Genomic DNA, 72,089 nt, shown 5'->3' on the forward strand with positions numbered 1-72,089 from the left:
GGTCTGATCAGGATGACCAACATGGAGGGAATCAGCCTCAGGTCAGGGGGACCACAGTGCCTAAAATAGAGGAGAGGAGAGTGATGGCTGGGGAAGACAGGGATGCTGAGTCAGGAATGAGTGACCCAGCTCTGAGGTAATGGAGCAGTGTGGACACAGGTGAGGGCAGGGCCCAACCCCATGGACCCTGGGCGGGAAGGAGGACAGAACAGCTGTGCCTCACACTGTGCCTCACAGTGGCACTCTCACATGCGCTGGGAGGGGCTAGGGAACACAGCTTAGAGTACTCAGCTGTGTCTGGAGGATCAACACCAACATCGGGACTGGGAACTGTTCCATCTGCCAATGCCTTGGCACACCTGGACCTGCTGCAGCTGCACTTGCATCTTGGTAGCATCCCCCCACCTCAGGAGACTGTGTGCTCACTGAGGTTCCCAGGGTAGGGGTTCAGGCCACTATGGAAGATCTCAGTTCCTCTGCTTATCTCTCTAGGTCCTACTCGGCCACCTGGGACATGGGGCTTAACTGTCCTCAGTGGAGCTTGGTTCAGTTCAAATCCCCTGTAGTGATGTGGAAAAAATGGTTGAAGAATAGAGTCTTTTGGAGATGACAGAAGATGGTGGATGAGTATGGGATCCTTGTTTCAACTACTCCCTGGAATTCAGCTAGATAGTTCTCAAATAATTCTGAACACTTGTAGACTAAACAGAAGAAGTTGCTGCAACTCTACAAAGAGTGACCACTTTCTACAAGGTAGGAGTTGTGCAGAGGTCAATCGGAGGGGATATATGGGAAGATAAGTCATGGAGGGAGGGAGCCTCTGTAAGCCCCTTACCAAAAGGTGATACAGCAGACACTGCACAATTGGAACTTTTAGGTCTTCCCTGGTGAGGGATGTGGCTGCCTAAAATGTGCCCTGGTGGCAAAGCAGGGGCAAATCCTAGGTGGGACAGTCTGGTCTCAGGATCCCCAGGGCCATAGGAAGACCAGGGGAGCCTGAGTGCTGCTGAGTTCCCAAGTATTGCAATGGGGAAGCCAGCTGCAAACATCAAGCAAGGAGTGGGCTTTCAGCCCAGTGTTACATAAACTGTGAACTATGGGATCATCAGGCAACAGGTCTTCAAGTAGGGACACAACAAGCTATTATGAGAGCTGCTATGAGAATCCTCCTTCTCCCAGAGGAGCAGTGCAGGTGCACAGTGCAGAAATCTGCACAGTTTAGTGCACACAAGTGACTGACTCCTTTCCCCTGAGGGTGCACAGAAGAGTAAGGTTGAAATCTTTCACCTCTGGGGCTGGAGACTGGGCCGTTGCCATTTTCAGTCTCATCCTCTACTGAAGTGCAGAAAGGCTTCAGGAAGCAAAAGCCACATAGAGCCATCCAAAGCAGCTTTCATTGAGCCTGGCCCCATGACAAGGGGTGGTGAATGTCACAGGGTGAAGACAGTTGAGAATCAGCCCCACAGTGCCCTCCCCCGGAAGATGAGCAGGAACATCAAGCTAATACCAAGTTTATGGAACACTCAGAAGTGAAACATGCATGTGCTAAGAGAAAATAATATATAGAATTTCAGGGTTTTTTTTAAGTTTATTTATTTATTTTCAGCATAACAGTATTCATTATTTTTTCACCACACCCAGTGCTCCATGCAATCTGTGCCCTATATAATACCCACCACCTGGTACCCCAACCTCCCACCCCCCCACCACTTCAAACCCCTCAGATTGTTTTTCAGAGTCCATAGTCTCTCATGGTTCACCTACCCTTCCAATTTACCCCAACTCCCTTCTCCTCTCTAATACCCCTTGTCCTCCATGATATTTGTTATGCTCCACAAATAAGTGAAACCATATGATAATTGACTCTCTCTGCTTGACTTATTTCACTCAGCATAATCTCTTCCAGTCCCGTCCATGTTGCTACAAAAGTTGGGTATTCATCCTTTCTGATGGAGGCATAATACTCCATAGTGTATATGGACCACATCTTCCTTATCCATTCGTCCATTGAAGGGCATCTTGGTTCTTTCCACAGTTTGGCAACCTTGGCCATTGCTGCTATAAACATTGGGGTACAGATGGCCCTTCTTTTCACTACATCTGTATCTTTGGGGTAAATACCCAGGAGTGCAATGGCAGGGTCATAGGGAAGTTCTCTTTGTAATTTCTTGAGGAATCTCCACACTGTTCTCCAAAGTGGCTATCCCAACTTGCATTCCCACCAACAGTGGAAGAGGGTTCCCCTTTCTCCACATCCTCTCCAACACATGTTGTTTCCTGTCTTGCTAATTTTGGCCATTCTAACTGGTGTAAGGTGATATCTCAATGTGGTTTTAATTTGAATCTCCCTGAGGGCTAGCGATGATAAACATTTTTTCTATGTGTCTGATAGCCATTTGTATGTCTTGATTGGAGAAGTGTCTGTTTATATCTTCTGCCAATTTTTTTGATATGATTGTCTGTTTTGTGTGTGTTGAGTTTGAGGAGTTCATTATAGATCCTGGATATCAACCTTTTGTCTGTACTGTCATTTGCAAATATCTTCTCCCATTCCATGGGTTGCCTCTTTATTTATTTTTTTTTGACTGTTTCCTTTGCTGTGCAGAAGCTTTTGATTTTGATAAAGTCCCAAAAGTTTATTTTCGCTTTTGTTTCCTTTGCCTTTGGAGACATATCTTGAAAGAAGTTGCTGTGGCTGATATCAAAGAGATTACTCCCTATGTTCTCCTCTAGGATTCTGATGGATTCCTGTCTCATATTGAGGTCTTTTATCCATTTTGAGTTTATCTTTGTGTACGGTGTAAGAGAGTGGTCGAGTTTCATTCTTCTACATATAGCTGTCCAGTTTTCCCAGCACCATTTATTGAAGAGACTGTGTTTTTTCCACTGTATATTTTTTCCCATTTTGTCGAAGATTAATTGACCTTAGAGTTGAGGGTCCATATCTGGGCTCTCTACTCTGTTCCACTGGTCTATGTGTCTGTTTTTATGCCAGTACCATGCTGTCTTGGTGATCACAGCTTTGAAGAAAAGCTTGAAATCAGGTAACGTGATGCCCCCCATTTTATTTTTGTTTTTCAACATTTCCTTAGCGATTCGGGGTCTCTTCTGATTCCATACAAATTTTAGGATTATTTGCTCCAGCTCTTTAAAGAATACCGATGGAATTTTGATCGGAATAGCATTAAAAGTATATATTGCTCTAGGCAGTATAGACATTTTAACAATGTTTGTTCTTCCGATCCAAGGAGCATGGAATGGTCTTCCATCTTTTTGTGTCTTCTTAAATTTCTTTCATGAGTGTTCTGTAATTCCTCGAGTACAGATCCTTTACCTCTTTGGTTAGGTTTATTCCCAGGTATCTTATGGTTCTTGGTGCTATAATAAATGGAATCGATTCTCTAATTTCCCTTTCTGTATTTTCATTGTTAGTGTATAAGAAAGCCACTGATTTCTGCACATTGACTTTGTATCCTGCTATGTTGCTGAATTGCTGTATGAGTTCTAGTAGTTTGGGGGTGGAGTCTTTTGGGTTTTCCATATAAAGAATCATGTCATCTGCGAAGAGAGTTTGACTTCTTCATTACAAATTTGGATACCTTTTATTTCTCTTTGTTGTCTGATTGCTGTTGCTAAGACTTCTAATACTATGTTGAACAAGAGTGGGGAAAGTGGGCATCCTTGTCTTGTTCCTGATCTCAAAGGGAAGGCTGCAAGCCTTTTCCCATTGAGGATGATATTTGCTGTGGGTCTTTCATAGATAGATTTGATGAGGTTCAGGAATGTTCCCTCTATCCCTATACTTTGAAGTGTTTTAATCAGGAACGGGTCCTGGATTTTGTCAAATGCTTTTTCTGCATCTATTGAGAGGACTGTGTGGTTCTTCTCTCTTCTCTTATTAATTTGATTCATTTGCGAATGTTGAACCATCCTTGTAGCCCAGGGATGAATCCCACCTGGTCATGGTGGATAATCTTTTTAATGTGCTGTTGGATCCTGTTGGTTAGGATCTTGTTGAGAATCTTAGCATCCATATTCATCAGTGATATTGGTCTGAAATTCTCCTTTTTGGTAGGGTCTTTGCCTGGTGTGAGGATCAGGGTAATGCTGGCTTCATAGAAAGAGTCAGGAAGTTTTCCTTCTGCTTCAATTTTTTGAAATAGCTTCAGGTGTTATTTCTTCTTTGAGGGTTTGGTAGAATTCCCCAGGGAATCCGTCAGGTCCTGGGCTCTTGTTTTCTCGGAGATTTTTGATCACTGCTTCAATCTCGTTACTAGATATCAGTCTGTTCAGGTTGTTGATTTCTTCCTGGTTCAATTTTGGTAGTTTATATTTTTCCAGGAATGCATCCATTTCATCTAGGTTGCTAAGCTTATTGGCATGTAACTGTGGATAATAACTTCTTTTTTTTTTTTAAGATTTTTATTTATTTGACAGACAGAGATCACATGTAGGCAGAGAGGCAGGCAGAGAGGGAGGGAGGAGGAATTAGGCTTCCCACTGGACAGAGAGCCTGACCCGGGGCTTGATCCCAGGATCCTGAGATCATGACCTGAGCTGAAGGCAGAGGATTAACCCACTGAGCCACTCAGGTGCCCCGATAATAGCTTCTGATGATTGTTTCTACTTCCTTCATGTTCGTTGTGATCGCTCCCTTTTCATTCATAATTTTATGAATTTGGGCTTTCTCTCTTTTCTTTTGGATTAGTGTGCCCAATGGTTTATCGATCTTATTGATTCTTTCAAAAAACCAGCTTCTAGTTTCATTGGCATGAAATATGCTTCTCCATTCCTTCACTTTCAGTCTGGGTGTACCTTTAGGTTCAAAATGGGCCTCTTGTAGACAACATATGGATAGGTCCTGTTGTTTTATCCAATCTGCAACCCTGTGTCATTTTATGAGTGCATTTAGGCCATTCACATGGAGAGTGATTATTGATAGATACATTTTTATTGACATTGTGTTACCTTTGAGGTCTTTCTTTTTGTATATTGTTTATATATTTCTGTTCAATGATATTTTTAGGATTTTTTCTCTTTTGTAGAACCCGCCTTAATATTTCCTGCAGCGTCAGCTTGGTGGTTGCATAGTCTTTTTTTTTTTTTAATTTTTAATTTTTTTATATTTTAATTTTTTTATATTTTTTATAAACATATAGTTGCATAGTCTTTTAAGCCTTGCCAGTCTTGGAAACTCTTTATCTCTCCATCCATTTTGAATGTCAGTCTTGCTGGATAACGAATTCTTGGCTGCATGTTCTTCTCATTTAGTGCCTTGAATATATCTTGCCAGCCCTTTCTGGCTTGCCAGGTCTCTGTGGACAGGTCTTACATTATTCTGATGGGCTTTCCTCTGTACGTAATGAGCTTCTTTGTCCTGGCTGCTTTCAAGAGGGTCTGCCTACAATTATAATTCTTCATTCTTACTTTTAGGTGTCTAGAGGATTTTCAAGAATCTATAATCTTGGGGGGAAACTGTTCTGCCTCTAGTGCAATGCTGGTTCCATTCGTGAGATTGGGAAAATTTTCATGAACAACTTGTTCCACTATATCTTCTAGACTTCTTTCTTTTTCCTCCTCTTCAGGGATTCCAATAGTTCTGATGTTGGAACATTTCATGGCATCATTTATTTCCCTGATTCTGTTTTTGTGGTTTTTAAGCTGTTTGTTCCAGGCTTTCTCCTGATCCTTTCTCTCTATCTGTTTGTTCTCCTGTCACTAATTCTATCTTCTGTATCAGTTATCCTTGCTTTTAGAGAATTTAGATTAGATTGGAACTCATTGAGAGCATTTTGAACAACATCCTTGGTGGCTTTCAGTTCTGCCCTAACATTGTGAACATCATTGCTGGTGGCTTTCTGCTCTGCCCTAATCAATTCCTTTTGGTCATCCATAGCTTTCTCCAGCCTAGCTATTGCCTGGATAATTGTTAGCCTGAATTATCTTTCCGACATATTGTCTATGTTGATAGCCATTAGCTTTGTTGCAGAAGGTCCATCCTCTGTATTTTTCTTCTGTTGGGCATTCCTCCTCCTACTCATTTTGGTTAGAGTTGGCTGAATGGATGTAGCTGGATATATCAATTGTGGTGTAGTCAAGGTGCACCCTGGAATGCTTCTTAGCAATCAGGGTTCCCCACCCAAATGAGAGAAAAAAGAAAAGAAAAAGAAACGAGAGAGAGAGAGAGAAAGAGAGAAAGGGAAGATAAAAGAGAAGGCTCAGCCCAAATGGACCTGAAGGTAAGATTTATGAAGTATACAAACAAAAACAGACAAACAAAAAGACTGATAAAAGTATATGACAAGAGAAAAGAATATATATATATATATATATATATATATATATATATATATATGAACAAAAAAAATGAAGAACCTCGTCAAAAAGAACCCCATGTATAAGATTTATATACTATCAGTACAAACACAAAAACACAGAAACACTGGTGAAAGAAAAAGGTGGGAGAGTGTTTATAAATTCTCAGTGTGGGTGAGGAAGGTTGTTTTGATTCTTCCTGGATGTATCTTGATATATTTGTTAAAGGACTCAACTTTCGTAAAATAAAGGGGGATTAAAAATTGGTTTACCTATAGGGGTAGCATTGATTGGGGAAAGGGGGTTACCTTGAAGCTTAACTCTATATGAATATTAGAAAATAAAAATAAAAACAGAATAAACTAAACTAAACTAAAATTTAAAAAAAAGTAAAAAAAATAGAAAAGCAAAAGAAAAACATGGGTGTATGTATCAAAAAGTTCAGGTTAATAGGTTATTATGGAATTAGATGTACTGGACATCTCACTGTGATGGTAAATAGGTTAAAAAATTATCTATAACTATAAAAAAATAAACCAGAATGGTGGGAACGAGTTAAAAATAAAAGTTGTATCTTTGAAGTAGTGGCCGTTTTTCTCTTGTCGTCTTTTTTTTTTCTTTCCTGGTTGGCTTTCTGGGGGAGGAGCCTGTCATATGGGTTTTCAGTCAATGATGTTCCCTGAGTTAAATCCTCCTGCCCCCCCCAAGGGGGGGTGGGTTCTGAGGAAACCGGTTTTTCAGGCTTTTGTTCTCTGGAGGTTTTTATGTTTGTTTGTTCGTTTTTGTTTTTTGTTTTTTTCTCTAGCCTTGACAGCTTTTGATGATTTTTGGAGGTTTAGAGGAAAGCTAACTGCTCCCTGACCTCCCCCTCAGAGAGAAGCCTCAGCTGCTCCCCTGTGGGTGCTGCAGAGCTACTGGCAGAGCAGGTTCTGAGTCTGTGGTCCCTGGGCATGTCGATCTCCTGCTTGTACCCCAAACTGCGGCAGCGGCAGCTGTCTGGGCAGCTCCAGACCACCAGAGAGGTTCCAAGTAGTGATCGCACACTGAGATTTTCCCGCTGGCCCGGGCTGGGAGTTCCTGGTCTTTCCGGGTCCGAGAGCACTAGGCTGGCACCTGCGCACACCTCTCCCAGGGGAGGGTGTAGGGCATGCGCATCTCAGGCTCTGATAGCACAGCACAGCGTTCTGCCATCTGTTGAGGCTCCCAGCTCTCACAGGAGCCAGACCCCATGCGTTCTGGGGCATGCTGGCAGCTCAGGGACCAAGACCTGGTTTCTCTGCCGTACTCTCTCTGTGCCAGGGGAGGCTGTCCTGGGTCCGGGAACTTAAAACCCTGTCCCTAACTGCCCTGATTTCCACAATTTCCCCCCACAATCCTTGTTCTTTTTGAGTGCTTTCAACCAGACTCCAAGTTAATGCGGGTCCCCAGTCACAGGGCACTCTCATATTGGGGTATTACTTTCCAATCGGCTGCCTCTAGTGGTCCCCGCCCCAGCCTTTTGTTTATCTTCTGATATCAGTCTGACGTTCCCACTCCACTTTACCAGCCCACTGGCGTCTTCTGCCCCTGTAGAGATCCAGACATGTATAATTCTGGTATCAGGCTGATTTCGTGGGTGATCAGAGTTCTTTGGTAGGTAATCAGCTCACTTTAGGGTACAGGTTGAAACGGCACATCCTCCTACTTCCCCGCCATCTTGTCTCCCCCCCAAATTTCTAAATATAAGTCTCTCCCTGTGTATATGAGATACATGTCCTACTGCATCTGTATTCTCTGGAGAATCCTAACTGATTGACCTCATTAGCTGTAAGCCTTTATTGTGAAGACATTTTATTTTAATTTTTCTTTAGGATTTGAATCTTTACCTCTTAATTGATCAAACTTATTTGCCGTGATGATCCTATTCATACTTAGGCTAAGAATGTCATAACATGGTCTTCTCTTCCCCATCATCTTTGCTCTCATTGTCGTAAGTTTTATTTTCACATCCAGCATAAATCACAACACATTGTTATCCTTTCTGATGTAAGCAGCTGACTATCTTTTGTACACATCAACAAATACAGATGCTTTTATACTTATCCACATACATAGGATATCTGATGCTTTTTATATATTTATGTAGATGCAATTAACTCTCTACTTTCCTGTCCTTCTGTCTGAGGGGCATTCTTGTAGTGAGGGTTTGCAGGAGGTCAATTCTGTATGATTTGCAACAGAAAATACTCTATTTTGCTTTCAGTTTTCAAAGATATTTTCACTGGGTAGACATCACCATGGACAGGTATTTTCTTTTAATATTTTGAAAATAATGCATCAGTCTTTTCTAGCTTACGTGGCCTATAATGAGAAATGTGCTCCCATCATAATTCTGGTTCTTCCGTAAAGAACACGACTCTCCTCTCTGGCTATAAGAGTGTCTGCCTCGCTGGTTTGTAGCAATTTCATATAATGTGCGCTATGCTGTCTCTCATGTTGCCAGTGCCTGAGCTTCTTTGAGCTTCCTGGATATATTGGTTCATGAATTTCACCAATTTGAAAACTTGTTGGCTTTTCCCCTTCAGATATATTTTCAGTCATCACCCAACCCCAACCTTCTCTGCCTAAGTTACTCCAATTACACATCTTAAGGTGGAAAGAAGCTGTCTTCTTGCACTGAGATTTTCTTCAATTTCTCCAGCTATTTAACTCTGTGTTTCATTTTGAACAGTCTCTATTATGTGACATCAAGATGACTAGTCTCTTCTTTTATTACATATAATCCACTGTCAGTATCATCTCTGTATTTTTACATCTCAGGACTTAAGATGGTCATTTAGGGGTGTTTTTAAAAGATCTTGCCTTTGAAAACTGTCTTCTAGATCGTCTCTTAACATATCCAGTCATTCATGTGCTCATGGTCACAGAATAAATGTACTTATAATAAATGTATTCTTATTCTCTTATGGCTGACGATCCATCCCATGCAGAGCGTGCCTGGAAGGGTGTGAGGTAGGTCAGCTGGGAGATCTCAGATCTGGGAACCTGTGTCAGACCTGCTCACTGCTCTGTCCACAGGCCTCTGGGGACTGGAGGAGAGTGTGACAGAGATGGGGAAGGGGTTTGTGTCTCTTCTCTGTCTGCCTGTGTCACTGTGAGCATCAGCACTGAGATCGAATGACTGACAGTAATAGCCTCATCCTCCGCCTGGGCCCCACTGATGGTCAGGGTATGTGTGTTCCCTGAACCGGAGCCAGAGAAATGATCAGGGATCCCAGAGGGATGCTCAGTGTCCTTATAAATGACCAACTTGGGTGATTGGCCTGGCTTCTTCTGGTACCATTGTGTATATTCTTTGCTCAGTATCTCTCCAGAGCAGGTGATGGTAGCCATCTGTCCTAGGGACACTGACACAGAGGGAGGCTGAGTCAGCACACTGGAGGCCATGGAGCCTGAAAAGACAGAAGAGAGGTTGGTGTGAGGTTCAGGGCCTCCTTCCCTGCATCCCCCTAATGAAGCTGTGCTGGGTCTGAGCTCAAGTTTTGAGACAGGCTCAGCTCAGGTCCTGTAGGGGCTTAGCATTTGCAGAGGGCCCAGGGACAGCACCGTGCAGAGAGTGAGGACAGGGAGCAGGAGAGGGGTCCAGTCCATGGTGGAAATGCCCAGAGCTCTGCCTCCTGAGACACCATAGCACTTCTGGGTTCCACCCTAGCCTCTTTTATTCCTTTCTAGGTCCTTGGGTCAGTGATTGTTGGTAGTTATGCAAATTTCCTCCACTTCAGGGGCTCCTAAGTGATCCACGAGTTGTGAGATCAGAACATGTGATTGAGGAGGAAGAGAAGAGCCCTGAGTTTACTCCAAGCAGCTGCCAGTTTCAAAACCATCCTCGACAACAAACATCTGGGATCAGTTACTTTCCTGGCATCTGAACACATGATAACCAAATGAAACTACTCTGTATGGGGTCTGCCCTTGGCTCTCTCTGGGGTCTTTCAGGAGCCTAGCCATGGAGCTGGGCTGGGTCCTCTGAGAGATGCAGACACCTGTTCAAGGAAAGATGGTCCTATGCCCTTATTACCTTCCTCCTCCTGCACTGTGTCCCCACTGTGTCCCCCTGCGGCACTGTGATCCTATGCTCCCCATGTCATCAGATTGTGGAACTTTCTCATCAGAATGTCTGTGCATCGTTATCTGTGAGAGTCCACTTGTTAACAGACCATCTGCTTTTGAAGTTTGATCACAATGTCTAGTGTATTGACACGTGGTGATTTAATCTCTCTGACATCCCCATCCCACAGCAGACCAGCTCATAGATTGTCAGCACATTGATTCCTTTATGATTATTCATCAATGTTTCGTGGAAACAAGTGATTGGTATGTGAAATCACGACTGACTAAAAAAGACACTTCAGAGCTCCATGTGTTGTTAGGGTCCCAGCCATGTCTTCTGACATGGTGAGTTCTGGAGCCAGGCCAGCATCCCAGGAGGGAGTTGGATTGTGTCACTGCACAAGGACAGCCCAGGGACCAGAGCTGTATGCAAATTTCCTCCACTTCAGGCCTCAGGTAGTGAGAATCCATTTCTGGAGACAGTCTCACAAGGAGGCTGTGTCAGTCATTCCAGAGACCAGGGACTCCAAGTACTCCTTGTCCCACCCCATGAGACCCTCCTGAGCAAAGAAGCTGCAATCCTGGGTCTGCTTCTGCCTGGACATGGGGATGGAGATTCAGAAGGTGAGTGGTCAGGATGTTCTCAACAAGTCCAGCTCAGACGAGATAGCTCCTGGAACACCAGTGCACAGAGTAGGGGGATGCATTTCCTATGTCAGGACTCCTGTCAGTGTCCTGGGTGTCACTGTGTGTCTGACCTTCAGAGCAAGGTCTCTTCAGCAGCTGGAGATAGGAGTGATTATTCCAACTTCTTTCTGGGGACTGAACCCTGGACTTCTGTGGACCCCCAGAATTGGTGTCCCTGTGAGGCTCCCCATGGACAGCCCCAGCCTCTGTCCTGCTATTTCTGATGCAGCTCTGCTGCCCCCTCTTGGTGGAGGAGAACTCAGACCAGAAGCTTTATTCCTCCAGGTCTCCCCATAACACCTGTCCCTGAGAAGGGATGTGGACTATGGTTTCCAGCCTCCCATAGGCAGCTGCCTCACCCCTAAGCCCTGTCCAGCCCAGCACAGATAGGCCACATACATGGTACATGAGGCAGGACAAGTGGGATTCCTGTACTTGTCCTAGGGTTGAAATGTCCTGGACTAGCCTGGTATCTTGTATACAAAGAAGAATATGGGGTAGAGTGTAGTGCATTGGAAAAGGGCCAAATCTGGATAAATCCTTGTAATGTCCCATCACATCCAGTTTCCTGTGTATTAAGTCAAGACTGATGCTTCCCCACCCCAATTAGTGCAGATTGTCATAAATGGGAACAGGTGATGCTTTTGGTGTAAAGCTTACTTGTGCACATAAATCTGCATTATTTTATTTTATTTTTTTTTACAAACATATAATGTATTATTAGTCCCAGGGGTACAGGTCTGTGAATTTCGAGGTTTACATACTTCAAAGCACTCACCATAGCACATACCCTCCCCAATGTCCATAACCCCACCACCCTCTCCCTACCCCTTTCCCCCGGTCCCCCTCAGTTTGTTTTGTGACATTAAGAGTCTCTTATGGTTTGTCTCCCTCCTGATCCCATCTTGTTTCATTTATTCTTTACCTGACCCCCAAACCCCCCATGTTGTATCTCCACTTCCTCATATCAGGGAGATCATATGATAGTTGTTTTTCTCCGATAAATCTGCATTATTATTGTTGTTGTTGTTATTATTATAAACTCCTCAGGGCATAGCTACCAGGACAAGAAATAGGGAGGGAGGGTGGCACCAGGTGGGGCAGCAGGCTTTCTGTTCCAGACTCACTGCCATCCCCCATCCTGGCTGGTCTCTAAAGAACCCCTGTGGCTTGCACATGGAGAAGGTCAGTGGGGTCATGTCTCAGGTTAGAGATGGAGAACCTGTGGGGACAGTGGAGGCTGTTTGGCCATGCAGGGCCCTGGCCTGGGTCTTTGGGCTCTGCTCAGCATTATTGTTTGGTCCTCTGTCTCCTGAGTAGGTGGTAGTGACGAGGATGTCATGGCCACTCTATCTAGGGGGAAGCTAATCTTACAGATAACCAAAGGGCCTGCAAAATTGGGAGACTCTGGGGCTCATTCTCATTGTCTCCACCCTTGCAGCATTCCCTGGGCTGAGCTCAGGCTCAGGGTCATGCTCAGGGTCCTGTGGGGGCTGAGCCCTTGGGCAGGGCCTTACAGGCAAGACATGGGTAGAGAGTGAGGAGGGGGAGCAGGAGAGGGTCCCAGTCATGGTGAAGAATCCAGAGCTCTGTCTCCTGAACCTACAGCTGGACCTGGCCATCCCGAGATTCTGTCATGTCATCACTGGTTCCTGTGGAAATGCTCCTTCTCAGGCTGCTGAAGAGAATCTCTGTGCTTCTGGGAAGGCTTCATGGACCTGGTGCCTGTGGAGCTGTTCCTACCTCTCAGCTCCACATGGGAGCTCTTGTTTGTCTGTATGTAAAAATTATTTTTAAATTTTATTTTTAATTTTAATTTAAAATCAATTAATTAACATATAGTGTGTTACTTTCAGGAATACAGTTCAGTGATTCATAGTTGTGTACAACACTCAGGGCTCATTATATCATGTGCCTTCCTTAATATCCATCACCCTATTACCCACCCCCCAGACCATCCCCTCTAAGACGTGCACTGCGAATATTTCTTATTTTGTTTGTGTGTATAAAATACATGCAATATAAATAATTTCATTCTAACTATTTTTAAGTGTTCATTCTCTGTGTCTTCCCTGTGAATGTTTCATATTCTACATTGTAGAGCGGTATTGGTGGGAGCTTGTACTTACACTTGGATTTTCATGTGGTTTCATTTATAGTAGTTTTCTGAAATGGGACATAGAGTCAGGCATTACTGTTAAACTCAGTTTGACAATCTGTCTTTTCTTTGCATTTAGACCATTTCCAGGGTGTGATTAGCACTGACATTCCACATAACATCCTTGTATATAGTGTTTCTTTGTCCATGTTCTTCTTCCCTTTCTCCATTTCTTCCAACAGGGAGTTGTACCAGCCCAGGTGGCTGTGTTCTCAGTTCCTCATCACTGAGGTCCCTGGGAAAGAGCTCTCTCCTCACCATACACCAACTCATGCAGCTTCAGTCCAAGTGGCATCTCCTCAGGTGGCCTCACTCCACATGGTGCCCATGATGTAATCTTCATTTGAATCATGTGGCTTCACACCACACAATGTTGCTTGGAACCCACTTGCATGAGGGAATGTATCCTTCATTGGTGATTTCCATGCATGGGGGGAATTTCTACCTCATTGTCCAGTGCAGAGGCCATCCTTTTTTCTTGGCTGGCCAAGCATGAGAGCTAAATTCCTCTACCTGGAATCAAAATGTGGAGGCTTCTTGCCTCATCATTAAGCATTTGCCATGGTTACTGGCAGGTAGTGGCTGTCATCACGCTGTCCATTACCCTGTTCTGTCATCTTCATGAGAGGCTTCACTCCTCTGAGGATGTGGGGCTGACCTTTGGTTGGAAGGAATGTTGCAATGCAGTGTTCTTCTTGGCTGCTATTTTAGCATCATTCCAACAAATGAGCAAGTGTCACCTGCTCACAGGGTCTGGGTGGACAGGGCTTCATCCACGTGTCATAGGAAAACACGGTTTCTGTTTGCATGGCATCTGATATGTAGTCTTAGCTCATGTGTCTTTGGCTATCATGGCCATGGCTAATGTGACACTGAGGATAAGGCATTGGTGAATGGGTCCTCTACCCACGTGGCACCAGATCTGAATGCTTCAGTTCAAGTGGCACCACTCAGTTGGCATCTGTCCTAGTGGCACCAGCCTAGGTGGCCTTGGCCAATGTGGATTTGGTCAAAGATGCACACACTACCATAAGTGGTACCAGCTCATGTGGTCTTTGTCCAAGTGGTACTCACTGTTATGGCTCTGGTTTGCAAGGTTTTGGTTTGCACTGCATGGCTTCACTTGGTACCCACACAGATTTGGAGGATAAATCCCAAGGCTCTGAGTTCCCAAGTAACCATTCTCAGGACTGCTGTGGAGCCAGAGATGCTCCAAGAGTACAAGCTCCCAGAGTTGGAGTCTGGGGTCTGTGAGGAGTGACTCCTGACCCCATCCCATGGCCAGATGGGAATGTGCCAGGAGCTGTTGGTAGCAGGAGACATGATTATATCCCAAGTGACTCTACTGCCATGGCACAGGAGACGGTGACCTTCTGACCCCAGATGTATAGGGAGGTGGATTTAGGACAGACTGGCCCCAACCCTGTGAGGAGGGAGCAAAGGGGAGAACTGGGAGAGCAGTGCCCTGACGTCATTGACTTGAGTGGGATGGACAACAAGGCACCTGTGTGCATACTGTGTCTCCTTTTGGGTCTCTCACCTGTGCTGGGAGCAGCCGGGGAGATGGCATGAAGGCACTGAGAATGGGGTCCTCAGAGGAGGAGCACCACAGGCTCACTGGGGAGCCGTCCCACCTGCAGATGCCTAGGACCCACCCAGTCCTGCTGCAGCTGCATGTGTATCTTGGGGAGCAATCCCTCCCCTTCCCCCTGGGACTGTGTACTCACTGAACTTCACAGGGTGAGGTTCTCGGTCATGGTGGAAAGTCTCACTTCTTCTCCTTGCCTTCCTAGGTCATATGAGGCCACCTGGTTCTTGGGGTTTAACTGTCCCACTCTGGTCACTGAGCTCATCTTTAGCCTGTAATGATGTAGAAAAAATGATTTAAGAATAGACTTTATACCAGCCACATGGAGTATGCCTTGTGGATGGGATACTCCAGTGGGATATTGACCACACTGCTCTGGTGGTTGAGAGGGCAACACACCACGCCTTCCCAGCATTGAATCACCCAGATGAGTAGGCAGCACTGGCTAGGGGAAGCTTGTTGTCTATCACAAGACAATTGGATATCTACAACACAGCTGGGGTAAGCAAGTGTATGCATGGACTGAGCCGATACTCTATTATTCCCTGGGACTGTGATTACAGTCATAAATTCACTACAATCCAATGCAGCAGGGTTGATAAGGGACCCACCTTCCAGAATGAATGTTTGGTGGTTGTAACCAGGGAGGATCCAGAAAGCTCAGGTGTTTGTTGAGGGAAGAGGCTATGGGTTGGACAGTGAGGAAGGTAATTATAGATACCACTCTGACCTCTGAGTAATGGAAGAAATGAACAGGATAGAACTAACACATGCTCTCTCCTTATGATGTAAAAATGTTTGGATACAGGGGGGACAAGATGGCAGGGGAGTAGGAGGAGGCGCCTTTTCAGCCGGTACCCCAAAGTGAGCTGATTACCTACCAAAGAACTCCAATCACCCATGAAATCAGCCTGAGATCAGAATTATACACGTCTGGATCTCTACAGGGGCAGAAGACGCCAGTGGGCAGGTAAAGAGAAGTGGGAACGGGGGACTGATATCAGAAGATAAAAGGAGGAGGGAGCCACCAGAGGTGACCAGTTGGAAAGTAATACCCCAATACAAGTGAGAGTGCCCTGCGTCTTGGGACCAGCATTAACTTGGAGACTGGTTGAAAGCACTTCCAGGGACGCCTGGGTGGCTCAGTTGGTTAAGCAGCTGCCTTCGGCTCAGGTCATGATCCCAGCGTCCTGGGATCCAGTCCCACATCGAGCTCCTTGCTCCACGGGGAGCCTGCTTCTCCCTCTGACTCTGCCTTCCACTCTGTCTGCCTGTGCTTGCTCTCACTCTCCCTCTGAAAAATAAATAAATAAAATCTTAAAAAAAAAAAAGAAAGCACTTCCAAAGAGCAAAGGATCGCGGGGGGAGATTGTGGGAATCAGGACGGCTAGAGAGAGGGGCTTAAGTCCCCGGTCCCAGGACAGCCTCCCCAGCACCGAGGCAGAGAGAGTGCGGCGGAGAAACCAGCTCTTGGTCCCTAAGCCGCCAGCGCGCCCAAGAATGCGTGGGTTCTAGTTCCTGTGAGGAGATGGGAGCCACACTGGTTGGCAGAACACGTGAGCCCTACCACAAAGCTTGAGATATGCGCGCACGTCCCTCATGCTCCCCTGAGTTACAAAGGCCCCGCCAGCGCTCTTTGATCCGCGCCATTGTTTCAAAGCCTAAGCCGCGCGCCCCAAACTCTACCCTGACAGAGGTGCGCAAATGCCCAGCCTGGTGCTTACGGACCTGCGCCCCGTTCTCAGTGCCTGAGACGTGCAAGCGACCCATAGCCACCTCTGAAAGAGGGGTGCGCAAGCCGGGCACTCCCAGCCCAGGCCATCGGCAAAACCGCTAAGGAAATGTTGAAAAACAAAAATAAAGCTGAGTGCATCACGTTACTTGATTTCAAGCTTTATTACAAAGCTGTGATCACCAAGACAGCATGGTACTGGCATAAAAACAGACACATAGACCAGTGGAACAGAGTAGAGAGCCCAGATATGAACCCTCAAATCTATGGTCAATTAATCTTCGACAAAACGGGAAAAAATATACAGTGGAAAAAAGACAGTCTCTTCAATAAATGGTGCTGGGAAAACTGGACACCTATATGTAGAAGAATGAAACTCGACCATTCTCTTACACCATACATAAAGATAAACTCAAAATGGATAAAAGACCTCAATATGAGACAGGAATCCATCAGAATCCTAGAGGAGAACATAGGGAGTAATCTCTTCGATATCAGCCACAGCAACTTCTTTCAAGATATGTCTCCAAAGGCAAAGGAAACAAAAGCAAAAATAAACTTTTGGGACTTCATCAAAATCAAAAGCTTCTGCACAGCAAAGGAAACAGTCAAAAAAACAAAGAGGCAACCCACGGAATGGGAGAAGATATTTGCAAATGACAGTACAGACAAAAGGTTGATATCCAGGATCTATAATGAACTCCTCAAACTCAACACACACGAAACAGGCAAACATATCAAAAAATGGGAAGAAGATATGAACAGACACTTCACCCATCAAGACATACAAATGGCAATCAGACACATGAAAAAATGTTCATCATCATTAGCCTTCAGGGAGATTCAAATTAAAACCACATTGAGATATCACCTTACACCAGTTAGAATGGCCAAAATTAACAAAACAGGAAACAACAAGTGTTCGAGGGGATGTGGAGAAAGGGGAACCCTCTTCCACTGTTGGTGGGAATGCAAGTTGGTGCAGCCTCTTTGGAGAACAGTGTGGAGATTCCTCAAGAAATTACAAAGAGAACTTCCCTATGACCCTGCCATTGCACTCCTGGGTATTTACCCCAAAGATACAGATGTAGTGAAAAGAAGGTCCATCTGTACCCCACTGTTTATAGCAGCAATGGCCACAGTCGCCAAACTATGGAAAGAACCAAGATGCCCTTCAATGGATGAATGGATAAGGAAGATGTGGTCCATATACACTATGGAGTATTATGCCTCCATCAGAAAGGATGAATACCCAACTTTTGTAGCAACATGGACGGGACTGGAAGAGATTATGCTGAGTGAAGTAAGTCAAGCAGAGAGAGTCAATTATCATATGGTTTCACTTATTTGTGGAGCATAACAAATATCATGGAGGACAAGGGGTGTTAGAGAGGAGAAGGGAGTCAGCATAAATTAGAAGGGGAGGTGAATCATGAGAGACTATGGACTCTGAAAAACAATCTGAGGGGTTTGAAGTGGTGGGGGTGTGGGAGGTTGGGGTACCCGGTGGTGGGTATTATAGAGGGCATGGATTGCATGGAGCACTGGGTATGGTGAAAAAATAATGAATACTGTTTTACTGAAAATAAATAAATTGACAAAAAATGTTTGGATACATAGTCATCATATGTTTCTGTTTTGTTCACTTGCTCCATCCCATTATTAACTATCATCAAATGTATTAACAATAGTTAACTTTATATCTCACTTTCAAATTTATGGGATATCAAATCAGTTGGGACAAAATAAAAATCACAAGTAGACAAAAATGTATTTTGTATCCCCTTGTAGGGAAAGGGTGAACATGTTCATAGTTGTTCACTTCACAGATTTATCCTATGACGTGGAAGCAAGGCTCCAAATATTCTCTTTATTTGGAGCCTGATTTGTGGGGACCTGGGTGAATGTCATGTGGAGGAGGGGTGGGCTGTGCTGGCTTATTACTTGTCTGCATTGACAGGCTGAGCTGTATTTCATAAGATCATTGTCAGTCCATATTTCTGGGTAGGGTGACTGTTAAGAGAAGTTCTTGGGCACCATTTGGGAAGTATCAATGAGGCAGCACCCATTGTTGGTCTCAGTCCCATGGTTGTATACCACCTGGACACTTTGTAGGAGGAGGCCACTGTCTCATCATCCCCCATTCACTCTCAGGATGGACAGACTCTCCAACTGCCTATCAGAACTCATAGCACCAAGTGTGTATGCATCTTTTCTCATTGTATAAAAATAGAAGATACAATATGGTCTGTCTGGGGATCTCACATGCTAAGTTGGATTTGGAGGAGAAAGCAGAGCTTTGTGGATCTATAGTAGACTCCTCAGGTCCCTGGTTGTCCTGGATTGGGTTCCCAAAAACAGACTCTGAGATGGAGAAGTGCATTTGCAGGAAATCTGGAGGGAGTGAGGCTGGCCAGACAGTGCAGAAAGAGAGTGACATACAGTGGGACATCAGATGAGGCTGCCTTCCTGCTCGGACCATTCAAGACACCTGAACCTGAGAGAGGGTCTTGGGACCTTGGGTCAGGCCATCATTCAACACAGTCTCTCCGAGAATGGCCAGAAACCTGGGGAGACAGTTTTCTACCAAGAGCACTTCTCCAGTGAGGAGGATCCCTGTGACTGTCAGGAGCTCCAGGCAGAGATGGGGGCTTATGTGAGACCAGAAGAGGGGTGACTACAGTGAGTAATGCACTGGTCTGCTCCACTCAGAATCCCCAGCTGGCAGGTGGCAGGGTTTTAGGAGCTCTAGTGAGCTGGAAGATTCTGGGCTTTAGTCCTGGGAAGTTGGGTGAAGGAGTGGTCTATGACCACCATATGGAAATGCGGGATGATGACGATTGACAGATGTTTCTTTCTGTTAATGCTTATGCCCAGTCACTCTATTTCCAAATATTTTCAGCCCAGACAATCTCAGGAGCCCCAAATCAACCCTGTACACCTTGTGCAGGTACTGCCAACATGTGGGTGTCTAGGGAGGTCTGGGGATGTTGCATTTGGGGACCTGAGTCAGACCTGCTCATTGCTTTGTGCACAGGCCTCCTGGTGTTGGAGGAGAGTGAGACACAGACAGGGAAGGCATTGTGTTACTGTGAGCATCAGCACTGCTATCCCACACCTGAGAGTAATAGTCAGTCTGAAATCCACTGATGGTCAGGGTGGGTGTGATCCCAGAGTTGGTGTCTGAGAATCCCTCAGGGATCCACGAGGGCCTGCTGCTTCTAGAATAGATGATCAGCACAGGACTCTGGCCTGACTTCTGCTGGTACCAGTAAACATTTTTATTTCCAATTTTGTTTCCCCCACAGGTGACCTGGACCATCTGTCTCAGAGCCACTGACACAGATGGGGGCTGAGTCAGCAAAGGAGGCTACAGATGCTGCAAGAAAGAAAAGGAGTGTTAGGCTTTCAGCTCTGGGTCTCATCCCTAGAACACCATCACCTGCCTGGCCTGAGCTCCAGGGATTCTCGGGGCCCTGTTTCCACCCTCCCAGCATCTCAGCCCCCCTCCAGTCTCTCATCCTGCAGCAGGGTCATGTTCATCCTCCCCTCGACAAGCAGCTCCCTGTTGAGCTCAGAGTCAGGGCCTGGATCGCTCCAGATCCCTGGGGGCTGCAGAGGGTCTGAGCCTGGGTGTAGCACCTGTGCAGTGAGCAAGGGGGCCAAGGAGGAGGTGGGTTCAGGCCATGGTGGAGTGACCTGATTCTGTTCCCCAAGTCCTGTGGCTGGGCTGGCTTCATCCCAGGCAACTCTTATCCCCTTGCTGGAGGGATAAGATGGTCCTGCAAATCAGCTGAGGTTCAGGGGCTGCTGCTGAGGAGCCTTGTGGTTTCAGAGCAGGTCTCAGCCCCAAGGGACACAGAGAAGTGAGGGCTGGGGTTGCAGACCCACCATTAGTTCAGGGGATTCTGCTTCACCCCCAGTCCATAGTCTGGGGAATGAACTCGATCCCTCTGCTTATCCTGACAACACAGCTGGTCTGGTCTGTGCTGGTGGAGCACTGAGGTGGAGTTTGTCTGCATTTTCTTAACCCACAATAGCAGGTTTCCTCTGCAGGCACTAGGTGGCTTAAGTCAGTGCAGTGCCTAAGCCATATGTCCATTGGGAAACATCAGAACCCAAACAAAAGTTCTCCCTTGCCAAGCACACATGGAGTTTTAAGGAGCCATTGAAGGGCTGATGTAGGTGTGTGTCCTGAGGGCTGGTCATAGATGTTGTGTCTCAGTATCCACAGGATGCGTTGTATGCTGGGGCCAACTCAGCTTGAGCAGAGACTGACAATGACTGAGTGTATCAGAAATGTGCTGGGTGGGGAGGCATGAAGTCTTGGACCTGTGCTAGAGACGGAGACAAAATCACCAAGATACAGATCTGAAAGCCCCCGAGTCAGAATTTTACATTAGAGTCAAAGGCGACAGTGTAGAAAACCTGCACCTTTCCTTCTGGTTCCAGGTGCTGGTGAACAACACTCCCTGTTAGAACTCCTGATGCCCACACCCTCCCCATGGCCAGATGGCTTGGCCGGTTAATCTCTGCTACCTCCTGCTGGCCACTCGTCTGGAGGTGCAGGGAAATCTTTTAGTCCCGGTGGAGATTCAGAACCCACTGCTCACATGCTTATTTCCTGATCTGTGGACTGCTGGACTCAGGGAGATATATTCTACTCTATGTGCCCTGCCACTCTCAAGGCCAGCCTGAAGGAGATCCGAGCATCCATGAAAAATAGGAGGAGAAAGTGCAACTCGTCTGAGGTGTTACTGCTCCCACCATTGAGGTGGTGGGTCATCATGGGTATTGTTCTGGGCTGGGGGCTGGGGGACACAGGACTCAGGAACTGCTTCCTAGTAACCCTGGTGGCTGATGTACCAAATTAGGGCAGTGGTGGCTACAGCTCCATGGATAAAGGCAGGAGAACACTCCCCTGGCAAATAATTTATTCAGTCCCACTTTGGTCTGGCAGACTTTCCATCCTGGGAAAGCTTTGTGAACAAGACAGTTGCTCTCTCAGAGTTTCCACGTTGTGGGTGGGGTGACATAATGGACACACTTGTTTTGGTGAGACAGTAGACCTTTTACCTAGGTCTTGTCTTCTGTATTCATTTGAAAGTCAAAACCATTGTTATTCCTATGTCCTTCACGGCCGGTACTGACCCTGTGTTTAGCACTGGTCAATAGCTATGTCATTCATCTGGTGATTTTTCTGGGGACTTTTGATCTCATGAAGTAAGGAAACACACCAGATATATGGAGTGCCTTTCCTTTTGAACATGGTGTGACAGCTGGACCTGTAGTAGTCATGTGAGCTCTGTTGTCAGTAAGAATGAAAGAAAAGCAAAGCTCCATGGCTGAGATGTTGAGACAAAAAGTGAGTAGATTGGGGACCTGGAATTGGAGAGTATCTTGGAAAGTAGGCTTCTGCCTCCAGGCTTTATTGGGAGGAAATTTGTCTGTTCGTGCCTCTGCTTACTATCTGTATATCTTAACAGTAAGGTTTTGTGACCAGTAGGGAAATAATGACCACAAATCAATGAACTAATCAAATAATTATAGGGAAAAACCATTCATTAGTAGGTAATATGCAGACAATTAAGTTGGATATCAGGAAAATGACACTGTGCAAGGAGAGGTTGGAAGAGGTAGTTTTGGGGAGGTGACACTAGAGACTCTGTGAGGGTGAGAAGAAGGAACAGGTACAGGACATGTGTTTGGGGACAGCAGAGCCAGTGTCTGTGGGGAAGATTCCTGTTTGTCTGAGGCTGAAGAAACAATGAGAACCTAAGGTGTCTGTGATTTAAATCTTGTCAGAACCAGGTAATATTTTTTGTAGAAGTTAAGAATTGGGGTCTGGAGTGAGGTGTTGTCAGAATTCATTTTGCTCTTTTGTTTCTGGTTTTGGTGAATCACAGGAATGGTCCCTGTGTGAAAAGGAGCAAACCAAAGTGGAAGCAGCAGCCTTTTTGTAGCTGATGGTCATTGTGCTCATCTGCTGGGTGGTCTGTCATTTTCTAATGAAAGGATATTGGATTTGTCAAATGCTCTTTCTGCATCTATTGAGATAATCATGTGAGTCTGGCATTTTATTCCATGGATATGCTGTATTCTACTAATTGTTTTTGTATTTTCAAACCCCTTGTATTGTTGCAATAAATCTCTTTGTTCCTGGTGTCTATTTCTTTCTATGTGTTGCTAGATTAAGTTTGACAATATTTTGTTGATGATTTCTGTGCCTGTATTTGTAAGAGACAGCAATCTATAGCTTTCCAGTGAGGTGTACTTTTGGTATCAGTGTAACAATGTCTACATGAATGAGTTAGGAAGCCTACCACATTTATTTATTTTTTTGAACAGATTATGAAAAATTCACATTACAGTTGAGTTTTGAACAAAGCAGGTGTTAGGGGTGCTGACACAGGTGCAGTCTAAAATCTGCATATATCTTAGACTCCCTCGAACTTGAACTACTACTAGTCTACTCTTGACCAAAACCTTACTGACAACATACACAGTGGGTTATGCACTATATATCATATTCTCACAAAAAGTGAGTCCAAAAAGAAAATGTTGTGAAGAAGAAAATTAGGAAAATTAGGATCACTGGTACTGGTGTGTGGGGCCTTTGCAGCCCCTGCCAGACCAGCACCATGTGAGCCTCCAGTGAGGATGGCACTGTGCTGACTCTGTGCACCAGTCCTCAGTCAAGAACATCAACAAGCATATGGTTAATATACAAGTACCTGCCCTAACAGTGTGACAAACAGACATGAACTGCACTCAGCTCCTTGACCTTCCAGCCTCCTCTGCTGAGTGAGGTTCAGGGAGCCTGGCCTTCCCTTGTGACCAGTTGGAGAGACAGCAACCACAGAGTCATGTGTAGATTAATGAGATCACTGTTTGCCCTAAGGTCAAATCCATAAGCACAGCAAGATCTGAATGACTAGAGAGGACATCCACCACCTGTGGAAGGGGATAGAAGTCTGGTCCAAGGGATGGAGCATGCTGGAAAATGCCATCAAATGGACCTTCACCAAGTGAAGGTATTGACCAGAAGGATATTGATCAGAAGTCTGTGTGGTGATGTGGTATTTCTCACAGAAGAGTCTTGGCAATAAAGAAGGACCTTCTCTGCTCCCTGTAGCTTCACAAGTGTGCACCTGTCACCAGAGACCATGTCCCCTCAGAGCGTTCCACGCCCTACCCTTACTGTCTCCCTGAAAACCAGGCTTCTGCTCTGGGGTAGACCCTGGATCAGGCAGGCACAACCTACTGGAGAAATGTCCTTCCACCTGTCTGGCTGCTCAGCACTCCCATTCCTGGCTGTCTTCTGGGAATAAAACATACAGATTTGGGGAAAAAGCATGAACAAGAGAAAATACATTTACTTTACTAACATGTAAACTCTTGTGAGTAACTGGACTCAGCAAGTCAGCCCATGTTGTTCAAGGTTCAGCTGTGTGCCTCTCCTGTTGGTTCTGTCTGGAGAACCCTAATGAACACACCCCCCATTAGATATAACTCTTTGTTCTTGAGAGGTTTTAGTTTATTGTTGCTTCAAGGTTTACAGGACCAATATCTCTTCCTGAAGTCTACCTTCCAGTGATTTCTATATCACCTCACATAGATCAAGGACTGTTTAATATGTTCTCACCCACCCCTGACTTTGGGCTATGGTGGTCATGAGTTTAATTCTGAGATTCATCATGAGCCAGAGAATGTTGTTATTATGTTTGGCTTCACACAGTGATCATCCAGAGACATTTCTATGTTTGTCCAGGTAGTTCCCAAAGCTGATGCTCTTCATCCCTTTGTGTGGAGTCACATTGCTGTCTGAGAGACTGTTCCTCTGTATGAGGGGCGTCTGTCACTCACTGCTGTGGTGAACGTCTGTGGGTGATCAATTATGTGACGTTCTGCAGGCTGAGAGCTTTATCTTGCTTCATTTTTGAGAGATATTTTCATGGGATAATGAATTTCAGGTGGACAAATCTTTCCTTTTTAAAAAAAATATGGTCTATATGTTGATATAGCATAAAATCTTTATATGTAAATACATATAAAGTATATACTTTATATGTATATACATGTAAGATTTTGTATATATGTATGTATGTATATATGTATATTTGTATATATGTGTATATATATATATGTATATACATACATACATATTTCATTCATTTGAGAGAGAGAGAGGACACACAAGTTGGGGTTGGGGCAAACAGGCAGAAGCAGAGTCCCTGCTGAGCAGGCAGTGGGACAACTTGATCCTGGGACTCTAGGATCATGACCTGAGCCAAAGGCAGAAACTTAACCAAATGAGCCACCCAGGTCCCCTTACAGATATATAGTTTAGGAGCTTCCTTTTAAAAGACATTTATCCATGGTCATTTTGCTTGCTTTGCTTGTAGTAAGAATCTGCTCTCACCATATTTATTCCTCTGCAGATGATCTGCACATTCTCCCTGGCTGCTTCATAGTTGACTTCCACAATGATGATCAGCAATGTGGCTGTGAGGTGATGATAACGTCGGTGCCTCATGGTTACTGTGCTTGAGCTTTGATGAACTTCTTGAATATGTATGTCAGTTATTGTTTTCACCAAATTTGTAACATTTCTGTCCAATACCTCTTTAAGCATCTTTTCTCTTCCCTCCTGTCTGTCTTTTCTTCTTGGGGCTCCAGTTACAAGCATAGTGGGCAGCATGAGGTGGTCCCACAGCCAACTGAGGCTCTGTTCATTTCTTATAGTATTTAAAATTTTTTTTTTGCCTTGCTACATTTTGAATGGTTACTACTTTGACATCATTGAATTTGGAATCTCATTCTTCAGGAACAAATCTGTTGTCAGTGTGACCCTGTGCATTTTTACTCTACGATACTGCAGTTTTCATCTCAGAGGTGAGATGTGGCCCTGTACAAAGGTCCTCCACATCTGCACTGAACCTATCCAGTTATGCTCTGCCTCTTCAAACAAATGGAATATCACTAAATGGTAATTTTTGTTATTCATCATACATCCTCTGCAGATCCCACCTGCAGGGCAGAGAAGAGGGAGCAGCCTGTGGACCTTGGACCTGGGAACCTGGGTCAAACCTACTCACTGCTTTGTGTATAGGCCTCCTGGGGCTGGAGGATAGTGTCACTCAGATGAAGAAGGGGTTTGTGTCTCAGTTCCCCATCTGCCTGTGTCGCTGTGAGCAGTATCCCTACTACTGTCATATGATGCACAGTAATAGTCAGCCTCATCCTCAGCCCGGGCCCCGCTGATGGTCAGGGTGGCCATGTTCCCTGAGTTGGAGCCAGAGAACCTGTCAGGGATTCCTGAGGGCCGGCTGCTATCACTATAGATAATTGTCACTGGTGCCTGGCCCGGCTTCTATTGGTGCCAGGAAACATATGTACTTCCAATGTTGTCTCCACTGCAGGTGATGCTGGCCGTCCGTCCCAGGTTCACCGACATTGAGGGAGGCTGAGTCAGCACGTAGGCAGCCACAGAACCTGCAAGAGAGAAAAGGAGAGGTGGGCTTACAAATTTGGGTCTCATCTTTAGGAAGCCCCCACCTATGTGACCTAGATTGATGTTTAGGGACACCCTGGGCATACAGGGAACCCTTCCTCTTAGTGTCAGCCCCTGGAACACCTGAGCCTGGATGGTGGCTGGAGCCTTTGAACAAAGAGGACCATAACCCTCTTTCCCTGGGCAGGTGCAGCCCCTCAGGGCTCACACAGAGCCCTCCAGCCCTTCATCCTGCAGCTGGGTCCTGAGCATCCTGACCGCCACAGGCAAGCCCTACTGTACTCAGTTTCAGGGTCAGGCTTGTGACAGTTTTGTGGGTCTAGATGGGTGTGAGCCTGGGCTCAGCACCTGTGCAGTGAGCCAGGAATCCGAAGAGGAGAGGGGTCCAAGCCATGGTGGAGGTGCCCTGATTCTGGTCCCTGAGGCCCTAGGCTGGTACATTCCTTCCTAGGCCTCTTATCCCCTTGTTGGTAATACCTGCAGGTTATGCAAATTAGCCAGTGTAGATGCTGAGGAGTGTTGTGGTTTCAGAGAAAGTTCAGCCCCAAGGGACAGAGGGAAGAAGGGGTGGTTCTTGCAGACCTACATTCAGCCCAGGGGATTCTGCTTCACCCACTTATCCCACAGCTGGTTCTGAAATCCCCTCCCTGATTTTGGCCTGTTCTTGCTTCTGGGTGACCATAAGAAGCTTAGATCTTTGCAATTTCTGCCCAAATCCCTGTTTGTGACCATGAAAAATGAAAATTCTTCAATTGCTAAGCACACGTGGAGTTTTGCAGGAGCCATTGAGGTGCTGTAGGTGATGTCCTAGGGCAGGTCATAAATTCTGTGGCTCAGTCTCCCCAGTGTTCACTCAGTTCCTGGGATAGATGCAGTGATTGAGTGAGGTTTGACAGTGGGTTTTAGCAGAAGTGGGCTGGGTTGCAGAGGTATGAAGTACTGGACCTGTGCAAGATACTGGCAAATTCTAGGAGACAGATCTGAGTGACACCGAGCCAGAATTTTATGTCAGTGGTAAAGGTGACATTATAAAAAGCCAATAACTTTTCCCTTAGGTCTCAGGTGGTGGTGACAAAACCTCCCACTCTGTTAGAACCCCTGATGCCCAGACATACCGCACGACCAGGAGACTTTGTCAGGTGATCTTTACTGCCTCCTTGAGGCCACGCCAAATGCTGCTGGAGGTGCAAGAATTCCTTTGTCAGATTTGAAATTTGGTTTAGAAATTCCAATCAGAAGATCCTGATTCCCTGATCCATGGGCTTTAGGCTCCTTTTGAGGAATTGCTTTTCTGTAAGAAGTCCCTGCCAGCCTCAAGATCACGCAGGTGCTGATCAGATAACCCATGAATATATAAGCAGGCTCATTTAGAGGAGGAGAATGCAGGGCTCATATGAAGTATGGGTGGTCACGCATGTGTTTTTGGAGGTTAGGGGACACAGGACTCAGGGACTGCCCCTTACTGGTGTCAGCAGCTGGCATAGGACCACCCCAGGTAGAAGTGACTATTGCTTCCAAGTCAGAGACAGGAGAAATGTCACTTAACAGACATTTATTCAGACCCACTTTGTTCTGGCAGACATTCCATCCTGGAAATTGCTGTGAACAAGACACAGTTACTATGTCAGAGTTTCTGTCTTCGGGCTGGAGCAGCAGAGTGGACATATGTGCTTTGTTGACATAGCGTATAGACTTTAAACCCTTCTATCTGCATCTTGTTTTCTGTATTAATTTAGAAATCACACTATGGCTGTTCTCAGGTGCCACTGGGTCAACATTGACCCCATGGCCCAAAGATGGCCAACGAATGTGTTATGTGGCTGGGATCTTTTGGGGGAATTTTACTCTTGTGAAGGAAAGAAACAGACTAGATTTACACAGTGCTCTTGCTCTGGTACTTGGCTGAGAGAGCTGGAGCTGCCACAGCTGTCCTGAGGTCTGCTGTCAACAAAAAGGAAAAGAAAAGCCTCCTTAGCAGTGATGGTGGGAGTGAAAGTGAGAATATTTGGGACCTTATGGAATTGGTGAGAACCACCATCTGACTTCAGACTTATTTCTGTGGGAGAAAAACAAGCACATAAATATTCATGCATCTGATTGAGATGGGTATGTATCACATTAAAATCTTCCTGACCACCTAGAATAATAATTAACACAAAGCATTCAATTAATAAAATAATTATAGAAGAACATGTACAGTGTTGGGTGATGTGCAGAGAATGAAGTCACATCAGACGAAATGACAGGCAGGTTGTGGGTGTGGAGAGGCTGGAGGAGGCTTTCTGCAGAGGGGACTGTGGGGCTGCTGTCAGGATGGCAAGAAGGGACAAGAACTGAAGTGTGTTTGGAGTTAGTACCTGTGGGGATGAGTCTGGTTTGTGTGAGGACATGTGGGGACAGTGAGGACTTTAGCTGTCTGCCATTCAAAACTAGTTGAGTTCCAATGTGATAATTTCCCATAAGTAAAAACTTGGTGGTAGGTGTCATGTGTTAGAATTCTCATGTTATATGTTTCCAGGGAAGATGAGTCACAAGAGGAGTCCTGTGTGAGCCTCCTTGCACAATAAGTGGGAAGTGGGAGCCCTTTTGTAGGTGACAGTCACTGTGCCTTCTCTGCGGCTCGTGTGTGTGTGTGTTTCCACCTGACATCCAATTCCTGTTACACAGTCCTTTACACCATATATTTACACTCATACTCATACATGAATATACATGTGAGTGTGTGTGCCCATATATACTAAGTGCGTCTCCTGTGTGTATATCTGTATTTATCTATCTATTTATCTGTCTATACACACTCACACTCACACACTCACTCTCTCTCTCTCTCACACACACACACACAGTACTTTACTGAAGAATTCTCCTGCACCGATGCACGCCGGTAGGTCCCAGATGAGGCTGCAGGAGTTGCCTGCTTATATTATTAAATCTCAGAATTGCCTGCATATCATAGAGGAACCTCTGTACACCAGCCCTATGTTTTTTTCCTCTATATCAGCTGGTTATAAATATATAAGAAATTTACAACATATACACATGTATTTTCTAGAGATTCAGAAGTCTGAATTGTGCAGCAAGTTGTTATTGATGGGGTCTTTGCATTGTTAGGAGGCATGCAGTTCCATGTGATCAGAAATTATTATTTGGGTCTTGTTACCATAATGAATAGCAGGACCAAATTAGTCATCAGACCCATTTGATCATGGACGTGGATATTGGTTAATTATGGAGTGCCTACAACTGAAATAGATGGGCAGCTTACCTTTTTTACAATATATGTATAAATAGAAATATTTGCCTTTGGCCAACACTTTGACTTGCTACTGAACCTTAACAGAGACTGTGTGCTCTTTGTTAGCCACTACATCACTGTGTGACCAGACTGCTTGCAAGGACTGGGTGCCATCTGACCAACCATGCCATGGAATTGGGCATACACAGCAACTGTCTATCATCAAAAAGGGGAGATAGATTTGAGATCAGGCTTCAGCAGGTTCTGAAGGAACAGGTGAGTTGCATGAGGAAGAGGTGATGTCCATAACCCCCAATCCCTGCTCCATTATCTTTTGTCTGGCATACACACCTATGGTCCAATGGGGATAATCAGACGACCAGTTGATACAGAGAAAAAAACATAAGGCTTATTTATGTTGGTTTCTAATGATATGCAGACAACTCTGGTAGTTAATATACCTACTTAACCTCATCTGGGACACTCCTAGATAACATGGGTACAAGAAAATTCTCCAATAAGATAGCATTTGAGCAGAGTAATTGTTTTATTATTATTATTTTTTTACCTAGAGAGAGAAGGACAGAGGTGGCTTTATTCTAACCTATGGGCTTTGACTCATAATTTGGCTGATGGTCAGTGTTGAAAGGACACAATAAGAAAATTGGTGAGGACATTTGAGGAAGAGTTAAGTGAGTAGAAATTCACAAATAAACATAGATGTGGATGCTATTTATGTTCCCTGAAAATTTCTACCATAATGTGTCCTTTTAATGTGACATGTCTGGGGACAATGATCAGCTTTCTTTTCCATCCATTCTTGAAGTTGCCTGTTGGCTCCATAGCAAAGTGCCTATGTTGCAAGATGGGTGGTTATTCATGGGCTAATCACTACGGATTTCCAACCACTAAAGCTGACCTGGTTATGGCTGCTTGTGAGGACCAATTCACCAACAGCAGAGACCATCCCTAAGTTCCCATTTTGAGACCTTCCCCTAGGGAATCAGCCAGGAGTCTGGTGGCAGATTAATTACATTAAACCTCTTCTATCATGGTAGGGATTGCTCTGTTCTTGTTGCAACAGAGCTTTATTGAGATAAGGATTTCCTTTCTTTGACTACAATGCTTCCTCTCAAAGTATTACCCTTGGACTTTCAGGATACATCACCCACTGTCTAGTATTTCAGGGAGGCTTCTGTCCAAGGAACATATTTCACATTAAACAGAGGGCTGCAGCGTGCCCATGGCCATGGGATTCACTGGCTTTACCATTTTTCCCACCATTCTGAAACAGCTGGCTGCATGACAAGAGGATTCATGTCCTCTTGAAGACAGTTACTGTGCCAGGTATGAGAGAACACCTTGTGGGGTGAAGGCAACAGTTTCCAGGAGGCATTACCTTCACTCCTTCTGTTTCCAACTTATGGTGCTATTTTTCCCATAGTCAGGACTCATGGGTCCAGTGATCTAGAGGTAGAATTAGGGACAACCCCACTCACTGATATATCCAGTGACTGGCTGCAAAATTATGACTGTCACCATGACCCTGCACTCTGCTGATATAGAGGTCTTAGTTCTAAAGGAGAACTGCTTCTACCCAGAGACACAGCAATGATTCTATTCAACTGACAGGTCAGACATCCCTTTGCCATTTTGACTTTCTCCCATCTTCATTGAGGTCTCTCTGTCGGTCATCCCAGCAAGGTCTTCCATCCCCAAACAAACCGTAGCCAAGAAAACATGATAGCACCATCCTGCCTCCTGCACAGGCATCCCTGATGCACATGGTGCAAGGGGTGCCCGGAAGGCTATGTTGGGAGAGAGGTCTTGGAATCTCAGATCTGGGGACCTGAGTCAGACCTACTGTGCTTTGTCCACAGTCTTCCTAGGCTAAAGACATGTGTGACACAGATGGGGAAGGGGTCTGTGTCTCATATCCCTGTCTGTCTTTCTCACTATGAGCATTAGTTCTATTGTCCCACACCTGACAGTACTAGTCACCCTCATCCTTGGTCCTGGTCCTACTGGTGTTTAGGGTGGCCCTGTCCTCCAAGTTGGAGCTGGAGAATCAGTCGGAAATCACTGAGGAAGCTTGCTATTGTCCTATTTGACTAGCCAGTGTCCTGTCCTGGATTCTGCTGGTACCCATGTACACTGAAGATTTCTATACTGTCTCTCTGACAGGTGATCATGACCATCTGGACCAGGGTCAGTGAGCACAGGGCAGCTGGGTCAACACTGGAGGCCTTTCAGTAGCCTGGCCATGAGGCTAAGCTGAACCCTTGCAGAGATACAGACAACACCTGATTCATGGAAAGGTATTCTGTAGCCTCATCACTTACCCCTCCTGCTTCATGTTCCCTCTGCCTTCCCCAGGGGATCTCTTGTCCCATCCTCAGCATGTCATCAGAATTGGAAACTCTTTCATTCTGACACTTGTCCATCATGATGCATGTGGGAATTTACTTGTTATACAATCACCTGTTGTTGTAGATCTATTTCTAGGTGTTGCTTCTGTCTCTATGACATCCCCTAACCCACAGCAGATGAACATCTAGCATTGACAACACTTTGTTTCCTTTGTTTTTTGTTTGTTTGTTTGGTCCATGTCTCACATAAATTGTGAAAAGTGCCAGAAACCATCATTGAGTGAGGGATTCACTTCAAGTTCTGTGTCTCTGTGAGGGTCCCCATGGTCATGTCTTTGCACAGGGAGCAAGTGCTGGGAACTGGATAGTCAGTGGTCCCACCTGGGGACTGGCTTCTGTCACCAAAAGCAAGGACAGCACAGTGACCATAGATGTAGCTTGAGGCCATTGGAATCACTTCACTCTGGAGAGCATTTCATAAGGAGGCTGCAGACCCTCTTTCCAGGGACCAGGGGCTCTGCCGAGTGCCCCACCTCCCACCCCATGAGACACTTGTGAACAAGACAGCTGCGGCCCTGGGTCAAAGTCTGCCTGGAGTGGGGCAGGAGTGGCAGAGGGTGAGGGCTCAGGGCATCTCTGGACGTGCCCAGCACAGAATGGTTAGCACCCTGGGAACTCAGGTGGAGAGAGGGACTGGAATTTCCCAGATGAGCTACTTACTGAGTCAGGACTCCTCTTAAAGTCCTGGGTAACAGTGTGTGTGTCTAACCCTCAGATCATAGCCCTTGGAGCCTGAGGAGATAAGGATGGATCATCACTACTTTCTTCTTAGGACTGAACCCTGGACCCCTGCTGACTTCCAGGCCTGGTGTTCCCATGAGGCTCCCCTCTGGGCAGCCCCAGCCTCTGTCCTGCTGCTCCTGAGGTAGTTCTGATGCCCCCCTGCTGGTGGAGGAGGATTCAAACCAGAAACTTCCTTCCTATAGGTGACCCCACAGCACCTGTCACCAGAGAAGAGGTGTGGACCAGGCTTTCCAGCCTCCCACAGGCAGCTGCCTCCAATGCATTGCCCAGACCAGCACAGAAGGTCACATACAGTGTGCAGGAGACAGCACCGGTGGGATTCCTTCCTTTTGTCCAGGGGTTGATATGCCCTCACCTGTCCCACTGGCTGTTGCAACAGGATGGGTGCAGGGTAAAGTGTAGTGTATTTTGAAAGGGTCACAGTCCAGGAAACCTTTGTGAGATCCTATTGGCACACCTTTCTTTCCATTTAGGAATCGAGTCTAATGCTGCCTGCATCCCAGTGGGTTTCGCTGGGTACAGTGTAACAAGTAGATCCTTTTAGCACTAACCTTTACATATGCACCTAAATCTTCATTAACCTATTTTTGCCATCTCTGCCACTGCTGTTTCTATTACAACTCATAGCACTAGTGCTCTGGAGAAGGAGGATTTCTACATGAGCCTCTTAGGTGATTTGAATGAAACGGGGAAGTCACACTTCGGCTTTTTCTTGGATTTCTGCAAAGAATGGACAAGAGACTGCCAACCCATCGCCCACTCACTGAGACCCCACAGTCTCTGTTTCATTCATAACTCTGTTAATGTTTGTACATCATTGAATTTGGAAACAATGTGTTTCTAACATCAGTATAAGCTTCCTCACTTTATTTCACACAAAGCTGAAGTCCAGGGAGACAAGATTCCCAGGAGAGCAGAGGAAAGTGGCGTGACTCAAAGATGGAGCCCAGGTGTGCTGGATTCAGATCCCTGGCTCCTTGGGGCAGACCTTGTGCAAAATGGGAAGGAAGGAGGATGAGGCCAGTTTGGGCAGCAAGGCTTCTATCCCTGAGCTCACTGCCATCCCCATCCTGGCCTGGTCTGTAAGGGAGTCCCCTCAGCCTGCACATGGGGAGGTTCAGCAGGGTCCTATCCCAGGTGAGAGCTGGAGAATCTTTAGGGACATTAGAGAGTGTTTGGCCTACAGGGACATGGCCTGGGTCCTCCTGGATCTGCTCTGTATTATAGCTTGGTCCTCTCTGTCCTCTAAGTTGGAGAGCTTGACAAGGTCTTCTGGCCCCAGTACTGGAGTCAATGAGCCCTGCAGTGGACACAAGGCCGCTAGGTTCAGGAGACTCTGGGTCCCACTCCTGCAGTACCCTCCAGGCTGACTTCAGGTTCAAGGTCATGCTCAGGTTCCTCTGGGAGCTGAGCCTGCAGGCAGCACCTTGTCAGCACCTGGGAGTGAGTGAGGAGGGGAAGTAGGAGATGGTCCAGGCCACGGTGGGTTTCTTGTAGATTTGCAGTCCTCACCCCCTACCTTATCACAGTTACCCGCAGTGACACAACATCACTCTCAGGAAGGATAAGGACGTCATAACAGGGTCTCATCTCCGTCATTAATTCTGCTCTCATCATCATATGTTTTACCTGTTCCTCCATTATGAATCAAACATATTGTTATTTGTTTTGCTTTTAGCACTTGACTGAATTGCAGACACTAACCACTAAATTTTCTTTTAGGTTTTTCCATGTAGATATGATTTCTGAAGCTTCTTATACTTTGGGCAGACTCACATTTCCATATGTCACCCTTTCCTTCTGTCTGAGGTGTGCCCTTCTCTGTCACTTGTGCTGAGGGTCTGTGGGTGATCACTTCCGGGAGGTTTGCTGTCTGAGCAAGGTTGATTTTGGCTTCACTCTTCAGTGACATTTTTCATCAGTAAAGACCAATGATGACAGATATTTCCTATTAGTATGTTGAAGACATTTCTTCCTGTTTTACAGTTTACATGGTTCATGATGAGAAATGTGCTCCTAGCACGATGCTGGTTCTCTGTAGGGAGCGACTCTCCTCTCTGCCTGTGAGAGTGTCTGCATCACTGATCTGTAGCGATTTCATACAACTTGTCCTCTGCTGTCTCTCATGCTCCCTGTCCCAGAGCTTTGTTGAGCTTCTTGGATACATGGGTTTCTGGGTTTCTCCAAATCTGAAGTCTTTTTGTAGATTATTTCTTCACAGATTTTTTTTTAATTTTTTTTAAAGATTTTATTTATTTATTTGACAGACAGAGATCACAAGTAGGCAGAGAGGCAGGCAGAGAGAGAGGAGGAAGCAGGCTTCCCGCTGAGCAGAGAGCCTGATGCGGGGCTCAATCCCAGGACCCTAGGATCATGACCTGAGCTGAAGGCAGAAGCTTTAACCCACTGAGCCACCCAGGCGCCCCATACAGATTTTTTTTTTAAACTTTTAATCCCTTACCTTCCCTCCTGCAATCCCTACACTTGCCCACTATCTGGGTGGCGTGAAGTTATCCTCCAGGCACTGAACCTTCATTAATTATTTTAGGTATTTCACTGTGTGTTTCATTTTGTATACTTTCCATCACTATGGCATCAGATTCCCTATTCTTTTCTTTTGCAGCATTTTATCTGTTGTCAGTCTATCCCCTGAATTTTGAAATTTCAGACATTAATTTAGGGAAGTTTTAAAAGAAATCTTCTTTTAAAAAGTCTTCCATTTCTGCTTCTCACATGTGTAGACTTTCCTCCACACACAGTCCCACAGGAAATGGAATGCTAACCCCTGTTTACAAACTCCTTGCTGGTCCACCCTGCACAACCGCCTGGAGGACTGGGAGCAAAGGGACAGATTGGGGACTTCAGTCCTGGGGACCTGGGCCTGATCTTCTCATTGCTCTGTGCATGGGCCTCCTGGAGCTGGAGGAGAGTGTGACGCAGTTGGGGAGGGTGTCTGTGTCTCACTTCCCCATCTGCCTGTGTCACTGTGAATAGTACTACTGCCACCATAGTACTGACAGTAATAGTCAGCCTCATTCTCAGCCTGTGCTCTCCTGATGGTCAGGGTGGCCGTGTTCTCTGACTTGGAGCCAGAGAATTGCTCTGGGATCCCAGAGGGTCACTCACTATAAACATAAATGACTGTCAAAGGAGCTTGGCCTGGCTTCTACAAGTACCAGTGTACATAATCATAGTCCAGTTCCTCTCCAGTGCAGGTTATTGTAGCCATCTGACCCAGGGCAATTGACACTGAGGAAGGCTGAGTCAGCTCACTGGAGGCACTGGAGGCCGCTAAACCTGAAAAGACAGAAGAGGAGAGGCTGCAACGAGGTCCACAGGCTCATCCCACGGTTCCAGTACTGAGGCTGTGCTGTGCCTGAGCTCAGATTTTGGCACAGGCTCAGCTCAGGTCCTGTGGGGCTGAGAGTGTGGGCAGGACGGAGGACAGACCTGTGCAGAGAGTGATGAGGAGGAGTGAAAGAGTGCTCCAGGCCATATGGATGTGCCCAGAGCTCTGTCTTCTGAAAACCACAGCTGGGCCAAGTTCACCCTGACCTCTCTTATTTCTTTCCAGGCCTTTTTCTCTGTGGTGTTAGTATTTATGCAAATTTCCTCCTCTCTGGGACTCCAACCACTTATGAACTCAGACCAGGTGACTGAGGAGAAAGAAAGGATCCCACAGCTTCTTCAGCAGCCCTCAGGTCAGAAAATGAACGTTGATCTCCAAATTTGGTATCACGGTCCCATTCCTGTGGTTTGAACACAACCACTGACCGTACCTATTCTGCCTGGGGTTTGTCTGGGGCTGGCCCAGGGTCTTCCAGAATCCTGGCCATGGAGCTGGCCTGGTCCCTCTGAGAGAGGCAGACAACACCTGATTCATGGTGAGGTGTCCTGTGACCTCATTACTTTCCTTCCATGGCTTCTTGTCCCCTCTGCATCTCCCAGAGACTCTGTATTCCCATCTTTGGCATAACATCAAAATAGGAAACTCTCCCTAACACCCACCAGGGCATGTATTGCCTGGGGCCCTGGGTGTGGTGCATAAACAATGAATTCTGGAACACTGAAAGGAAACACATGGTGCTGTTTTCTCTATGACAGTCCCCATTCCACAGCAAACCAGCAACTGGCATTGTCAACCATTTGATAGCTTTTAATTTTTTCATCAATATTTTATACAAACATGCAAAGGTCCTAAAACCATGAGAAACAACTTCAAGGTTTGTGGTCTTGTAAGAGTCCACATAATCACATGTTCCCATATGTTGTGAGCTCAAAATCCTGAGCCATGGTCCCTGCAGTCATGAGAATCACGTCACTCTGGAGACAGTCTCACAAGGAGGCTGCGTGCCAGGGACCAGGGTCCTGAGTGCTCTGCCTCCTGCCCTCTGAGATACCCTTGAACAAAGGAGCTACAGCCCCAGGTCTGAGTTGGGGTGGAGGTGGGGAAGGAGAGGCAGAGTGTGAGTCATCAGGTGTCTCTGGATGTTCCCAGCAGAGGGGAGTCAGTCCCAGGGGACACTAGTGGACAGAGAGGAGACCTGAATTTCCCAGGTGAGATGTTCACTGTGTCAGGACTCCCGTCAGTAGGTGACACTGTGTGTCTGACCTTCAGAACATGGTCCTTGCAGCCTGAGGAGTTAGAATGGATCATCCTGAGAGTCTTTGAGGACTGAACCTTAGACAACCTGCTAAACCCTAGGTCTGGTGTCCCTGTGAGGCTCTCCCTGGATAGGCGCAGCCTCTGTCCTGCTGCTCCTGCTGTAGCTCTGCTGCCCCCTGCTGGTGGAGGAGGACTCAGACCGGGAACTTCCCTCCTGCAGGTCACCCCAGAGCACCTGTCACCTGAGAAAGGGTGTGTACCATGGTTTTCCAGCCTCCCATAGGCAGCTGCCCCCCTGGTCTGCCCAGCCCAGCAGAGTAGGTCATATACAAGGTGAAGGAGGCAGGGCAGGTGCGATTCCTGTACTTGTCCCAGGGTTGAAATGCCCTGGACTAGCCTGTTGTCTTCTTTCAGAAAGGAGAATGCATGGGTTAGTGTAGTGCATTTGAAAAGGATCTATGCCGAGACAATCCTGTGTGATGTCCCACAGCCACAGTTCCTGTGTATTTAGGAATCAGGACCAATGCTTCTTGGATCCCTATCCGTGTAGTCGGGTCATTAGAACAACAGGTGATGTTTCTGGTGCTAAGTTCTGCTGAGCAGGCAAACCTTTAATTTTATTTTTGTTATTGCTGTTTCTACCTCTCTTCCCTCATGCCGGGGTATATATCCTGGAATTTGGTGTCGGAGGATCTGTAAACTAGCCTAATCTGTGGTTTGGTGAACTTGGGAACCTCCTCATTCATACCTGCATCCAGCTGCTCATGAAGAAGGTCCCAGTGTAGCTGAAGACTTTTCCTTGGATTCCCCCATTAGAGGACAGGTGACTCTAGCACTGGGGTTAACTCACTGTGACCTCACTGAGTCGTTCTCATGAAAGAGACTCTTTAATGTTTTGTATCATTTAATATGAAAAAGGTATTTCTTACATGAGTTAAGCTTCCCCATTACATAGTAGGTAAAGTTGAGGACCGGAGCTCCTAGCTTTCCAGGAAAGCAGAGGAAAGTGGGTTGAGTCGAGGATACCAGGTGTGCTGGATTCAGACCCTGGGCTCCTCGGTGCAGGACTTGAGCAGGATGGGAGGGAGGGAGGGTGGCCAGGCTGGGCAGCAGGGTTTCTGTCCTGAACTCACTGCCATCCCCATCCTGGCTGTTCTCTAAAGGAGCCCCTCAGCCTGCACGTGGGGAGAGGCTGTGGGTTTGTGTCTGAGGTTAGAGCTGGAGAATCTGTGGAGGGTGGAGGCTGTTTGGCGGTGCAGAGGCCTGGCCTGGGTCCTGCTGATTCTGCTCTGCATTATTGTTTGGTCCTCTCTCTGTGCTCCCCTAGCAGGTGGGAGTGCCAGTGATGTCCTGGCCATTCTGCAGGGGACACAGAGTCACCTGAGGTCCACAGTGTCTTTAGGTTCAGGAGGTTGGGGGGCTCATTCTCAGCGGTTCCTCCCCTACAGTGTCCCCTGGGCTACATTCAGGGTCAGAGTCATGCTGAGAATATTGTGGGGGCTGAGCCTGTGGACAGGCCCAGGGGCAGCACATGGACAGAAAATAGTGTGGGGAGCAGGAGAGGGTCTAGGCCACAGTGGGGACCCCAGAGTTCTGTCTCCTGAGGCCCAATTAGAACCTGACTACCTCAATCCTCCCTCATGTCCTCACTTGTCCCCTTGAATATATGCCTTCTCAGGCCGGTGGAGAGAATCCCTGTGCTTCTGGGTGAGTTTCATGGATCTGGTTCACGTGGGGTTGTGTTCCCCTCTGGGCTGCATAGGGAGCTCTTATCACTGTGCGTTTGAACATCTTAAATCCTGGGGAAGGAAGGGGCATATGGGGGGCATTTCTAGTCCCGTTCTCATGGAATGTGCACTGAGATTATTTCTTCCCTTCTCTGTGTGTGAAATACATAGCAATACATTCATCCTGATTATTTTAAAGATTCAATTCATTTTCTTAAAAAAGATTTTATTTATTTATTTGACAGAGAGAGATCACAAGTAGGCAGAGAGGCAGGCAGAGAGAGAGAGAGAGGAGGAAGCAGGCTCCCTGCTGAGCAGAGAGCCCGACGTGGGACTCGGTCCCAGGATCCTGAGATCCCTAATTCAATTCATTTTCCCAGATTTTCTCTCTGTTCCCTGTGAATGTTTCATGCCTTGAACTGTGGAGCAGAGTTGGGTGAGAATTGTCCTAAAATGTTGCTAGATTTCAGTGTCCTTTCCTTTACTGGAGGTTTCTGATCCACTGCATCCACTTGGGCGTTGCTGTGACATCAATCTGACAATCCCTGTCTTTAATTGTGTTTAGAGCATTTCCTGAATGTGATTAGTAGTATTCCTTCAATATAGCATCTTGCCTTATTTTCTTGTTGTCCCATGTGTGCTTTGTTCCCTCTTTTCATGTATCTTTTTTGGATTAATGGAGCATTTGATATGATTCCATTTTATCTACTTCTCCTTACAAGCTATAACTTCTTCCTGTCTGATGATCAGTAACTTGCAATAGTCCACATTCCAATGATGCTGCCATGTTACACAGAATGTAAGCTGATAAGATCCTTCTGTGTCTCACTTCTCAGCATATTCTCTGTGATTTTCCTACATATTATTTTACCTCTGTCAGAAATTTCAGCATACATAGTTACTATATTTCGGTGGACAGTGACATATGTTTTAAAGAGATTTAGATAATAAAAAAGTCTTAGTATTTGTCCCTTTAGTAATCATTTCTGATTTTTACATTGATATTTTTAGAAAGCCTTTATTTATTTATTTGCCTGAGATAGAGTGAGAGAGAGAGAATGAGTGCACAAGCAGGGCGGGCAGCAGGCAGAGGGAGAAGCAGGCTCCCTGCTGAGCAAAAAGCCTGATGCCCCAGGACTTTGGGATCATGACCTGAGCCACAGGCAGACACTTAACCAACAGAGACACCCAGGCTCCCCTGCATGATGTGTTTGTTAACTTAAGTTTCTCTCTCTCTCTCTCTGTCTCTTGTCTCTCTCTCTGTCACCTCCTTTGTATCTCTCTGTGTGTAACATTTGAATATACATGTAGGTGTATATGAGATACATGCCCTATTGGGTTCATATTCTCTGGAGAATGCTAAAGATGGCACTCTACCAGCTCTTACTCTTTGTTGTTCAAATCTTTTTATTTTAAGGTCTTATTTCAGGGTGGAAATCCTCATTTCCTAACTTATCAAAGTACTTCATGGCCCAAAGTCTTCCTTAGGTACAGTGAGAGTGTGATAACATGATTTTTCTTTTCCTGTCATTTTTGCAAATATTGTCATATATTTTCATTTTTACAATCATTATATATCAAAGCATATTACTATTATTTCTGCTTAAATAGTTGACTATATTTTACAGACATCAAGCTATAAATTTTTTTCCTATTTATCCATCTAGCTCTGATATCTGATCCTTTTTACATGTTCTCATAATTTTACTTTTCTCTATGTCATTGTTCCTACAGGGGTATCCTTTACTATTTCTTGTAGGGATAGTGTGCAGATGATCAATTCTGTGATACTTGTAGTCTGAAAAGTTTTATTTTATCTTCATTTTTCAATGACATTTTCACTGGGTAGAGATCAAGGTTTATACATTTTCTTCTTTTAGTATTTTCAGACATTGCTCCTCTGTTCTCTTGCTCACACGGCTTGAAATGGGAAATGTGCTTTTAGCATGATGCTGGGACCTCTGTTGGGAACATGACTCTCCTCTCTGGCTGTGAGAGTGTCTGCATCACTGGTTTGTAGCAATTTCATTACAATGTGTCCTGTGCTGTCTCTCATGCTCCCTGTGCCTGAGCTTCATTGAGCTTCTTGGATATGTTGGTTTATGCATTCACCAAATTTTGAATATTTGGGGTTATTATTTCTAAAAATACTTCTTCTTCATTTTATTAACCACCGTCTCCCCATCTTCTCTCCCCTAGTTACTCCAGTCACACACTTTAGGCTGTATGAAGTTGTCTTAGGCACTGAGGTTTTATTCATTTATTCCAGTTTTTCTCTCTCTGTTTCAGGGTTTTTAAAAAATATTTATCTATTTATTAAAATTCTTTACAGTGTTCCAGAATTCATTGTTTATGCATTTTATTGCCATGTATTCAAGTTCACTAATCTTTGCTTTTTAGCATCATCTGCTAACAATCTCACCCAGTGTATTTTTTTATTTTTATGTTTTTGCCTGATTTTATTTTATTTTATTTATTTTTAAAAAAATTTTTATTTTTTATAAACATATAATGTATTTTTATCCCCAGGGGTACAGGTCTATGAATCGCCAGATTTACACACTTCACAGCACTCACCATAGCACATACCCTCCCCAATGTCCATAACCCCACCCCTCTCTCCCAACCCCCCTCCCCCCAGCAACCCTCAGTTTGTTTTGTGAGATTAAGAGTCACTTATGGAATCCCAATCCCATCTTGTTTCATTTATTCTTCTCCTACCCCCTTAACCCCCCATGTTACATCTCCACTTCCTCATATCAGGGAGATCATATGATAGTTGTCTTTCTCCGATTGACTTATTTCACTAAACATGATACCCTCTAGTTCCATCCATGTCATCGTAAATGGCAAGATTTCATTTCTTTTGATGGCTGCATAGTATTCCATTGTGTATATATACCACATCTTCTTGATCCATTCATCTGTTGATGGACATCTAGGTTCTTTCCATGGTTTGGCTATTGTAGACATTGCTGCTATAAACATTCGGGTGCACATGCCCCTTTGGATCACTACGCTTGTATCTTTAGGGTAAATACCCAGTAGTGCAATTGCTGGGTCATAGGGTAGTTCTATTTTCAACATTTTGAGGAACCTCCATGCTGTTTTCCAGAGTGGTTGCACCAGCTTGCATTCCCACCAACAGTGTAGGAGGGTTCCCCTTTCTCCGCATCCTCGCCAGCATCTGTCATTTCCTGACTTGTTGATTTTAGCCATTCTGACTGGTGTGAGGTGATATCTCATTATGGTTTTGATTTGTATTTCCCTGATGCCGAGTGATATGGAGCACTTTTTCATGTGTCTGTTGGCCATCTGGATGTCTTCTTTGCAGAAATGTCTGTTCATGTCTTCTGCCCATTTCTTGATTGGATTATTTGTTCTTTGGGTGTTGAGTTTGCTAAGTTCTTTATAGGTTTTGGACACTAGCCCTTTATCTGACATGTCGTTTGCAAATATCTTCTCCCATTCTGTCAGTTGTCTTTTGGTTTTGTTAACTGTTTCCTTTGCTGTGCAAAAGCTTTTGATCTTGATGAAATCCCAATAGTTCATTTTTGCCCTTGCTTTCCTTGCCTTTGGCGATGTTCCTAGGAAGATGTTGCTGTGGCTAAGGTCAAAGAGGTTGCTGCCTGTGTTCTCCTCAAGGATTTTGATAGATTCCTTTCTCACATTGAGGTCCTTCATTTTGAGTATATTTTTGTGTGTGGTGTAAGGAAATGGTCCAATTTCATTTTTCTGCATGTGGCTGCCAATTTTCCCAGCACCATTTATTGAAGAGGCTGTCTTTTTTCCATTGGACATTCTTTCCTGCTTTGTTGAAGATTAGTTGATCATAGAGTTGAGGGTCTATTTCTGGGCTCTCTATTCTGTTCCATTGATCTATGTGTCTGTTTTTGTGCCAATACCATGCTGTCTTGATGATGACAGATTTGTAATAGAGCTTGAAGTCCGGAATTGTGATGCCACCAACTCTGGCTTTCTTTTTCAATATTCCTTTGGCTATTCGAGGTCTTTTCTGGTTTCATATAAATTTTAGGATTATTTGTTCCATTTCTTTGAAAAAAAAATGGATGGTATTTTGATAGGGATTGCATTAAATGTGTAGATTGCTTTAGGCAACATAGACATTTTCACAATATTTGTTCTTCCAATCCATGAGCATGAAACATTTTTCCATTTCTTTGTGTCTTCCTCAGTTTTTTTCATGAGTACTTTATAGTTTTCTGAGTATAGATTCTTAGCCTCTTTGGTTAGGTTTATTACTAGGTATCTTATAGTTTTGTCACCCAGTGTATTTTGATTATGTAATTTTCATTTTGGGACTTTAAAAATTTTATTTTTTAAAAAAATGTCCCCATATCTTTTTATTCTATTTAAATTTCTTTTTTTTTAATTTTAAAAAATTTATTTTCAGCATAACAGTATTCATTATTTTTGCACCACACCCAGTGCCCATATCTTTTTCTAACCTGTTCAGTCATTCCTTCATCCTATTTCCCTGTGAAACATAGTTTTAATACCTGTGTGCATTTCCTCTGTGATCCATCCTGTGCAGAGCCTGCCTGGTGGGCTGGGTGGAATAGGACCTCAGGGGATCTCAGATGTGGGGACCTGCTCAGACCTGCTCACTGCTCTGTGCACAGGCCTCCTGGGCTGGAGAAGAGTGATACTGATGGGGAAGGGGTTTGTATCACACCTCCATGTCTGCCTGTGTCACTGTGAGCATTACCACTGTGGTCAAATGACTGACAGTAATATTTAGCATCATCCTTGGCACAGACTCCCCTGATAGTCAAGGTGGCTGTGTTCCCGAGTTGGACCTGGAGCATCGGTCAGGAATGCCTTAGTCCTAGTTGCTATCATCATGGATAATCTTCAGGGGGTCTTGGACAAGCTTTGCTGGTACCACTGACCATCTTTCTTTCCAGTGTTGTTTCCCCCACAGGTGATCCTGGGACATGTCTGTCTCAGGGTCACCAAAACTGAGCGGGGCTGATCAGCAGGTAGGAGGCCAGGAGGTCTGGAAGAGAAAGTATGAGAGGTGGGTTGGAATACACAGGCCCACTCCCAGGAGATACTCCTAGCTGCCTAGCCTAAACTCCTGTAATTCTGTGGGAACACAGAGTTCCCCTTCACCCCAATCTCAGTCCCAGGGGCCCATAGGCCTGACAGGGGAATGGAGCCTGTGATCTAAAGAACTCTCCACCCCCTTTCTCTTGGCAGGATTAGTCCTTCAAATATCATGGAGAACCAGTGACCGTAGTCCTTTCAGTTTTAGACCATGAGCCCCTCATCCTGCAAGAAGATCATGAATATCCTGCCCACCATGGATAGCCCCGTGCTGAGCTCAGAATCAGGTCCAGGCTTTTCCCAGATATGAAGGACTGGAGGTGTGTGAGCATGGATTTAGTGTCTCTGCAGAGAGATAGTAGGCTCAGGAGGAGTTCAGGCTGTGGTAGAGGAGACCCAGTTGGGTTCCCCAGGGCCCAGGTTGGCAGATTTTCCCCACAGGCCACTTTTATTGATTTGCTGGAGAAACCTGCTGGTTATGCAAATCATCCACGTCTCGGGGCTGCTGATGAGGGGCCTTGTAGTTTGAGACAAGAGCTCGGCACCAAGGTGCATGCAGAAGAGTGGGGGGCAGCATCTGCAGACCCAACCATCAGCCAAAGATATCCTTCTTCAACTGTTGGTCCCATATCTGGGGATGATATCTCTACCCTCAACTATGTCCTGCCTCAGTCCTGGGTAGGTCTGGTCATAGCAGCATTCAGAAATGAGATCTGTGTGATTTTTATGAACCTGTTCTATAGGTGAAATGAGAAGGCAAAGATGGGGGTAGTGTCCTAACCCAAGCACAGCTCCTGAGAGGCAGACCCCATTAAAACGTTACCCTTGCCAAGGACATATACAGTATCCCAGGAGTCCCTGCAGTTCTATAAAATTCAGTCCTTCACGTGAGCTCCTGGGGCACTACAGAGATGCATGCCTCAAGGTCCCCAGTGTGCTGACCATCTCATATAGAATACTGCTTGCAAAAACATTGGAGAGTGATCATATTTTTGTCATGGGCTGGTGAAATACAGTTGTAGTACCTGTGCCAGAAGAGTAAGAAAATCCAGAAAAAACAAAGCTAAGAGACCTGGAGCCAGTGGGATTTGGAAATCAATGTGAAGTAAGATTCTCTAGGAAATGGACACCTTTCCTTCAGGTGATAGGTCCTAATACTAGTCCCTGCATATTAGAGCTTCTGATGCTCAGACTTTTCCCATGTCCAGATGGCTGCCCCCTGTTGGGTGTTCCACGAGGGCGGCTGGAGGTGCAAGGGTGTCCTCTGTCTGAGATTAGATTCAGAATCCACTGATCAAGTTGTGATTCCCTGATGCATGAAGTGCTGACCAGAAGGGAGGAAATCCTCTCTACTGTGTGACTCGTGCCAGCTATAGACCAGCCATGATGGGGTCCGTTGAGTCAGGAAGAGTCCTATTAGAGACTGAAGAGGCAGGGCCCTCCTGAGGCATTCCCATCCTCCTGATGTCTCTGGGGGTGGTGGAGGTCATGCAGATGGTCCTTTGGCGTGACATTGGAGTACACAGAACTCATGGCCTGGTTCTCTCTGCTGCCAGTTGTGTGTGCAGCACCTACAGGGGGCATTGGCGGTTCAATCCCCAAAGAGACAAGAGAATGTCCCCTAAAAACCATGTATTCTCACCTACTTTGTCTTGCACGTTCCCCTTCAGGTGTTGACCCAAAGAAGACACAGAGTCTTCTCTCAGAGCTTTCCATCTTGGGGGTGAGGCCCAATAATAGACACACTGGTGTGCAGACCAGGTGGGAGACTAGACTTCTTTCTATGTGTACATTGTCACCTACATATAATTGGAATTCAGAAGCTTGTTTTTGTCAGGTCCCTGGCAGCCAGGCTTGACCATGTGGCCCAGTGTGGACCATGGATGTAAGCTAATGGGTGGATATTCTCATGAAGCTTGCTGTCATGAAGGAAGAAAGTAGATGGGATTCATCAGCACCTTTCCTGAGGAACATGGGGTAGGAGCTGGAGCTGAACCTTCCTGGGGGTGCATCATCAATACGAATGGAAGCAAAACCAACATTGTGGGGTAAAGGGGAGGGAACACTGGCAAGACTGTGGGTGCTCAGGGGATTGGTGATCCCCTAAGAAAAACAACCTTCTTACCTCAGACTTCTTTTTGTGAGGAAAGTAGGCTCCACTCTTCATGTCTCTGCTCTTCATTAGTGTGTTCTTGCAGTGGACAAGCCTTCCTGGTGGAATGGGGACCAAGGCATCAGTGGTGAGTTCTGTGCTAGAGAATATGGATCCATAGATGAGACAGAACCGAACAGGCAGGCTGCTCCATGATCAGCAGTCAGGGCCCATCCTGAAAAGGGAGTCCAGGAGCTGCTCTCCAGTCTAGAAGAAGAAAGAAGTGAGACACGAGTGGGAAAAACCTAGTCAGTGTCCTTGGGGACCGTTGTAGAGAATCTGAAGGAAGATGGGGAATCTGAGGGACCTAGGATTCCAACTCAGTTCAGGGCTCATGTGGACTTTTCTCCTGAGGTGAGCATTCTGAGCACAGAGGGATGTGTCAGGTGTGGTAAGAAGTAATTTCTAGGTAATAAATCAGGTCCTTGGGGCAGCTGCTGGGCACATAGAGGAGCCTCCATGAGTAAGCTGCTGATGTGGGGACAAGTTTAATGCAAGGTGAGTTCAGACCAGCCCTGTTACACCTTAGCTCACCTGGGGGCTGAGGACACTCAGGGTAGTAGTTGCTTTTCCTCCCCTCCCCCCTTATCGAGCCACAGGCACAGGGGGAATAAGGGGCAACACGTGCCTCTGGTTTGGTCCCTCTGTTCTGTCCCACATGGACAACCTGTCACTGCTTTCCCCAATGCCCACAGACTGGGTGAGCTGACTGGCAACAGGAGGGAGAGTTGCACCTGACAAGGAAGGGAGGACAGGTAGAGGAGTGCAGGTCCCCTGTCCCTGGAGAGGAAGAGAGAAGAGCAGAAGCTGGCAGGTGCAAGGCAGTAGCCATCCACTTCACCAGGTGAGGAAGGCTGCCCAGGCTGAGCGGGGATGAGGGATAACCTCAGCCAGAATGGTCCAGGTCCTGAAGGAGACAGCTTATGCTCTCAGTGTTGCCTGCTGCCTGTGGGGGCGCTGCTGCGCTTGGCCACAATGCTCCCCTGCTGACCAGGTAGGGTGCTGCCAGGCTATTCATTTTCCAGTTGAAGAAGGCTTTAGTGGGAATCTCCAGGTTCTAATTCTCTAGAGGAAAATTTCATGATCCTTTCACCTGAAAAATTCCTGATTATTCCACCAAAGATCCTGTTTATGGTTGATCAGGTCATTAAGGGATTTTAGATGAAAGATTCCAATTGTCCTCACTATTCTTTTGTGAGGAGAAAATGATTTCTCTCTTGTGTCTCCCACTTCCAGGAAGGTACCATTCTAACACAAGCCCGGGTGGAAACGAGGAAAGCGTTTGCTCTTCCTTCTTAATAAGTTCCTCATCTGTTCTCTTGACTTCATGCAATTTTTCTCAAAATCGGTTTCAAAACCACATGTCAAGAAATCATGACCCCTGACAGAATTCTCCCTGTGTCTTTTTCTATCCAGGGCCTTTGTCTGTCAGCAGTTGACACTCAGGCCCAGAGAAGCTGGCAGCTTAGTGCTGTCAGCTGTAAATATTCTCCTGACCCTCCCTGTGCAGAGCTGCCTGGAGGGCTGGATGGGGAGGGGGATGGGGATCTCAGATGAGGGAACCTGGGCCAGAAGTGCTCCTTGCTCTGTGCACAAGCCTCCTGGGGCTGGAGGAGAGAGTGACAAAGACAGGGATGGGGTTTTTGTCTCACTTCGCTATCTGTCTGGGTCACTGTGAGCATTACTATTGTTGTCCCACACCTGACAGTAATAGTCAGCCTCGTCCTCAGCACGGGCTCCGCTGATGGTCAGGGTGGCCATGTTTCCCGAGTTGGTGCCTGAGAACCGGTCAGGGATCCCGGAGGGCCGGTTGCTATTCCTATAGATAATCAATACGGGGGAATGGCCCAGCTTCTGCTGGTACCAGTAAATACTTTTTCTTCCAATGTTGTTTCCCTCACATGTGATCTTGGCCGTCTGTCCCAGGTTCACCGATATTGAGGGTGGTTGAGTCAGCACATATGAGGCCATGGAGCCTGCAAGAGAAGAGATGAGAAGTAAGTTCCAGCCATGGTGTCATCCCCTGGGCACTCCCACCCTTGGTTTAAATCCCAGGGATTCTCTAGGTCATTTCCACCCTGCTGTCCTCTTTGATCTGGGCCTAGTAGGTGGAACCTTTGAACAAATGAGAACTATTCCTCCCCTTTCCCTGGGCAGGTATAGCCCTTTTGGATCACACAGAGCCAATGAGAACAGTGGGGAGATATTACATCCCAAAGGAGGGTTTTGAGATCTTTCACCACCCCAGAGGCAGTCCATGGCTGAACTCAGAGTCAGGGCTAAGATTGTCCCAGAACCTGAGGATGAGGCGGTATAAGACTGGGCACCTGTGCAGTGAGCCAGGAAAACAAGGAGTGGGGCCCAGGCCATGGTGCAGGTGCCTCGATTCTGCTCCCTGAATCTCAAGGTTGTACAGGGTTCCTCCCAGGCCTCTCTTAAACCCTTGCTGGGACAGTTGGTGCTTATGCAAATGAGCCCAAGTTCAGGGGCTGTTGCTGAGGAGCCTTGTGGTTTTAGAAATAGGTTCAGGTACTAACATAACACACACAAACGCGCACGCGTGCGCGCGCACGCACACACACACACACACACACACACACACAAATACACACAGAGAGAGAGAGAGAAATGGGCTCAGCTCCAAGGGTCACAGAGATAGGAGGACAGCTCTGCAAACCCAACCTCAGCCCAGGTTATTTTCCTTCACCCTGTGTTCCCACAGTCTGGGGTCTAAACCCTATCCCTCTCCATGTCCTGACCTGGCTCCTGGGGAGGTATCATCACAGCTGTGAGGTGGGTCTGTCTGCATTTTCTGAACCCATCATAGAATGTTTCCTCTGTAGGTACTATAGGATCATAGGTCAGTGTGTGTCCTACTTCTGGTTTATACTGGTGAACATCAGAACATGAAGAAAATTCCTCCCTTGCCAGCAGCACATGGAGTTTTAGGGAGCCATTGATGTGCTGAAGGAGTTGTGCCAACGGAGAACTCCTGGGGCAGGTCATATATGCTATGCCTCAGTATCCCCAGGGTGCCCTCCCTGCCAGGGACAGACCCAGTACTTGAGCAAGGATTCACAGTGACTGAGTGTAGCAGGAATGGGGGTGGGGTGGAGCATCATGAAGTCCTGGACCTGTGCTAAAGACAGAGACAAATTCCATAGGATAGAGATGAGAGACTCTGAGTCAGAATTTTTTTATTAATTTATTTATTTTCAGCATAGCAGTATTCATTATTTTTTCACCACACCCAGTGCTCCATGCAATCCGTGCCCTCTATAATACCCACCATCTTGTACCCCAACCTCCCACCCCCCCGCCACTTCAAACCCCTCAGATTGTTTTTCAGAGTCCACAGTCTCTCATGATTCACCTCCCCTTCCAATTTACCCCAACTCCTTTCTCCTCTCTAACTCCCCTTGTCCTTCATGCTATTTGTTATGTCCGAGTCAGAATTTTACATCCAAGCAAAGGGGATAGTGTAGTAAACCTATACCTTTACCTTCTGGTCCTGGTAAACAATCCTCCCAGTTAGAAACCCTGAGGCTTTGCCAGGTGATCTCTGCTGCTCCCTAGTTGCCACTTCACACTGGCAGGTGGAAGTGCAGGGAAATCTTTTGTCCAGGTGGAGATTCATGACCCAGTGCTCACATCCAGATTCCCCTTGATCCATGCACTGCTGGCGTGCATCCTCCAGGGGAGGATTTGTTCGTGTCTGTGGGGCTCCTGCCAGCATCAAGACCAGGTACAAGGAGTCATATTACCCATGAAAAAAGGAAGAGGCTCATGTGAAGAGAAGGCAGGACCCATCTGATGTATCAGGGCTCATGTCTCTGGGGGTGGTGGTGGTCATGGCTGTGGTTTTGGTGCTGAGCACCAGGAGACACAGGACTCTGGGACTGTCTCACTTGATCTGACTGCTGGAGCACCAAATAGTGTGATGATGGCTCCTGCTCTAAGGACAGAGACTATAGAACACTCAACCAACAAAATCTTATTCAGACCCAGCTTGGTTCCCATAGGTTTCATCCTGGGAAGTTAGTGGGCATAAGACACAAGTCTTTCTTGGGTTCCTGCCTTGGGCAGAGCAGCACTGGGGACAGAGTTGCTTTGGTGAGACAGCACACTGGGGTCACCAACCCCATCTACCTGCATCTTTTATAGTCATCAAGAAACTCACTATTGCTATTCTCAGGTCTGTCTAGGTCAGCGTTGACCTTGTGTCCCAGAGCTAACCCATCAATGTGTCATTCTCCTGGGGATCTTTCTGAGCAGTTTTGTCTGTGAGTGAGAGAAACAATTGAGATAAATGAGTGCTCTTTATTTTCTACCTATTTGTGATAGCTGGAGCTGCAGCAGCCATCCTGAGGTCTGTTGTCAAAAATAGGGCACAGCAAAGTCTCCATAGTAGTGATGGTGGGAGAGAGAGTGAGAGTATTTGGGACCTCATAAAAGTGGTAGTACCTGGAGAACCACCATCTGTCTTCAGACTTACTCTGTCTGCAAGAAAATAGCTACCTGAATGTTCATGCTCCTGATTAATATGGGCATGTATTGCATTAAACACTTCCTGACCAGTTGAAATAGTAACTAATACAAAAAAATCAATTAATTAAATGATAGGAGAACCTTGAGAGTGTTGGGTGATGTGCAGAGAATGAAGTCACATCAGACAAAATGACAGTCAGGTCGTGTCGTGGGGAGAGATTTGTCTGCAGAGAGGACTGTGGGACTGCTGTCAGGATGGGAAAAAGGGACAAGAACTGAAGTGTGTTTAGATTCTGTCCCTGTTAGGAAGTGTCTGCTTTGTGTGAGGACACAGGGACAGCGAGGACCTTAGGTGTCTGTGATTCAAAGCTAGTTGAGTTCCAAGGTGATATTTTCCCAAAAGTTAAAAACTCAGTGGTAGGTGTGATATAATTCTCATGTTGTATGTTTCCAGGGAAGGTGAGTCAAGAGGAGCCCTGGGCAAACCTCGCTACAGACTGAGTGGGAACTGGAGCCGGTTTGTAGCTGACAGTCACTGTGGCTTCTGTGTGGCTCACGTGTGTGTGTGTGTGTGTGTGTGTGTGTGTGTGTGTGTGTGTGTGTTTCATCCTGACATCAAATTCCTGTCACATACCTCCTTTCTATCATATATTTACACTTACACACATATATGATATACTTGTGTGTGTGCACATATATACGGGTTGCGTCTGCTGTATGTTTGAGATATATTTGTGTACATATATACCCTTATGTATGGTATATACATGTATGTTTTTTAGAGATTCTTAGCTCTGGATTGTGTGCAAAAGGTTTAGTTTTTGCATTTTAAGGAGACCTACAGTTCCATTTTATCACCAATGATAGGGTGGGCCTGGTTACTATAATGAATAGACTCTTTGACAGAGCACATTGGTTCCAATCAAAGACAGTGTTCCTAGAACTGAAATAGATGGGCTGTTTACCAATTATTTTTTTACATCTGCATTATTAGAAATCTTCAACAGGTACACAATTAGACTTTCTACTGAACCTTAATAGAGAGTGTATGTTCCTTATTAGCCACCAAATTTCTATGTGATTGAGCTGCCTGCAAAAACTGAATGTTTTAGGTCCATGCCATGAAATTGTGCATTCATAGCAGCTCTCCATCATCCAGCAGAAGAGGTAAATTTGAGATCAGGCTTCCCCATGTCCTGAAGGCACAGGCGAGATGTGTGAGGAAAACGCCTGATGGCCATGACCCCAACACATACTGCTTTTTCTCTGCTCTGTATGGCACAGTTATGACCCAGTGGGGACAATCCTATGAACAGCTGGTCCAGAGGAAAAAACCATGGTTGGTTTAAGAGGTTCCTGTCTGATGTGCAGCCAACTCCGCTAGTTAACAATACTAGTCCTGCAGCCCTCATCTGGGACACCCCTGCACAATATGGACAATTTTTCAATAAGTCATCATTTGAGCAGAGTGCTTGCTTTATTTACCTGGACAGAGAGAAGGACAGAAGTGGCTTTTTTCTAACCTAGTCTCGGACTCAGTTTGGCCGAGATGGTGAGAGACTTGGAAGAAACACAAAAAGGAAAGTGATGAAAGATGTTTGAGGAGGAGATATGTGAGGAGAACTCACCCCCAAATGAACACAGAACTATTTGTGTTCCATGAGTATGCCCACAAGAATGTGTCCTCAAAGGGAAATGTTTTTCATAATCAGGTGTGTAATGTGACATTCTGCAAAGAGTGGTGAGCCTTCTTGTCCATCCACTCTTGAACCTGTCCAGTGGGCCTATAGCAAAGTAGCAATGTTGCAAGATTTTTAGGTTATTCACGGAATAATCCCTAGGTTTGTCCACTCATAAAGCTGACATGGCTATGGCCACTTCTGATGGTCCAATCTGCTAAGAGCAGAGACCAACCCAGAGTTCCCAGGATGAGGCCATTCCCTTGGGAATCAGCCAGGAGCCTGGTGGCAGATGAATGACATTAGACCTCTTCCATCATGGACAGGATTGCTCTGTCGTTAGTGGAATAAATTTTTATTCTGGATAGGAACTTGCTTTCTTTTCCTGAAGTGCTTCTTCCCAAACTGTAATCCTTAGACTTACTGAATGCCTTACCTAGTGTGGCTTCTGTCCAAGGCTCACATTTCACATCAGAAAAGTGCTGCCATGTGCCGGTGCCCATGGAATTCACTGTTTCTACCTTGTTCCCCACCATTTGAAACAGCTGGCTTGAATGACGTACTACTGGCCTCTTGCAAACTTGTTTACCATTCAGTCACATGCCACACCTTGTGGGACTGTGGGCAAGATTTGGCAGGAGGTGAAATTTACACTAAATAGGTGTCCAATATATGAGCTATTTCTCCCATCGCCATCATTCATGGGTCCAGGAATGAAGAGGTGGAGTTGGGAATATCCATACTTACTGACATTCCAGATGACCTACTGCAAAATTTTCACTCCTTGTACCATGTCCATATACTCTGTTGCCCCAGAGGTCTTAGTTCTAAAGGAGAATTGCTTCAGTGAAACAATTCACAGAAATACCACAATGATTCTATTCAGTGGAAAGCTGAGAATTCCCCTTGTCACTTTGAGCTTGTCATGTCTCCATGGATGTCTTTCTGTCTTTCCAGCCTATCCTTCATCTCCAGCAAGTACCCTAGACCAGAAAACATGACAGCTCCACCCTGCCTTCTGCATAAGCACCCCTGATCCACATGGTACAGAGGCTGCATGAAGGGCTGTGTTGGGAGATAGACCTGGGAATCTCAGAACTGGTGGCCCTGGACCAGACCTACGTGCTTTGTCCACAGTCCTCCAGGGGCTGATGGAGAGTATGACACAGATAGGAAAGGGGTTTTTGTCTCACAACCCTGTCTGTCTCTCTCATTGTGAACGTTAGTACCACTGTCCCACACCTGATAGTATTAGTCACCTCGTCCTTGTCCCTGGTCCTGCTGGTGTTTAGGGTGACCCTTTCTTCCACGTTGGACTCCTATAATCAGGGAATCCCTCAGGGAATCTTGTTATGGTCATATATGACCATCTAGGGACCTGTCCTGGCTGCTGCAAGTACCACTGAACACTGAAGATTTCTATACTATCTCCCTGACAGGTGATCATGGTCATCTGTCCCAGGGTCACTGAGCACAGGGAGCTGCATCAACTGCAGGACCTTTCAGGATCCTGGCCATGGGGCTGAGCTGGTCTCTTATAGAACTACAGACAACACCTGAGTCAAGGCAAGGTGGTCCTGTGTCCTCAGGTCAGGACCTCAGGAGGTCCTTTATCCCTCCTGATTCACATCCCCTCTGCCTCCCTCAGCTGAACTCTGGTCCCACCCTCAATATGTCATGAGAATGGGAAGCTCTCTCATTATGACACTTGTTCATCATGGTACATTTGGGAATTTATTGTTGTGGAATCACCTGCTCTTGGAGATTCACCATACTTCTAGTTTATTTCCATGTGGGCTGACCATCTCTATGACTCCCACCATCCCACAGCAGTGCAACAATCTACATCTCAATACTTTGATTCCTTTCATTTTTTTTCTTCCATGTCTCATGTAAATTTGTGAAAAGTGCCAGAAATCCTCCCTGACTTAAGGACCCACTTCATGTTTTGTGCCTCTGTGAGGGAATGGATTCTGGGGACTGGATAGTGAGTGGTCTCTCCTGGGAACTGGATCCTGTCTCTGAAGTAAGGACAACACAGGGACCGGAGATGAGGCACTTCACTCTGCAGACAGTCTCACAGAGGGCTGCAGACCCACCTTCCAGGAACGAGGGGCTCTGAATACCCCACCTCCTATCCCCTGAGTCACTCCTGAGCAAGGCACCTGCAGCCCAAGATCTGAGTCTGCATGGAGTGAAGGAGAGGCAGAGGGGAGGAGTCAGGGTGTCTGTGGAGTCTGTGGATATGCCCAGCAGAGAAGAGTCAGCTCCCTGGGACCTCAGATGGAGAGACAGGGACTGGAATTTCCCAGATGAGCTACTCAATGCGTCAGGACTCCTTTCAATGTTCTGGGTAACTGTGTGAATCTGACCCTCAGAACATGGTCCCTGGAGCCTGAGGAGTTAGGATAGATCATGCTGACAAGCTCTGAGGACTGAACCCTGGACCCCCTACTCACACCCAGGCCTGGTTTCCTGTGAGGCTCCCCTTGGTCAGCCCTAGCCTCTGTCCTGGGGCTCCTGATGCAGTCTGCTGCCCCCTGCTGGTGGAGACGGGCTCAGACCAGGAGCTTCAGTCCTGTAGGTTGCTCCACAGCACCTGTCACCTGAGAAAGGGTGTGGACAATGGTTTCCAGCCTCCCACAGGCCTTGCCCACTGCCTATTGCCCCCACTGCCTTGCTCAGACCAGCCCAGAAGGTCACACACAGTGCAGGAGACAGCACAGGTGGGATTCCTTCCTCTTGTCCAGGGGTTGATATGGCCCAACCTGTGCCACTGGCTGTTGCAACACGGTGGGTGCAGGCTGAAGTGTAGTGTGCTGAAAGGGTCACAGTTCATAAAACCTTTGTGAGATCCTATTGTCACTCCTGTCTCTCCATTTAGGAATCAAGTCCGATGCTGCCTGCATCCCAGTGAGTGTCGCTGGGTCACAGTGCAACAGGCGATCCTTCTAGCACTAACCTTCACATGTGCACCTAAATCTTTATTGGCCTATTTCTGTCATCTCTGCCACTGCTGTTTCTACTAAAACCCAGAGTACTAGAAGGCTGGGGGAGGATGGTTTGTACACGAGCCTCTCAGTTGATATGGATGAAACAGGGAAGTTGGGAATCAGACCAGATGTGCAATTTCACATCATACATGTAACACTTTTGCTGAGACCCTTTCCTTGGATTTCTGCAGAAGATGGACAAGAGATTGCCAGCCCAGCCTCCACTCACTGAGACCCCACAATCTCTGTTTCATTCATAAGACTCTGTCAATATTTGTACATTGTATCACATAAAGTTGAGGTCCAGGGAGAAAATGTTCCCAGGAGAGCAGAGGAAAGTGGGTCTAGTCCAGAATGGAGCCCACGTGTGCTGGATTCAGATCCCAGGCATCCAGGGGCAGAGCTTGTGCAGAACTGGAGGGAGGGAGGGAGGGAGGGTAATGCCAGGCTGGGCAGCAGAGCTCCTGTCACTGAACTCATTGCCATCCCCAACCTGCCTGGGCTATAAAGGAGTCCCCTCAGCCTGCACATGGGAAGGATCAGCGGTGTCCTATCCCAGGTTAGAGCTGGAGAATCTGTGAGGACAGTGGAGAATTTTTGGCTATACAGGGACCTGGCCTGTGTCCTCCTGGATCTGCTCTGTATTATTGCTTAGTCCTCTCTGCCCTCTAAGTTGGAAAGAATGACAGGGGTCTTCTGGCTACAAACTGGTGTCAATGAGTCCTTCAGTGGACACAAAGCCTCTAGGTTCTGGAGACTCAGGTGTTTCTTCTCTGGGTTCCAACCCTGCAGCACCCTCCAGGCTGACTTCAGATTCAACGTCATGCTCAGGTTGCTCCCACAGGCAGCTGCCCACCTTGGTCTGTGCAGCCCAGCAGAGAAGGTCATATACAAGGTGGAGGAGGCAGAGCAGGTGGGATTCCTGTACTTGTCCCAGGTTTGAAATGCCCTGGACTAGCCCACTGTCACCTTTCAGAAAGGAGAGTGCATGGGTCAGTGTAGTGCATTTCAAAAGGGTCAGTGTCTGGACAAACCTGTGTGATGTCCCCCAGCCACTGGGTTCCTGTGTATTTAGGAATCAGGTCCAATGCTTCCTGCTTCCGCATCCATATAGTTGGGTCATGGGAGTGACAGGGGATGCTTGTGGTGTTACGGTAAGTTGAGCAGGCAAACCTTAACTTTTATCATTAATAGTATAACTTTTACTGCATTTTAAATTACTCCAGCCCTCTTCTCCTGAATTTTGTGTGGGAGGATTTGTAGCCTATTCTGTGCTTTCATGTAACTGGGCATCTGATAATTATACTTGGACCCAGGTGCACATGATGCAGGTCACAGGGCACCTGAAAACTTTTCCTTGGATTCCCACAGAGGAAGACCAGACACTCAAACTCCAAACTCAACTCACTGAGCTCACATGGAGTCTCTTGAAATATTTTGTGTCACTTAATGTGAAATGAACACAGTGTTTCTTACTTGACTGTAAGCTTCCCCATTTCATAGCAGGTAAAGCTGAGGCCCAGGAGGCTACCTTCCCAGGAAAACAGGGGAGAGTGGGGGCAAGTCCAGAAATGGAGACCAGATGTGCTGGATTCAGATGCTGGTCTCATTAGGGCAGAGCTTGACCAGGACAGGAGGGAGAGAGGATGAGGCCAGGCTGGGCAGCAGGACTTCTGTCCCTCAGCTCACTGCTATCCTCTTTATGGCCTGGCCTATAAGGGAAACTGGCTAGCCAGCCTATGTGGAGGGTCAGGGATGTCATGCCCCAGGTTTGAACTGGAGAATCTGTGGGGAGAGTAGAGGCTGTTTGGAGATACAGGAGCCTGACCCTGGTCCTGCTGGCTCTGCTCTGTATTATTGTTTGGTCCTCTCTGTGCTCCATGTTTGAGGGAGTGACAGGGGTCTCATGGGCACATTGATGGGGTCAGATGAGTCTTGCAAAGGACAAAATCCTGTACAGGCCTCGTTCTCTGGGCCCTACCACCTCTGGTACCCTCTGGGCAGAGCTTAGGGTCAGTGTCATGCTCAGGGTCCTGTGGGGCTGAGCCTGCGAGCTGGGCCTGGGCAGAACCTGGGAAGCAAGAGAGGAGGAGAAGGAGAGGAGGGTCCCAGCATTGGTGGGCAGCCCAGACTCTTTCTCTTGAGTCTACTGCTGAGCCTGGCCTCCCTGAGACTCACTCACACCCTTTCATGGTTCCTGTGAAAATGATCCTCATGCTGGTGGAGAGAATCTCCTTGCTTCTGCATGAGCTGCAGAGGTTTGCCTGACATGGAGCGTGCTCACCTCTCAGCTCCATAGGGGAGCTCTGGTCACTACGCATTTCAGCTGCATCACAAGTGGGGAGAGGGAGAGAGGAGGGCATTTCTGTTGATGTTCTCATGAAATGAGTCCTGTGATCCCTAGCTTCAATTTTTGTGAGTGTTTCAGATACACAGGACATGAAATATTCCATCTTACACATGACCATGTGTAAGGGTTCAGTTCATCTTCCTAGATTCTCTGTCCTGTGCTTTTTTTTTTTTTTACAAAAAGTTGAGTTATGAAACAGAATCAAGTGGGAATATTGTCTTGGTCTTGGTATTGTTAGGTCTCCCAATAATGGGTCCATGATTAAAGGAGAGAGACTGATATAAAGCGAAGGTCAAGCAAAACTTTCTTCTGCGCCAAGCATCAAGAATCAAGCCGAATGTTCTGGGCCATGCCTCTTACAGAGAGGGCGACCCCTCTCTCCCTTACAGACTTGCTTTTAAGGGCAAAGGCCATGTGGTTGGGCCTGGCCACGCACAGGTGGCCAATGAAATTGTAACACACAGAGAAAGCTGCACAGTGACCAACTGAATTACAATTTATCTAGTAGATATTTGAATTAGCCTATCACCTTGGTTAGAATTGGCACCCAAAGGGCGGGGCCCATACTCCTTGGTAACTAGGGAGACAGTATGCAACCCCTCACTGATTGGATGTCTCCACCTGGCCTGACCCACCCTTGTATTTGGGCTTAGTTACCTGGGTCTGGTTTCCGGGACTTGTTTTTAAGTAAGTCCCCTGGAGGAAGGGGAGCAGGGACAGTTTAAGGGTTAAACAACAAGGTTATTGTTTAACGGATGGATGGAAGCGCTTTGGCTAAATAGTATAATGTTATTTACAGTATAAGATTATTTATGTAGGTTTCTGATCCTTGGATGTTACTGTTAAACTTATTTTGACAATATCTGTCCTTTAATTGTGGGGTTTACATCCTTTCCTGACTTTGTGTGGTAACATAGTTTGTTAGATCCCATCCCAATTTTTATTTTCTCTATGTTCCATGGGTTGTCTTTTCTCCTCTTCCATTTTTATCTTCTTCTTGAGAATTGGAGCATTTTTCTATAATCTGCTTTCTTTTTCTCTTTTGGCTTATTACTGTAACTCCTTGTTCTCCTGTCATCTGTGACTCATCACAGGCTACATTTAGGTGACATCACACCATGGGACAGAGAGCCTCAGACATTAGAGCCCAATTGCTACTATCTCTTCTCAGGGCTTTGGTAGGAATATCATACCCATCACTGTTAGCTATGTGATAAATTCCAACATTTGCACTGAATTAGATTTGCTCTAGACAGTGATTTATTTTTCAGAGAGTGTTAAATCATCAAAAATTCTTCATATTTACCCCTGTAGTTATCATTTCTGACTCTTTCCATCATTTTGTAGATCCGGCTTCTTTCTGGAATCCCCTCCTTCTGCCTGACAGAAATCCAGTAGTATTTCCTGTGTTATGGGTCTGTTCATGATCATTTCTGTCAATTTGGTAGAGCTGAAGCATTTTTCTGTTCAGCCTTCATTATAGAAGTATATTTTCCCTACATAAAGGATTTCTTTTGGTTTTTCTCAGTAGTTTGAAAATGTTAATCCACTGCCCTCTGTGTGTATATCTGTTCGTGAGAGATCAGTCTGAATCCTTATCACTGGCCCCTGAATTTAATGTCTTTCCTCTCTGGGGTGTTTTATTCCTCCATATTTCTTTATTTGGGGTTTTTGTAAACCATAGATACTGAATTTTCATGAAATTTTGAACATTTGTGGCCATTGATTCATAAAATAATCTTTTCCACCTCCCCACCCTCACTCCCTGGGTTCACAATCACATGTGCACGACATTATTCACATTTTCCTACACCAAGTGCTGCTCTGCTCACCTATAAAGTCTCTCTGTGTCTTTCACTTGCTGTGTCTGTGCTGTGTCTTCAGATTCCCTACAATATTCATCTTGGCATGTCTGCTGGTGATCTCAACTGTTGTGTTTGAGATCTGACACACTGTTGTTTTCATCTCTAGTGGTTTGATTGGGATGCCTTAATTTTCTTCTCTGTCTCCTCTTAACATTTTAATCCTTCAGATGCAATAAAAGTGTGCAACCCTGTCCTGACTTCCACACATAGCCCTCTGTCCTGTCCTGCCCCTTCCAGACCTGCCGCCCTAAGACCACCTGAGCTGATTCTCAACATGGGTGTCTCCCTCCCATTGTCTCTGTTTCTCTGTGCCTCACAGACAAATACACACATACACAGACATGACATGCATGTCCTACTGGATCTGTGTCCTCCAGATCATCCCAGGTCATGCACCTTATTAGCTATAGTTCTTCGTTGTTAAAATGGTTTTGTTTTAATGCTTTCCTTAGAGCTTAACATTCTCACCTCCTGCCTTAAGAAACTTCCTCCCAGTTATACGACATCATTCACATGCAGAATGAGGACATCACAACATGGTCTCATCTTCACCACCATTTCTGCTGTCATTGTCATATGTATTATTTGTACATCCATTATGAATCAATCACATTGCTATATATTTTGCTTTAAGTAGTTGACTTTTATAGACATTAACCATTAACATTGATTTTACATTTATCCTTGTAGTTATGACATCTGATGATTTTTCTTTATGTAGGCTCATATTTCCATCTGTCATGATTTCCTTCTGACTGAGGGGCATCCTTCACTGTCGCTTGTGCTGAGGGTCTGCTGGTGATCAGTCCTGGGAGATTTGCTCTCTGAGAAAGGTTTACTTTCTCTTCACTTTTCAATGATGTCCACTGTGTTTAAAGACCAATGTTGATAGATATTTTCTATTAGTAGTTTGAAGACATTGCTCCTTTGTTTTCATGCTCTCATGGTTTGTGGTTAGAAATGTGCTCCTAGCACAATGCTGGTTCTCTGTAAGGAACATGACTCTCTTCTCTGGCTCTGAGAGTGTCTGCATCACTGGTTTCTAACAACTTCATTATGATGTTTTCTGTGCTGTCTCTCATGTTCCCTGTGCCCAAGCTCCCTTGAGCTTCCTGGATATATTGGTTCCTGGGTTTCTCCAAATTTGAAGCCTTTTTGTAGATTATTTCTCCACAGGTTTTTTGGATTCACCTTCATTTCCTTACCTTCCCTCTCACAGTCTCTACACTTGCACACTGTCTAGCTGGTGTGAAGGTGTCCTACAGACACTGCACCTTTACAATCTCTTCAAGGTTTTTGCTCTGCATATCATTTTGAGTAGTTTCCATCATGATGATATCAAATTCTATAATCTCTTCTTTTGCAGCCTTATATCTGTTGTCAGTCTATCCTGTGTATTTTTTTAATTTTTGGACAAATTCATTTAGGGAAGATTTAAAAGTTTTATACTTTGAAAGATATCGTCCACATCTGCCCCTAAACATTCACAGGAGATGGAGTTCTAATAACTGTTTACAAATCCCCTGATGATCCATCCTATGTAGCCTGCCTGGAGGATCAGGAGGAAGGGAACAAACTTGGGACCTTAGACATGGGATCCTGGGTCAGACCTGATTACTGCTCTGTACACAGGATTCCTGTGGCTGGAGGAGAGTATGACACAGATGGGGAAGGGTCTTACTCCTTGGCTGGCCTGGCCACTGAGACCTGAGAGTGGAGTAGTCTTTATTTTCTGATCTTATCGTATAATTGGCACTATGAGCTTTACGGAGGTTCAGGGTCCAATCTAGATCAGTTCATGGGCCACAGTGACCGAATAAAATTCATCTTCTAAGAATAGTGCATGGCATTTCCAAAGCCATCACAGTGCTATAAATGTCTGTTGTTGGCTGTGATCTCTTGCAGCAGGTCATAGGGGCTGTGCCTCAGTATCCCTATTTTGCAATCAGAATCAGGGACAGATCAGGTCCAAAAAGAAATATTGTCATATTAAGAAAATGAGATGGATCTTATTTTAGTAACTCTTCAAGGGAAGTGTCATAAGTAACCTGTCTTCGGTTTGGGGGGAAATGTAATAAATATCTTATTCTATAAGTTAAGTTAAGAAAAACGTACTGAGAAAATAACTGAGTTGCAGAAATTGGGAAAGTGAAGAACAGAATTTTCCAGTCCCTCATAGGAAGACCTTATTTTTTATTATTATTATTTTTTATTATGTTATCTTAGTTACCATACAGTACATCATTAGTTTTTGATGTATTGTTCCAAGAGTCATTGTTTATGTATAACACCTGCTACATGCAATACATGCCCTCTTTAATACCCATCACTGGGCCAGTCCATCTCCCAACACTTCTCCCTCTAAAACCCTCAGGTTGTTTCTCAGAGTCCAAGTCTCTCATGCTTCGTCTCACCCTCTGATTCGTCCCTTTCATTTTTCCCTTCCTTCACCTAATGTCCTTCAAGCTATTCCTTATGTCCCACAAGTAAGTGAAACCATATGATAATTGATTCTTTCTGCTTGACTTATTTCACTCAGCATAATCTCCTCAAGTCCCATACATGTTGATGCAAAAGTTGGGTATTTATACTTTCTGTTGGCTAAGTAATATTCCATTGTATATATGGACCACATCTTCTTTACCCATTTGTCTCTTGAAGGGCATATCTTCTCTTTCCACAGTTTGGCTATTGTAGACATTGCTGCTATAAACAGTGGGGTGTATATGCCCTATTTTCACCACATCTGTATCTTTGGGCTAAATACCTAGTAGTACAATTGCTGGGTCACAGGGTAGCTCTATTTTTCATTTTTTGAGGAACCTCCACGATCTTTTCCAAAGTGCCTGCACCAACTTGCATTCCCACTAACAGTGTAGGATGGTTCCCTTTTCTCCACATCTTCTCCAACATTTGTTGTTTCCTGCCTTGTTAATTTTTGCCATTCTAACTGGTGTAAGGTGGTATCTCAGTGTGGTTTTGATTTGAATTTCCCTGATGGGTAATGATGATGGGTAATGATGATGGATAATGATGGGTAATGATGGGTAATGATGATGAATATTTTTCAGATGTCTGTTAGTCATTAGTATGTCTTCATCGGAGAAGTGTCTATTCATGTCTTCTGCCCATTTTTTGACTTGATGATCTGTTTTTTGGGTGTTGAGTTTGAGAAGTTCTGTATAGAACCAGATCCTGTATATTGGCTCTTTGTCTATACTGTCATTTGCAAATATCTCCTCCCATCATGTGGGTTGCCTCTTAGATTTGTTGACTGCTTTCTTTACTGTACAGAAGCTTTTTATTTTGATTAAGTCCTTAAAGCTCATTTTCACTTTTGTTTCCTTTGCCTTTGGAGACATATCTTAAAAGAAATTGCTGTTCCCAGTGTCAAAGAGGTTACTGCCTATGCTCTTCTCCAGGATTTTGATGGATTCCTCTCTCTCATTGAGGTCTTTCATCCATTTTGAGTTTGTCTTTGTGTTAGGAATAAGAGAATGGTTGAGTTTTATTTGTCTGTACATAGATGTCCAATTTTCCCAGCACCATTTACTGAAGAGACTGTCTCTTTTCCAATGGATACTTTTTCCTGCTTTGTCAAAGATTATATGACCACAATCTTAAGGGTCCATATCTGAAACTCTCTACTCTGTACCATTGGTCTACGTGTCTGTTTTTGTGCCATTACAATGCTGTCTTGGTGATCACAGCCTTGTAATATAGCTTGAAGTCAGGCAACAGATATCCCAAGCTTTGTTTTTCTTTTTCAACATATCCTTGGTGATTTGGGTCTTTTCTGGTTCCATATGAATTTTAGGATTGTTTCTTCCAGCACTTTGAAAAATACCGATGGCATTGAAAATATAGATTTCTCTGGGCAGCGTAGACATTTTAACAATGTTTATTCTTTTAACCCATGAGCATAGAATGTTTTTCCAGCATTTTGTATCTTCAATTTCTTTCATGAGTGTTCTGTAGTTCCTCGAGTACAGATCCTTTACTTCTTTGGTTAGGTTTATTCCAAGGTATCTTGTGTTTTTTGGTGTTATTGGAAATGGAATCAGTTCTCTAACTTCTTTTTCTATGGTTTCATTGTTAGTATATGAGAAAGCAAGCAATTTCTGTGCATTGATTTTGTAACTTGACATATTACTGAATTGCTATATGAGTTCTCATAATTTGAGGTGGAGTCTTTTGCATTTTCCACATAAAGTATCACGTCTTCTGTGAAGAGAGAGAGTTTGACTTCTTCTTTGCCAAATTGGATAACTTATTTCTTTTTGTTGTCTCATTGATGTTCCTAGGACTTCTAGTACCATATTGAATAGTGGCAAGAGTGGACATCCTTTTCATGTTCCAGATCCGAAGGGAATGGCTCTTAGCTTTTCCCCAGTGAGAATGATATTCACTGTGGGTTCTTCATGGATGGATTTTATAAATTTGAGGGACATCCCCTCTCCCCCTATTCTCTGAAGAGTTTTAATGAGAAGATGCTTTATTTTGTCAAATGATTATTCTGCATCACTTGAGAGGACCATGTGGTTCTTCTTTCTTCTCTTATTAATTTGTTCTATGACATTGATTTGCAAATGTCAAACCACTCTTGCATTCCAGGGATAAATCTCACATGGTCATGGTGGATAATATTTTTAATATACTGTTGGACCTAGCAACTAAGATCTTGTTGAGGATCTTGGCAACAATATTCATCAGGGATATGGGTCTGGAATACTCCTTTTTGATGGGGTCTTGGTTGGTTTTGAGATCAAAGTAATGGTGGCCTCATAGAAAGAGTCTGGAAATCTTCCTTATGTTTCTTTTTTTTTTTAAACAGGAGAATAAGTATTATTTCTTCTTCAACTTGTAGATTTCTCCCAGGGAATCCATCAGGTCCTGGACTACTGTTTTTGGGGAGGTTTTTGATCACTACTTCAATCATGTGACTAGTTATTGGTCTGTTCATGTTGTCAATTTATTCTTGTTTCAGTCTTGGAAATTATAGGTTTCCAGGAATGCATCTATTTCTTCTAGGTTGCATAATTTATTGGCATATAGCTGTTGATAATAATTTCTAATGATTGTTTCTAATTTTCTTGTTCTTAGTCATGATCTACCCCCTTTCATTCATAATTTTATTAATTTGTGTCCTTTCTCTTTTCTTTTGGATTAGTTTTACCAGTGATTTACTGATCTTATTAATTGTTTCAAAGAACCGTCTTGCCATATCCCATAGCTTTTGGAGTGATGAGTTTTCATTCTCATTCGTTTCCATGAATTGTTTAAGTTCTTCTTCGATTTCCTGGTTGATCCAAACATTCTTGAGCAGGATGGTCTTTAGCTTCCAAGTGTTTGAATTTCTTCCACACTTTTTCTTGTGATTGAGTTCCAGTTTCAAAGTATTGTGGTCTGAGAATATGCAGGGAATAATCTCAATGTTTTGGTATTGACTGAGATGGGTTTATGACCTAGTATGTGGTCTATTCTGGAGAAAGTTCCATGTGAGCTTGAGAAGAATGAGTATTCTGTTGTTTTAGGGTGGAATATTCTGTATATATCTATGAGGGCCATCTGGTCCAGTGTGTCATTCAAAGTTCTTGTCTCTTTATTGAGTTTATGCTTAGATGATCAGACTGTTGCAGAGAATGGAGTGTTAAGATCTCCTACAATTAACATATTCTTATCAATATGTCTCTTTATTCTTTCCACAGTTTGGCGACCAGTATTGGAGAGGGCACGGATTGCATGGAGCACTGGGTATGGTGCAAAAATAATGAATACTGTTACACTGAAAAAAAAATAAATGAATTAAAAAAATATGTCTCTTTCCATAGTTTGGCGACCATGGCCATTGCTGCTATAAACATTGGGGTACAGATGGCCCTTCTTTTCATGACATCTGTATCTTTGGGGTAAATACCCAGAGTGCAATTGCAGGGTCATAGGGAAGTTATATTTTTAATTTCTTGAGGAATATCCACACTGTTCTCCAAAGAGGCTGCACCAACTTGCATTCCCACCAACAGTGTAAGAGGGTTCCGCTTTCTCCACATCCTCTCCAACACATGTTGTTTCCTATTTTGTTAATTTTGGCCATTCTAACTGGTGTAAGGTGATATCTCAATGTGGTTTTAATTTGAATCTCCCTGAGGGCTAGTGATGATGAACACTTTTTCATGGGTCTGATAGCCATTTGTATGTCTTGATTGGAGAAGTGAACCAAGATGTCCTTCAACGGACGAATGGATAAGGAAGATGTGGTCCATATACACCATGGAGTACTATGCCTCCATCAGAAAGGGTGAATAACCAACTTTTGTAGCAACATGGATGGGACTGGAAGAGATGATGCTGAGTGAAATAAGTCAAGCAGAGAGAGTCAATTATCATATGGTTTCACTTATTTGTGGAGCATAACAAATATCATGGAGGACAAGGGGTGTTAGAGAGGAGAAGGGAGTTGGGGGAAATTGAAAGGGGAGGTGAATCATGAGAGACTATAGACTCTGAAAAACAACCTGAGGGGTTTGAAGTCATGGGGGGGTGGAAGGTTGGGGTACCAGATGGTGGGTATTATAGAGGGCACGGATTGCATGGAGCACTGGGTGTGGTGAAAAAACAATGAATACTGTTTTTCTGAAAATAAATAAATCAATTTAATAATAAAAAAAAGAAACTGAAATCTCCTTGTGACTCTGGTCTAAGCTGGCAGGAGGTGCTAAAGTCAGTTTGAGGTCTCTGGAGGCCACCTAGACATATACAATGAATGCTGAAACTGCAATACCATGGAGTACTTTGGCTAAACTCTCCATACTCTCCCTTCACATAGTCTTATTGTAAGGACTTTAATAGAGTTTAACAGAACCAGAGTCAAGTTTGTAAGGTCAAATCTGGGTATGCATCCCTTATAGTTCTGAACCTTGTAAATTAATGTAATTTAATATCAGAGATGTTAACTAAGTTTAGTGTCCACATTTCCTGATATTTATCTTGGGTTTCCTGGAAATACATAGTTTTTTGAGTTTTGGAAATTTTGTAATTATGAATAATATGTATATTCATTTGTAATGTTGGTAATATTTACAAAACTATAAAGTTAGTTTTATATCTACTAATGAGGAGCAGAAAAGATTTAGTAGAAGAACAAAAATAAAAAGAAGGAAGAGATATGAAGATTTGAAAATGAAATAGAGCTTTATAGTAATTATATTGGGGAAATACATTCCATGTTTAAAACAATTATATATTTTTAATTTGAATATCAACATTCAAACCCATGCTGTTTTTAATAGTAAGTACATTTTTCTTTTTGAAATATCATGACAGCCTTATTGACGCATCCTTATTGAATATAGATTCAAAACCATGAAAGGTTTACTGTGGTCTGACTTTTGCTTCTTCTCTCTTACAAGTATAATACAAAATGTAAAATAATTTAAATGTAATGTACCAAAATCCCCTTTGTTATCCATAACATAAAGATGTAATCCTCACTAAAAATACACAATAAAGTTTTATGGCAAATTTTCAAAAAAAAAATATGTCTCTTTAGTTTGATTAACAAATGCTTACGTATTTGGCTGCCCCCATATAGGGGGGAAAAATATTACTGTAGTTAGATCTTCTTGTTGGATAGACCCTTTATGAATGATATAGTGTCCTTCTGTAACAGTCACTACATTCTTTTTTTTTTAATAATTTTTTATTTTTTGTAAACATATATTTTTTCCCCAGGGGTACAGGTCTGTGAATCACCAGGTTTACACACTTCACAGCACTCACCAAAGCACATACCCTCCCCAATGTCCATAACCCCACCTCTTCTCCCAACCCCCTTCCCCCCAGCAACCCTCAGTTTGTTTTGTGAGGTTAAGAGTCACTTATGGTTTGTCTCCCTCCCAATCCCATCTTGTTTCATTGATTCTTCTCCTACCCACTTAAGCCCCCATGTTGCATCACCACTTCCTCATATCAGGGAGATCATATGATAGTTGTCTTTCTCTGCTTGACTTATTTCGCTAAGCACGATACGCTCTAGTTCCATCCATGTTGTCGCAAATGACAAGATTTCATTTCTTTTGATGGCTGCATAGTATTCCATTGTGTATATATACCATCTCTTCTTGATCCATTCATCTGTTGATGGACATCTAGGTTCTTTCCATAGTTTGGCTATTGTGGACATTGCTGCTATAAACATTCAGGTGCACATGCCCCTTCATATCACTACATTTGTATCTTTAGGGTAAATTCCGAGTAGTGCAATTGCTGGGTCATAGGGCAGTTCTATTTTCAACATTTTGAGGAACCTCCATGCTGTTTTCCAGAGTGGTTGCACCAGCTTGCATTCCCACCAACAGTGTAGGAGGGTTCCCCTTTCTCCGCATCCTCGCCAGCATCTGTCATTTCCTGACTTGTTGATTTTAGCCATTCTGACTGGTGTGAGGTGATATCTCATTGTGGTTTTGATTTGTATTTCCCTGATGCCGAGTGATATGGAGCACTTTTTCATGTGTCTGTTGGCCCTCGGGATGTCTTCTTTGCAGAAATGTCTGTTCATGTCCTCTGCCCATTTCTTGATTGGATTATTTGTTCTTTGGGTGTTGAGTTTGCTAAGTTCTTTATAGATTCTGGACACTAGTCCTTTATCTGACATGTCGTTTGCAAATATCTTCTCCCAATCTGTCAGTTGTCTTTTGATTTTGTTAACTGTTTCCTTTGCTGTGCAAAAGCTTTTGATCTTGATGAAATCCCAATAGTTCATTTTTGCCCTTGCTTCCCTTGCCTTTGGCGTTGTTCCTAGGAAGATGTTGCTGCGGCAGAGGTCGAAGAGGTTGCTGCCTGTGTTCTCCTCAAGGATTTTGATAGATTCCTTTCACACATTGAGGTCCTTCATCCATTTTGAGTATATTTTTGTGTGTGGTGTAAGGAAATGGTCCAATTTCATTTTTCTGCATGTGGGTGTCCAATTTTCCCAGCACCATTTATTGAAGAGGCTGTATTTTTTCCATTGGACATTCTTTCCTGCTTTGTCGAAGATTAGAAGACTGTAGAGTTGAGGGTCTATTTCTGGGCTCTCTATTCTGTTCCATTGATCTATGTGTCTATTTTTGTGCCAGTGCCATGCTGTCTTGATGATGACAGCTTTGTAATAGAGCTTGAAGTCCGGAATTGTGATGCCACCAACGTTGGCTTTCTTTTTCAATATCCCTTTGGCTATTCGAGGTCTTTTCTGGTTCCATATAAATTTTAGAATTATTTGTTCCATTTCTTTGGATGGTACTTTGATAGGAATTGCATTAAATGTGTAGATTGCTTTAGGTAGCATAGACATAGACATTTTCACAATATTTATTCTTCCAATCCAGGAGCATGGAACATTTTTCCATTTCTTTGTGTCGTCCTCAATTTCTTTTGAGTACTTTATAGTTTTCTGAGTATAGATTCTGTGCCTCTTTGGTTAGGTTTATTCCTAGGTATCTTATGGTTTTGGGTGCAATTGTAAATGGGATTGACTCCTTAATTTCTCTTTCTTCTGTCTTGTTGTTGGTGTAGAGAAGTGCAACTGATTTCTGTGCATTGATTTTATATCCTGACACTTTACTGAATTCCTGTATAAGTTCTAGCAGTTTTGGAGTGGAGTCTTTTGGGTTTTCCACATATAGTATCATATCATCTGCGAAGAGTGATAATTTGAGTTCTTCCTTGCCGATTTGGATGCCTTTAATTTCCTTTTGTTGTCTGATTGCTGAGGCTAGGACCTCTAGTACTATGTTGAATAGCAGTGGTGCTAATGGACATCCCTGCCGTGTTCCTGACTTTAGCGGAAAAGCTTTCAGTTTTTCTCCATTGAGAATGATATTTGCGGTGGGTTTTTCATAGATGGCTTTGATGATATTGACGTATGTGCCCTCTATCCCTACACTTTGAAGAGTTTTGATCAGGAAGCGATGCTGTACTTTGTCAAATGCTTTTTCAGCATCTATTGAGAGTATCATATGGTTCTTGTCCTTTCTTTTATTGATGTGTTGTATCACATTGACTAATTTGCGGATGTTGAACCAACCTTGCAGCCTTGGAATAAATCCCACTTGGTCGTGGTGAATAATCCTTTTAATGTACTGTTGAATCCTGTTGGCTAGTATTTTGTTGAGTATTTTCGCATCTGTGTTCATCAAGGATATTGGTCTATAGCTCTATTTTTTGATGGGATCCTTGTCTGGTTTTGGGATCAAGGTGATGCTGGCCTCATGAAATGAGTTTGGAAGTTTTCCTTCCATTTCTATTTTTTGGAACAGTTTCAGGAGAATAGGAATTAGTTCTTCTTTAAATGTTTGGTAGAATTCCCCCGGGAAGCTGTCGGGCCCTGGGCTTTTGTTTGTTTGGAGATTTTTAATGACTGTTTCAATCTCCTTACTGGTTATGGGTCTGTTCAGGTTTTCTATTTCTTCCTGGTTCAGTTGTGGTAGTTTATATGTTTCTAGGAATGCATCCATTTCTTCCAGATTGTCAAATTTGTTGGCGTAGAGTTGCTCATAGTATGTTCTTATAATAGTTTGTATTTCTTTGGGGTTAGTTGTGATCTCTCCTCTTTCGTTCATGGTTTTATTTATTTGGGTCCCTTTCTCTTTTCTTTTTGATAAGTTGGGCCAGGGGTTTATCAATTTTATTAATTCTTTCAAAGAACCAGCTCCTAGTTTCATTGATTTGCTCTATTGTTTTTTGGTTTCTATTTCATTTATTTCTGCTCTGATCTTTACGATTTCTCTTCTCCTGCTGGGCTTAGGGTTTCTTTCTTGTTCTTTCTCCAGCTCCTTTAGGTGTAGGGTTAGGTTGTGTACCTGAGACCTTTCTTGTTTCTTGAGAAAGGCTTGTACCGCTATATATTTTCCTCTCAGGACTGCCTTTGTTGGGTCCCACAGATTTTGAACTGTTGTATTTTCATTATCATTTGTTTCCATGATTTTTTCAATTCTTCTTTAATTTCCTGGTTGACCCATTCATTCTTTAGAAGGATGCTGTTTAGTCTCCTTGTATTCGGGTTCTTTCCAAACTTCCTCTTGTGGTTGAGTTCTAGCTTTAGAGCATTGTGGTCTGAAAATATGCAGGGAATCATCCCAATCTTTTCATACCGGCTGAGTCCTGATTTAGGACTGAGGATGTGATCTATTCTGGAGAATGTTCTATGTGCACTAGAGAAGAATGTGTATTCTTTTGCTTTGGGATGAAATGTTCTGAATATATCTGTGATGTCTATCTGGTCGAGTGTGTCATTTAAGGCCTTTATTTCCTTGCTGATCTTTTGCTTGGATGATCTGTCCATTTCAGTGAGAGGAGTGTTAAAGTCCCCTACTATTATTGTATTATTGTTGATGTGTTTCTTTGATTTTGTTATTAATTGGTTTATATAGTTGGCTGCTTCCACGTTGGGGGCATAGATATTTAAAATTGTTACATCTTCTTGTTGGACAGACCCTTTGAGTATGATATAGTGTCCTTCCTCATCTCTTATTATAGTCTTTGGCTTAAAATCTAATTGATCTGATATAAGGATTGCCACTCCTGCTCTCTTCTGATGTCCATTAGCATGGTAAATTCTTTTCCACCCCCTTACTTTAAATCTGGAGGTGTCTTCGGGCTTAAAATGAGTTTCTTGGAGGCAACATATAGATGGATTTTGTTTTTTTATCCATTCTGATACCCTGTGTCTTTTGACAGGGGCATTTAGCCCATTAACATTCAGGGTAACTATTGAGAGATATGAATTTAGTGCCATTGTATTGCCTGTAAGGTGACTGTTACTGTATATGGTCTCTGTTCCTTTCTGATCTACCACTTGTAGGCTCTCTCTTTGCTTAGAGGACCCCTTTCAATATTTCCTGTAGAGTTGGTTTGGTGTTTGCAAATTCTTTCAGTTTTTGTTTGTCCTGGAAGCTTTTAATCTCTCCTTCTATTTTCAATGATAGCCTAGCTGGATAAAGTATTCTTGGCTGCATGTTTTTCTCATTTAGTGCTCTGAAAATATCATGCCAGCTCTTTCTGGCCTGCCAGGTCTCTGTGGATAAGTCAGCTGCCAATCTAATATTTTTACCATTGTATGTTACAGACTTCTTTTCCCGGGCTGCTTTCAGGATTTTCTCTTTCTCACTGAGACTTGTAAATTTTACTATTAGGTGATGGGGTGTGGGCCTATTCTTATTGATTTTGAGGGGCGTTCTATGAACCTGCTGAATTTTGATGCTCGTCCCCTTTGCCATATTGGGGAAATTCTCCCCAATAATTCTCTCCAGTATACCTTCTGCTCCCCTCTCTCTTTCTTCTTCTTCTGGAATCCCAATTATTCTAATGTTGTTTCGTCGTATGGTGTCACTTCTCTCTCGAATTCTCCCCTCGTGTTCCAGGAGCTGTTTGTCCCTCTTTTGCTCAGCTTCTTTATTCTCTGTCATTTGGCCTTCTATATCACTAATTCTTTCTTCTGCCTCATTTATCCTAGCAGTGAGAGCCTCCATTTTTGATTGCACCTCATTAATAGCTTTTTTGATTTCAACTTGGTTAGAATTTAGTTCTTTTATTTCTCCAGAAAGGGCTTTTATATCTCTCGAGAGGGTTTCTCTAATATCTTCCATGCCTTTTTTGAGCCCGGCTAGAACCTTGAGAATTGTCATTCTGAA

At 44.7% G+C, this 72,089-nt stretch overlaps 1 long non-coding RNA gene across 1 annotated transcript; it reads left to right on the forward strand.

The window, feature by feature from the left end:
* Nucleotides 1–25,995: 25,995 nt before the first annotated feature.
* LOC131811719 (uncharacterized) lies at nucleotides 25,996–51,049 on the forward strand. Its single transcript, XR_009346085.1, has 7 exons — nucleotides 25,996–26,085; nucleotides 29,445–29,594; nucleotides 31,503–31,636; nucleotides 36,066–36,192; nucleotides 45,565–46,134; nucleotides 47,973–48,043; nucleotides 50,989–51,049. It is a non-coding gene; the product is annotated as an uncharacterized LOC131811719 (long non-coding RNA).
* Nucleotides 51,050–72,089: the final 21,040 nt, after the last annotated feature.

This window comes from Mustela lutreola, chromosome 11 (genome assembly GCF_030435805.1).
Source record: "Mustela lutreola isolate mMusLut2 chromosome 11, mMusLut2.pri, whole genome shotgun sequence".
Classification (NCBI taxonomy): Eukaryota; Metazoa; Chordata; class Mammalia; order Carnivora; family Mustelidae; genus Mustela; species Mustela lutreola.